The sequence below is a fragment of the Danaus plexippus genome, chromosome 27, assembly GCF_018135715.1.
Source record: "Danaus plexippus chromosome 27, MEX_DaPlex, whole genome shotgun sequence".
In the NCBI taxonomy this organism is placed as follows: Eukaryota; Metazoa; Arthropoda; class Insecta; order Lepidoptera; family Nymphalidae; genus Danaus; species Danaus plexippus.
This window is the reverse complement of record NC_083555.1, coordinates 2,526,906-2,587,853: the sequence shown is the minus strand read 5'-3', so window position 1 is coordinate 2,587,853 and position 60,948 is coordinate 2,526,906. Positions and strand designations below refer to the sequence as shown.

General features: G+C 28.8%; 1 protein-coding gene across 7 annotated transcripts; it reads left to right on the top strand.

The window, feature by feature from the left end:
- Nucleotides 1-1,811: 1,811 nt before the first annotated feature.
- On the top strand, nucleotides 1,812-38,914 carry LOC116775675 (irregular chiasm C-roughest protein-like). 7 transcript variants are annotated; one of them, XM_061525111.1, is made up of 20 exons: nucleotides 1,812-1,946; nucleotides 18,408-18,659; nucleotides 21,450-21,600; nucleotides 25,050-25,130; nucleotides 25,511-25,662; nucleotides 25,866-25,957; nucleotides 26,300-26,408; nucleotides 27,776-27,937; nucleotides 30,238-30,340; nucleotides 31,101-31,234; nucleotides 31,797-31,923; nucleotides 32,249-32,394; nucleotides 33,819-33,972; nucleotides 34,199-34,431; nucleotides 35,480-35,632; nucleotides 35,905-35,999; nucleotides 36,177-36,328; nucleotides 36,737-36,844; nucleotides 37,100-37,171; nucleotides 38,206-38,914. In XM_061525111.1, exons 2-20 carry the CDS (start codon nucleotides 18,474-18,476, stop codon nucleotides 38,241-38,243), a joined length of 2,448 nt encoding a protein of 815 aa, XP_061381095.1. In that variant the 5' UTR covers nucleotides 1,812-1,946; nucleotides 18,408-18,473; the 3' UTR covers nucleotides 38,244-38,914. The 7 variants fall into 7 exon arrangements, with proteins under 7 accessions (XP_061381095.1, XP_061381096.1, XP_061381097.1 ...); XM_061525112.1 differs by having other exon boundaries at nucleotides 1,832-1,854; XM_061525113.1 differs by lacking the exon at nucleotides 1,812-1,946 and adding an exon at nucleotides 15,296-15,367 and having other exon boundaries at nucleotides 31,800-31,923.
- Nucleotides 38,915-60,948: the final 22,034 nt, after the last annotated feature.

Genomic DNA, 60,948 nt, shown 5'->3' with positions numbered 1-60,948 from the left:
CTGTTTGTTGACAATGACTACCCAATATGGAGAGAACTGTTAAGTTGCGTGATGCGAATACTTTAAGTGATATAAACAAGTATAAATTGATTTTTTGTTGACAGAAACAATTCATATGAATTATATGAAGGCATCATTTTTAGGTTTTAATGGCCAAAGTAAAAATTATCTAGAATAACTAACTGATCTTTAGGACTCAAGTCTTAACCTCCCGCCAAATAAATAATACGGTTTTGAAATTACATTCCTATTTCCGGTCACGTTCAGAACTAGTGTCATAGACGTGTTATAGGGTTGTAATAGAGAAATTTTAATTTCAAGTCAGACTAAATTAGTTTTAGTGTAAATTAAATAAATAACCCGGTGTAATTTAGTTAAAACGCACCCGTCTTCTTTTGGGTAACAATTCTTGTGTTGTTTACTTAGAAAACAGGCTTATTCGCACACACACGCACACACACACACATACACACTCACACATAAACAACTTAATGATAATTAATATACAAATCAAATCATGTCCAATTCAATTTAAACACTAAATAAACTAGTTTATTGGGTTGATTATAAAAATTAAATCTATTGTCCGCGTTATAACGGGTAACAGCTTTTATATATACTTAGGAATTTCGTCTCTTGCTGTACATAGATAAGGTTCAAATCCGTCTGTACGTATTTTGCGGTTAATGATATGGTGGTGAGAAACATGCCATTTTGATGCTAAGTGGTGGGAAATGGGTGTTCTGTTTATAAGAAAAATGTGCATTGACTTTGTTTATGTCTAGAAAATACGTAATATATAAATCATAATGAGATTTACTTAATAAATAATATATAAACTATTAAAATAAGAATAAAAGCTAGATTCATTGGATAATAAGTTGAGATAGTGTAGTAGCAATACCTCCTTAGTGCTATCTGCAGTAAGCATTTAGTTTTAGCCCTTATAAGTATTTTTGACATTTTTAGGGAGCAAAATTTATATTTTTGATAATATAACGGTTATTTTATATTATCGTATGTCATAAATATTTGGTTAGGTTATTTTAAATCTACATTCTAAAATTATAGAAACTGATATTAAGTGTACTTCGGAATTAAAGGTGTTTTCGAAGCTGTTTAATTGTAATTATTTGAGTTTTTTTTACTACTTTATAATATCCAACAAAATATAAAATTAATATATATATATAATTAAATAAAAATCTCATCTTATTTTTAAACGAAAAAATTATGTCAATGTCAATTTTGACATCTAACGGTTTTAATGATTAATAATATAGAAATATTCAAAAACCGGTCTCTAAAAGCGCTGACAATTAATAAGATAGTATCATTTATGTTTTCTAAACGGAATTTATTTAAAATTATTATAATATATATAACAACATAACCAAATTAAATATAAAAACAACAAATGTAACGTTTAAATTCACAAAGACATTAAGAAATTGTCCGAAATACAAAATTAATATATTCAGAAGGCGTATTTCAAAATAAACCCTTAGAGATAAAAGTTCCACACGTTCATAATATTCGCGGGAATACTGCTAAATGTATTTGCATTTGATTCTCGGTACATTTAAAATTCAGTTTGTTTTGCTTGTCACATAAATTAATGCGCTACATAAAATACACTATTTTATTTTAACACATAATATAACATATGTATGAGAATTTTATAAAAATATTTAATATATACAGAAGAAACAATTAATTGTAATTAATAATTAATTGTAGTTCATCTAATTGAATTAAACTGAATTAACTTGTCAAGTAAGTCAAATCGTAAGTCAAAGTCTCAGTGTTCTATCAGCAGCGTGTGAGTGAAGTCGTGTTGTGAATAACTTTGAGGTACGTTGTTTGTAGACGTTACTTTGTTTCGTGTTTGTTTTTAAAACATACGTACATACATTTTATGAGGTTTTCACTTTTTATGTTATATGGTAAGTTTATTTTTGTTTATTAATAAGAATAATTATAAGATTTATATATTTTTATACTGATTTAGATTTAATGTTTTGGTGTTTAGAAAATTATTTTCTTTTTTTTTATAAATAAAAAAAATGTATTTAAACATATTTAGTAATATATTATTTCATAAACTAAGCAAGCTTCCGGTCGCTATAATATTTTTATATATATTTCCTTTTTCTATTTTAAGTCAATTAGTTAGCAAATTTATCAACAGATGGAGTTGAGGTAATGCTTTTCAAAGCTTTCCCCAAACTAGAAGTACCTTAAAAGTTTTAAAAAGTCACTTCGACCACACTTCATACTATTATACATAAATTAAAAGTTTATAAATTTTGACAAAAAATTTAGAGAGTGCATTTCTATAATATAATTAAATATAAATTAACAAAATACGTCCAATCAATAGAATAAAAAAGCAAAGCACCCAGAAGTCAAATCAGTGAAGTCTTGAAAAAACAAACTTCCAAAAAAAAAAAAAAACTAACACCAACTTGCAACAAAAACCTGATTTACCAGGAGATGAGTATAGTAAATTTTGAATATAGTAGACGATATTCAAGATTATACTTTATTTCATACCAAATAAGGTCTACTTTCATTTCGGTTTATCTTTATTCAAACAAAACTCAACCTTATTTTTAACGGAATACAGTTGAAAATGAATTTAATGTTAGAAATCAAACAGGTTATATTTTGATACTTCCCGTAATTAGGGCAGGTGTTCGATGCTGAGATTTTTTTGCTACTATGATTTATTTTTGGTACATTTTTTTGATAACTACCCTCAAAAGGTTTGGATGTAGATCTGATTATCATAATCAAAAACAGACGGTGAAGGGATTCTTCACAGAACGTATTAATGTTTCCAGATACAAATATTTGTTTAAAAAGTTATTTATTTAGTAGTTTTACTTGATTATCATTTTTTAAGAATAATTGCTTTTATACAACAATTGCTTCTGGGTTTACATGAATCTATTGAATCGATTTCTGCTAAGTTTTGATACGTCGATCTCTGTCAAGAGTGCTCATTCGACGTAATTGTAACTTATTTTACTAAATTCTTCCATAACAAACTTATTCTTTAGTTAAAAAGCTGTGACAATTTAAAATGTTTTATTTTTTCATTGTAATAAGATTATTGAAGTATATTATTTACGTCACTATACTGCGAATGTCTGTATGTCTATTTATAACTTAGTCTTGCAAAAGCTATGAAACCTTAGTACTTTTATAACCTTTGCTGAAAAAAACACTTTGTCATTTATCCAATGAGATCATCTGAATGACTGTTGCTGAGTATAAATTTTCATTATCACACTTAATACGAAGCGCTTCTCGTTTCACATACAATAACCCACCTTAAAGCTATAACGTGCTATATATTGCAAAACTTAACGCTGCGTTTGTAGTAAAACGAAGCAAAACGTGAGGCAACAATAAGTAAGGTAACAAGCAATAAGTTCTTATAACTAACGAACACAACATATGTTGTTGTAATTAATTACAATATTCTTATATGTAATATTAAAAAACAGATAAACTTTTGGACGAGCAAATATCTTGAAAATAAATTCGTTAAATCAATAACCAATTCGGATAACCATATTTGGTGAGGAATGCAGTTTTCTTTACAACCATTTAATTCAAACATATTTCGTAATGGCTATAAATCCCTAACTACGTTAAATTGATTGTTTTGTACATGTAAAAATGAATTTTAATGCCAATGTTTTAGAGTTCAAATTTATATAACTGTAAGTGACATTAACCGTTACTAATCGCCTACGCGAATCTGAACGTAGCATACATATAAAAATGCCATGATATCAACCAATGTAACATGAACCGTAGTTCGCTTGGTGCTTAATGCAAATAATTATACAACAGAGCTCTTTCTGTTTTGATAATTTCGGCTCTTATTCTTACCATACTTGGGATTGGTTTCCATGTATTTGTCAAGGATGATCTTGGAATAAAAAGATAATAGCGTTATAGACAAATATCTATCTATAGCGCATTACTTCTGAATTTCATTATTTAAACATATTCCATTTTCCAATTATTTTACAAAGAAACATGTTTAAACATTGTTCATCTTGAAATTTTATAACAAATTAATTTTATTTTAATCATAATAATCAATTAATTGATATGAATTCACTTGTTATCGTTAACATGAATTAAATATTCATCCAATTAAAGTCCTTTGGATGAATTAATGTTAATTACGTCGTGTCATAAGTCAGCAATAATTTGCCGAAATCTTTTCCACCGGATACGTTTATTGATTCGGATCAATAATGCTGTGAGCTTGGGATTCCTTGTTATTAAAGTATATTAAATAAAAAAGATACAAAAATTTTATACAATTCCTTTACCAAAATGTTAAGGTGGAATTTTTTAAAAAATATTTATCTATCAGAACATCTCAAAACTTATCTCATAAATTACAATAATATAGAACATATTAAAATTCCTTTATTTTTATTATAATTTTAATTTATTAATTAATTTGAATTGTATTCATTGATTTGTTATCTTATTAAATATTAATGGAATTCATATATTTATTGGTGACTACAATCAGATGTTTATTGGACAAATTATAATCAATAGTCCAAAAGAAATAAAATTATCTTAACGAATTCATATCAAAAATTTACTTGTCTACGTTTAAAAGACGTGAAAATAGTGCGGTTTTGTTATGGCTTTTCTGTTGTCAACTCGTTTTGAATGCTTGTATCAAATAGTATGCTGAATGGAGTTGGTTAATTAGGGAACGACGATTATTCATAGTTTAAATGAGTGTTGATTAACAATTCCTGTGAAAACATTTTAATGGAATAGTCCAAGCAAGTCATAAACATATTTTTGTGTTTCATCCGAATACTAGCCTCTTCCACCGGCTTCTCTCGTCCATGAAGGGTCGATGTTTTTTTGACCGAGCATATTGCCGCTAGCAATATGTTGTCTTGTCGATAACCTTTTTGTTTCTTGTTTACTGTCGTTTTTTTGGTAAAAGCTTGTGTAATATTAAATAAAAATGATTGGGGAAATAATAAAGGACATTTGGGAATATTTTTTTTATTTCGACGATTAAAATGGTCTCCTTATATATTTGTTGTACATTTATGTAAGGTCAGTGTTTTTTATGTTAATAATTATCGTAGTATCTATATTTAAGGGTCGTCCGAGCTAGATGTCTAAATGTAATATAGATTGAAAGACCTTAATTTGCATATGAATTATGAATTTGAATAACCCTTCTAACAATGAGATAGTTTGATAGAATTATAGTTTATAGCCCTGTAAATATATGGTAAGTATAGTCCAATAACAAACTAGAATTAAATAAAATCTAAGTATGACAACAATCCAACTCTCGTTGAGCACACAAAGCTATATTATGTATTTTATAAGAAACAGTCGGATATAATAAATGACAATTAATAATAAATCCGATGGCCTTTAAATGTTCGTCAGAATAATTAAATACAGTCACTTTTAACTAACAAGTTGCAATTTTTTTTCACTCTATGATGATATTTTTTTTTTCTAGCAATCTTAAATATATTACGCTGTATTAAATCTCTGATTATTGATATCAAAAGTATCTCAAGAATATTTTTTTTTAATAACGATCTAAATTAATAACTATGTTATTTTTTATTCGTCAATAATAATGTAGAAATTAATTGATGCTTCGGTTTTAATAAACATAAATTTATGATTCATTTAATTTTTAAGTGAGATTTTTTTTTGCTACGCGTTCGATCCAATAAATTTTCAATCTACGTCATAAAGACAAATACATTTTTCTATGTAGTTTTAATAGAAGTTGTAATGTTCGTGTGGGACCAGTACATGTAATTGGTGTATCGTGCTCTAAAACAGTACGCTATTACGTGATTGAGTACGGTTCACACACAGCGAGCAAACAATATGGTTAATTGATATATTTTTTTTGTTAGCTAACGACAAGTTAAATATTGAACTTTCAAATTAAACCACGGCTATTATAAATGAATGTCTTTTGTTCTGCGACAATTTTTTCCAGTTTAATGAAGGTTAAGGCGGGAAAGTTCAGGTTTTGTAATAGTTTTGACTGTATTATATGTTTGAAAGGAAGTAAGTATGACAATAGCGTTATTAAGAAAAAGCTTATCGTTATTTAGTTACGCAAAAACATAATATTTGATTTTCCCATTGACATTCAGACATTTTCGTCTCGTCTGCCCGTGATCACGGTTGCTGCAAAGTAACCGAAACGTCGGGACTATGTGGTTAAAATATTTAAAAAAAAAACGTAATAAATCTCAAAAATATTAGTTTTATTTTAATGAATACTTGCGAAAGTCTTACATATCATTACATGTCATTATATGCTTTTCTCCCACAAAAACATTTCTCGTAAATTTCAAGCGTGAACGAATATAATTTGTTCTTTATATATTTTAAAGTGTATATAATATATATGTACATTAGGATCCGCGTTTACTGCACTGCAACATTTCAAGATTCAAGACAGGGCTTTCAGATGCGAGTTATAGAGACATTAAGTATATCCTTCCAACGTATTTGCTGAAATATAGCATTTAAAAGTCCGTTTCAAATATCGCAGACGCTGCAACGTCTTCATGATACTTATCTCATCCTTTCCTCGGGTACTGGTTACAATTAACAATAAAATATATATATACACACACACACACACACACACACACACACATATATATGTGTGTGTGTGTTCTATATTATAGATAGTATTCAGTATAAAAAAGTCTTCGAAATTCAAAATATTCTGCTCTCGTTTTTTGTATGTGGGACTTTTTGTAGGGTATTAAAAGTTACATCACCTGTTGCGGTTTGATTCAATGTGGCTGCACCTTTATACAATTGTTCCCACGAGTGTGCAAATCGATTACTCTATCAACTTGTATTTCACGTATTGTGTGGAATTTTAAATTACAAGAAATTCATTTTATGCATGTTCCTTTTTAAAATTGTTAAAACGCTTTATGTTTGATGTAAAAAATATATATTATTTTTGTCGTAAATAATAATGCAATATTTGGATAAAATTTTAACATGTTCTATCCGTTACCAAAAAGGTTATTTCGTTTCGAAGTAATAAGAAAAGTATGTGCGGACAATTACTTTGTTTCCTCGCCAATTCTCAGAACGGTCTAATTAATAGTTAATGTAGTCTTAATTAAAATGTCTATATATATAAAACTTTAGGAAATAATTATGATAGTTCATATTATACAGGCCTATTAGGGGAAGAAAAAGGGAAAGCTAGTTTTTAACTATGATTTAACACTATCCGTGCATCTTTTTGAAATCAGCTATCTAACAAAATTATAGATATAGTATATACCCACACAGAGACTAAACATATTAATTGTGAAACAAGTTTGTGGAATCCGAAAGTATTTTACGACTCACGATGGTTTTATTTAAATGAGATACTTATACCATATATAAGTTACTATACCTTGTGTGTTAATCGTTAATTAATAAAGTTTTTGTAACAGCTTCGAACTCGTCTTGCAAGTAGCGGCATGCGGGCTAATACATAGAAGATTTTTTTGCTATTTTCAACTCTTAACTGAACTGTTTATATATTTTTATATTACATATAGAGTCTACGTTTTATTATATATAATGAAATTATTATGATTTGCTTCACATAAATGTGTATTAGTGAAAGCAGATGTTTTTAAGATAGAATATTTTTAATATTCAAGATTTTCGCGTGTACTCATTTGAATGACTATTTAAAAAATTTCTCTGATAATGTTCTTTATTATTATTTTTAATTAAATTAATTAACGTCAGGATTATTTGAAAAAAATAAGAAGATAAAAACGCGTAGTATCCGAAATCCTTTATTTCATTCAGAATATATCTAGTAGTCTTAATCAGTCTTAATTGATTTTTTTGATTATTATTATTGTTCTGTCTTTCATAAAATCATTCAGTTTAAATTCAAAAATTATATATTAAGTGATACCTTATTAATTCTATGTTCTTATTGTGTTGTGTTAATTATAAGATTTTTGTAGCCTCGTCATTCTTGTATAAACCGGTTCCGGTAAAAAGTGACTGACTCTACATTCTTTATCCATATTTGACACAAAATTGGATATGTCCATATCATTCCGATTTTTATTACTTTTATTTTAGTTAAATTTATTATCAATTAAATATTGTATTTCTACTGTTTATTGTGTATATATTAAGTCGTTTGCTCCACAGTTTCTCATAGTCTTGACGAAACAGTAGCTTACGAGTCGTCTTACAATCATTACACATGGGGACGTGTAATTTTCTAAGCCAGTAATAGACTGCGTGAACATTTAATTAGATATAACTATAAAGAAGTCGCATAATATTAGCTAATATAAAGTAATTATTTTAATGACCCACGAGTGGTGTAGCGAGATTTGTTATGCTTTAGAAATAGATGTTTATAGTCAGAAAATTGTCAGCAGCAACTTTTCTTGAGTTATTATATTTTCCTAAAGATTAGGTCTAATTATGTTTTATCATAATAACTTTTAAGTTATTAGTTTACTGAGGTATCGTAGACAAATTGTAAGTAACAAGAGAAAATAATTAAAGCCTTCGATTAATAGTTTTGATGTTTTTTTATAAAAACGAAGATAATATTCCTTCGTATCCTTTTTATTAATTGACTGATAAAAACCTTAAATGCTTTAAAAATAACATTGAAATTGGATCTAAAACTCGGAAATATAGAAATTATGAATACTAGAATTTACATTATTTGTTACTAGCAACATTAGCAACAGGAGAAATGTTGTCAGCGTGAAAAAAAAAATGGACACATAAAATACATGTGTATAGTACGAATACGGAAATGAGGAAAATACCTTGAGTGGGACACACGGTTATAAAGTTCAGATATTAAATATAATAACATTCATAAAAAAATTTAATCGATTTTGTATTGAGATTTCATATACATAAGAATTAGATAGCTCTACAATTTATCTAAAATAGCTAATTTCAAAAAAAATAATTTTAATTAATAGTAATGATGAAAAAAATTAAGTATAATATTTAATTGTTTATACCCTGTGAGTTTAGTACGACTATATTAGTAAGGAATTTATTATTATGTGGCCTTTTTACACCATAATATTATGGTACCCATATTAATATATATAAGTAATTTAAGAAAAGTGATATACAGTCAGAATAATCTGTCATCACCATATTTTAAATTGCATTCTTCTGAACTGTGTGTAACGAAATGTTTTTCTTGAAGCCCGGTATCTATGCAAATTATATTACAAAGACCGCTGAAGCCATTTTGCTTTTACATCCAAATATACATAGAAGTAAAAAGGAAGGAAAATATTAAAAAAAGGCTCTTTGAACTCTTAAGTTTTAATGATAAACATACCGATATTAAAATACATGTGTTATTCGAACGAACAAAACATGAAAAAAAATATCGCTTGAAAAGTTTTATGCTATAGCATAGGAATTTTTCCGTTTCCACGTATCTCAAATACGTAACGTAAATCCTGAACAAAACAAGTTATTTTAATAGTAAAACGCGATATTTTCCACTGAAATCACTCGATATTTAAGAAGCCCTAAATATTTTCAGTACAATCAGATTACTTCCCAAGTACTGAAACCGTAGAAATTTTCTTGGTTTATTTTAAATTAATTATATTTAAGAAAACTTTTCTGATGAATATTATATTTCAATCTAGTTTTATTGAAAACTGATATATCTATGCCTTTATTATTCGAAACGAAAATGATATAACTTTGAACCATGGTTTCGCTCGCGTCAATAAATTTGTATGTAAACCGCATATTATGAAAAAACAATTATATTATATATATGTATGTAATACAAAGTACCATTCACAAATAAAGCTATAATTCCCTCGTTCGAAGAGTTGCATGATAGTATAAATTTAATAGTCATATATTCTGGAGGTTGCAGGTTCGATGCCTGTCAACATTAGTTCTATCGATGTTGACAGCACTATGTCATGTTTCAATTGACAGACATGACAGACACACATATACAAACAGCTACAAAGTCCTCATCAAAAAATTGTATTAATGAAATTATATAAGATGTACTAAAAGGCAAGTATACAAGAAAGCTTTTAAATACAATTTAAAGGTTAGGGTCCCGAATCTGATTGTTTGGAATCTCATAGCACGAAGGGTCAATGAACTTTAAATTTCTTCTTCATACTAATTCATTAATATAACATATACCTTTCCGAGGATAGAATCTAAGAACACTTTTACTCTAAACATTGTAAACGCCAGACGGTTGGACTTGTTTGTATTTATACAGCCTTTTTTCAGCGCGGTTTTTCTTGTTTACAATTCAGACGTATTCTAGTCTTATATGGTTCTCGTTAGCTGACTTGAATGCACAAGTTAGACAAGTGTGGCTTTATTTATGGAATTATTAGCTCATTGCCTCTTCATACCTCGCTCGGGATGTTATTTAAGTATTTTTTATCGTATCTATAGTCTATTGTATGTTATACGGATATGAAATCAATACACTATCCGTGAATATTGTTTACGGATTACGGAAATGTATTATATTTTTGAATTAATTATTTTTGTGACTACCACAATTCTGTTCAGTTTAACCGATTTAATAGGTTACGTGCGGAGAAAAAACTTGTCAATTATTTTTAATGACATATGATTATGTATGTATAAAATACAGAAATATTCTCATGATATGTTCCTTGCTTTTTTCATACCTCAGGGCTCTGTATATTATGGTATTGGTTGGTATTGTGAAAAAAATTTTTGGTTTTCATTTTTATGACAGTGTTAAATATATATTTCGCGAGTCAAAATTACTGCTAATTAGATGTTCCTTCTTTCGAATTATCTTTCATTGCTTGTTACTCGTTTGACTTTAAATAAAATATGTTGGTAATGCATGTCGACATCGGTTAACTAAATTCATCAGATTACGAGAAAATACGGGTTTTTGCGAATTATTTTTTTGTACAGAAAAACATAGAGCGGGAAGTGCTGTTAGTTTATGAAGTAAGATAAGTTAAGTTTCACAGAAAAGTTTTTTACAAACTTAATCCCTCGGCTTCACTTGCACTAGTATTATTTATTTTATACCTTGTAAAAACTCCGTTATTATAAATAAACGTATATATTTTGTGTGTAACAAACATATACATATCTACACTTTTACAATATTTTCACTATTATTAGTGTTGAACTAAGTTTTAAATATTTAAGTGCTCAAATGAAAACTTTTTTAATATTGGTTTATTTATTCACAAACTTAAATCGAGTTAAATACGTTTATTATATTTAGACAAAGATTATTTTCTTTATAATATAAGCTCTTTTATAATTGTAAAGATATAAATGCATTATATGATTAATCATTGCGTGATATTCTTTTAGTCCAACTTCTATACCTGCTAACGGAACTCGGTGATAAAATTTCTTTGATCAACTCGATGAGTGGCTTCCTGAGCTTCTACAATATTAATTATTTAAGTGGGTGAAAAATTCAAAGAATTTTTTATCGATTCAAATATTTCTGTTCACTTCTATATATAAAATTTTTATGATATGATAAAAAAATATACAAGGGATCGTTGTTGATACATTATGTAAATATCATACCATAAATTATTTCAGTTGTTATATGAATTATATTAACTGTTTGGTATTATCGAATAATTTTATGTCATTTAATTTAAATTTAATTTAAAGTTTTCTTCATTTAAATATTTAGTTATTACGAAAGCTATTATGTATATAAATAATTATATATATATACATCCAAAATATATTAATTAATAAAATTTTCGTATGGAATGTGTGTATTTTCGTTGCTCCGAGCTAGAAATCATAGATAAAATATTGTAACATTCACTTTTGTCTCATCTTCCTTAACAAGTTTGATACAAAGTAACCGAAAGGTTGTACAAAATTTAATAAATACGCCTAATGTCTCCGAAAACTGATAGTTTAATTTTAATCTTTTAATTATTTAAAGTAACCAATCCAGGCCTAGAACGAAACAATGTAATAAAAAGCTAAGATTTATCAGTGACATCTTATAAATGTGCAGTTATGACCAAAAGAGTAGAAAACGTTAGTCGGCGCTATTTGCGTTCCCCTCACGTCTAAGTCTGCTTTTAGCTGTCCAAATATATCTTAAGTGTTATACAGATCCACAAACTATATGATTTCACTTAAAACTATTGAAAAATCACAAAATTAAGTAACTAAGGTTAAATTAATTCTTAATACATATTTTTTTTTACCGCCTTTGTATATTTAGTCAATAAATTCTTTCATACAACTAATATCAGTTTGAGTAAACACTATTAAAACTATTGTAAAACTCCAGTCTTCATATTTAATTGCTTCATCCATATATAAATTTGTTCTGGTTCATTTTATCGTCCAATAAAATATATTAATCAGCCATCACATTTCTTCCAACGTTTATTTTAAGATATTAATTGTTTGATTAAAAAATTTAATTTCCCGTTTTATTCTATAATAAGTAATTATTGTTGATATTCTTAGTTAATACAGGAATAAAATCTTTGAGGGATTATTTTAAATTCATAAATCAATCAACAACATTCCCCTAGAAATAACTCCCCTAGAGGTAACACACCTTTTTGTTTTATAATATGCCTATTTTAAAAACTATTTCAGTATAGTGTTTAGATAAAATAAACTATCCCGTACATTTAAATAGCGACAAATTTAGCCTATAAAGTATCCAGACAAATTTAATGCCTTACAGAATTGCATCCAAAGGGATCACTAAAGCACTTCTGCTGAGATATTCTCAAAATGCCAATACAAATTTACCTTTATCGCCCATAAAATAGAGTCAATTTTTCCATATATAACATGCATTTAATGCAAACCAAACCGTAATAACATGATATAGAGCAGCGTTTTCATTGACAGCTAAATGGGGAAATTAAAAAAATATTTTGCAGCAGCGCGGACAAATTAAGCGCTAGACGTGCAAAAAGGTCAGATTCGCGTTTTTTTTTTTTTTTTTTTCGCTTTTTAAGCTAAATATTCCGTGCATCAAGCATAACAGATGTTTATTTTCAGGTTTCTACTTTGTTAATGTATGAAACAAACCCATATTTACTATATATTTAAATCATTTTAGGCCAAAAATATTATTCCTTAAGTTAAAGAATTAACTTTCGCTTGTAACTTTGTCAGCGTTTTTTTTATGTTAGTATAAAATTGGCTTACATTTTTTTTTTAGTTTATGTCATTTCAGTGTTACTTTTTATTATAGTATATCAAATAAATAATTGGGTAGATTTTTTTTTTTTATTAAATCAAATCAATCAATACTTCTATAATTAAAATTTACTGAATATATACTATATTTATATTAATATTTACTATATTAATATTTTCGGATATACTACGCGGATGTTATTATTTTAAAACTACATAATCCCGACGTTTCGGTTATTTTTCAGCAACCGTGATCACGGGCAGACGAGATGTGAATGTCTGTCAGTTGGTCCTTGTTATTTATCACCTACCGCCATCGATTTCAAATAAATAACAAAATATATTAGTTTCATTTAAATGAATAATACCCGCGAAAGCCTTAGATCTCATTATATGGTAATTCTATTTTGTTTTTATGTACGAGTTATTTATATTTGATTTATTTATGAGTACGAATGAGCGCATGGACATTGTTTGATTTCTCAAATGACATTTATAGAATTAATAATATAAGTGGACATTTTTCTGTGTATTTCCAAGGATCAGTTTTAATTTATCTGTAATGATACTGAAGCTGTTATATTGTGCAATACGCTCCAGTTTAAATACGTATGAATCATTAAATTCCTGACGAATTACGTTGTACAGTTTCAACGAAACTGTCTGAGATACTTTTGAGAGTTGAAATTATTATGAAAAAATTAATGAATTTTTAATGAGATCTAAGACACACCTCGTCTGCCCGTGATCACGGTTGCTGCAAAGTAACCGAAACGTCGGGATTATGTAGTTTTTAAATAATAAAATCCGAGTAGTAAATCCGAATAATACTAGTTTCATTTTAATGAATTTTTAACTAAGATCAATACAGATCGAAATACCTTAGTTTGAGATAGAATAGTTTTTCATTTGCAAATATTCTGAATGAATATCCGTACCAGGCGTGAATAAGTTAACAAGTCCAAAATACAAATTTTTCAGCGCGACCATTTTAAAGTTTAATTTTTGTCTGTAAATTCTGGTTTAATGTTTTTGAATAGGTACTTTTTTATTTGAATGTAATTCGTTTGCTCGGAGCTCTCGGATAACATGAGGTTATTTAATTATATTATATATATAACAGTAAAAAATTGACGTATCAAGTTTATATTTGATATACTGGTGTCGAGAAAAAATAAAATGAAATACACAGTTATTTAACTAGTTACGTAATCCTGGTTTGTCTTTGATATAATGTATATAATAATATAATAATGTATTTCAAACTATAAATTGTTACATTGAAGATATAAACATACATCAAAAGTAGGTGCCACTGGCTTATAAACATCTTTTTTGTATGAATATGTATGAAGCTATGTTTGTTTTAATTATAACTTGTTTTACGAAATGTTTTAAGTATTTAAACTTGAATTTTACTACTAACATTAATTTTATATTACGTGAAATCTGTATGCTTTGTATAATAAGGATTAAGCCATTTTATTGTTATTAGCCATTTTAACTCAACAATACTTGAGGTAAAATTTTTTTATTAAAAGTTTTCATTAAATTAACCATAAATTTGGTATTATCTTATAGCATTTATGATTTTTATATCAAAAACGTAATTTATCAATGCAAAAATTATTTTTTTACATGAAATATTTAGTAATATAATCTTAAACGATGATTAAAAGATTTTTTTTATATGATTACCTTGAGAGTAATATTACTAAAGTAATAAGAGCCTCCGCTCACATTTGATGTTTTTGTTAATTTTAATGTGTAGTGAAAATATACAAAATTGGAGAATTCCGTCACGTCTAAAAATTTACAAAAAAAAAAAAAAAAATTACATCAGTTTGACGTTTAAAAAAATCCGTGTTTTTTTTCAATTATTTACAAAGACATAAAAAAAAATCTTAAAATTATAGACTAGTTTTGGGGCTAGGGTTTGTGTGTATACTAAATAAAAATCAACATCTACCCCTAACGGAAAACACGTGTTAACCCTCGGGGGCGTCTATAAATACATGCGTACTGTGGAATTGTGCTTTCGTTCAGTTGAAGATACGCGCTCGTCCAAATGTGACCATTGCTGTGCTTTATGGTATTAACGGTATGTGACATTCTGTTCATTTTAAATTTAAAACATTTAAAATTTAAACCAACCTAATTTTAGAGCATGGAGATTATTATGAAAAAAAAAAAAAACTAAAATTAACTCATAACTTGCACGTATGTAATTAAAACGTTTTTAGTACGCAAGAATTTATTATTAAATAAATGATTATCAGTCTTTTCATACTAGTATATTTGGTTGATAATAAAAGTATTTTTAATTATATAGCGAAAAGCGGACGTCATAAGATTATGAGGTGAGCTCAGTCGGATATAAAGAGCGGAATTTTAAAACGCTGACTCAAAAATATAAAAATAACATGTGCTCAATACGTTTGTTTGTGCGTACTTTAGGTTTAACAAAAAATAATACCAAAAGTTCATGAAGAACCAGTAAACATGTCTGCTTTTATAAATTTATATAAAACCCCTTCTAAACCTTAAAATTTTGTAAGTGGTTTTATACTCGTAGGTGTGAATTAATTTAGGTCTACGTCAAAGTTTTTAAGATCTGTATTCCATTTTTTTGTGTTCTAAACGAAAGCTTTTCAAGAATGGATCAATCAGGTATTATGATCATACGACATGGCAATGGATTTGCAAAAAAAAAAAAAATATTTTTTACATTTTTTCTCATTTATTTAAACTTATCACGTTTTTAATGTAGTCTACACATGCAAAAACAATTATAACAACTAACATTTACAAAGTAACAATATCCACAGTTTTATTATTGTATTTTTGTAAGAAAAAAATATATATTTTTTTAATAAAAGCGTTCGCGGAATGTTATCTAAATACTTGTTCAACTTCAAGAAAACCCGACGTTAGCAAGTATTTGTAGAATGTACAATATGTTACTTGCTTTATTTGTTATAAGAAATTTTGTTGTTTTATTTTTATCGTTGATATGTTATTTTTCTATTTTAATATTCTGAGATTCCATATTTAAAATTTTTATAATAATTTTAGTATTACCTACCTACTATCCATTTGTTCACCAGGAAACAGAACAATCGCATTCAGCTTCAGAAAGAAACCGTTATCATATACGTTTTCAAATATAGACAGAAAAACAAACATAAGCATTTTTTCTTTTACAATATTCCATATTATAACAACAAAATAAAATACATATATCCGAAAATATTCAGACAGAGTTCAATGATCTTATAAATATAGACAAGAATGGGAAACAAAAGTAAGACAACAGAACGGCCGTTCTCTAATGCGAGTTAGGAGGCAATTAGGAGTCCCTTGGATGAGGATATAGGGAATATCAAAGAAATTAAATAAAATATAACACATGAAAAAGTATTACATATTGCAAACAGATACTCGCAAGCTGCTTTATATAGTTTTATACCGTATCGTTATTATTTGCCTTATTTAATACAATTTGTACATTCATAAGACACAAGCTAGACTAACGTCAGTATTCATGACATTCCGTCTTGATGTTAGGGAAAAACTTAAGAAAGGTTCATGTTAATAGGATATCCTAAACCGACATTGAAACATATAATATGTAAACATATCGAACTTAATTTGCCTTACTTCCGTCTTTGGATTAATATTGATTGATGCGTCATTTTAGAGCGATTTTGCGGTAATACATACAGACATTAATATTTAACAACTAATTATGAATGTTTGATAATAGTTGTAATATTTTTTTCAAACTAGCGCACAGTCCTGTAATACGATATTTTTTGCGACCACACGTTGTGGGTGGCTATTATGTACATGTGCGACAATTTTTGTTTTAAAATATGCTAACTGCAATGTCCACTATTATATTCTGCGGTTTTTGTTATAATGGAATAGTTTGGATAAAACATTAATCATCCAACTTGGATTGGAATTTCTGTGTAATTTTTTAGAAAAATCAGTGGACAGAGAAAAACAATTATTAATTTATTTATGTACCAGAAAAAACAATTACAATATTTTGACAGAAGTGTAACGTACATGCGATAAATTATCTCTTAATAGAGATGTCTGCTAGAAATCTTTTTAATAAACGAAACAACGCATCAAACAGAGAAGGGAAAAATATGTGGTATTGTCCAACACTGTTCATGGGTTGTTGAACGGTAATCTAAATATTTTTATATAAGCCCCATTAGCCAATCATAGGAAATTCATGGGAAACCATCTTGGGTGCAGCCGTAATTAAGTTGAGTACACATTTATAAAAAGTATGCGTAAAAATAATATTTGTGTTGACCACATGGGCTGTAAGATTTCTAGAAGAGTCTTTGTGAGGAAGACGTTGAGGACGTTAATAGATTTTTTGTGATCAGTTATTGTGGTTTTATTAAATAATTTTAGTCACGTATATAAATTCAAATAAACTTAAACATATGACTACATAAATGAAGGATTGCTTGGAGTTGTACAAGAAGATAAAAGTACTAAAACTTTTGATAATATTTTCTTTTAAAAAATATCAAAAATTTATCCCTAATAGATTTCCAGATGAAATGTATGAATTATGAGAATTATTTTATTGTGTCGCAACACATCTAGTGTATAGTTTCCGGTGACACCACATGGCCGACACATGCGACGAATTATCAATTCATAAAGCCCAGATAATACACTCCACAAAATACACTTGGTTAAAAAAAAAACCACTTAGAGTGCCCTTAAATTTGTTGTAGAATTATCTTGAGTGTTAACCAACTTTTCATATCTTTTTTTTTGTCAATAGTTCAACGCAATGTTTTTCGGGTAATTATTTCGCCCACCCTCGATTTTCAATATTTTATGCGATTATTCTCATAAAATATATGTCTAATAAATGTTGTTATTTATCTTGTTTGTATATAAGTAAATTAGTTAATTGTTACCCGCAACCTTTTTTTACTTTCATTGGGAGTTAAAAAAATCCCTTGAGTATAACTTCGAAATTATAAAAATACGAATATTTAACATTTTCTCGAAATTACTACGGTAGATTTTACATTACATAATAAAAATAATGGTATACAAATATTCACTATCATGACAATTAAATATTATATTCTTTACAGATGAAACTCGCTAGATGAGTAAACTAAGATTGGGATTTCGACAATGAAACGGTCATATAAGCCGATATGGCGGAATTCGGTCTAAAGCTGCGCGTGCGCAGGGATGATTCGGGATACAGAAATAGAACGCTAACACGCCGGAAGCTCGGATGTATTGGGCAGGATGTTACCATTTGGATCCTGTCTGCATTATTTTTTGTCGGTTGTCATGGTTACCAGGAACAAAGATTCGCGATGGAACCACAAGACCAGGTCAGTGAAAATAGTTTTATAGTATTTTTTTACTCATAAATATTTTTATGTATATAACAACGAGAAGTGTTCGAATGCTTGATTTCTATATATCTAATATAAATGTATTATGAAATATTTCTTAGAAAATGATTCTCTCGTTGAGTTTGTATTTCATCAATATATTTTATGTGCTTCTAAAATAACTTAACTATTTATAGTAATTTCAAAATAAAAAAATCGGAGCTTAGATTTCGGTTGTTACATATAAATATATAACATTGAAATATATAATATGTAGAAGTTGATGAATATTAATTAATCACAAAGAATATCGAATTTCTAAAAAATGTATATAACTTTTATAAATTTCACCGCAAATTAATTCAAACTACCAAGTAGTATGAATATGTATTTATAATAAATTTACGGTATTTATGCTAATTAAAATCAGTGACTTTGTATACTTGGAAGCGGTTTGAGGGTAGTTGAGTTATAAGATATAGCGATTTGGATAAGTTTGGTTTTGGCGGAGCGATTATTACACTACTCTCCTTAGGCACAAGTCATAAAGTTCTTGGGAGCAAATAGTAGAATAATGCATACTTAAAGTGTCCAGTAACTATGAGCAAATTATAAGTTGTAACCCACAAAATCGCTTAAAATAAAATCGGTTAATGTTGGTGGATAGACTAGATTATGTATATATTAATAATTATATACTATTAGTAGTATTTACATTGTGTTCTAAACAAAATCGTTTTGTTTATCTTCAAAGATATTTATCTATAAACATTTAAGTAGTTTTTTTATGTCAGTCGATTCTCACATTTAGGTCATTGTTTTTATTTCAATAATTATTTTTATATACATTCTAACACATTTGCATAGATATTTGTTAACTGATATGTTTTATATTCGATTTTATACTGTTTTAATGAGTTTATGATTGTGTTACAACTAAAAATGTGTACATATATCTAAGATTAAAATTGTTTTTCGTACATTAGAAGTTACTTATGAGTTTCTGTGTTTTATCGAATAATATGACATGACTGACAAATATAATATTGCTTTATGTGGTAACGATCACGTCATACGTTAAGTAACTATGTAAAGTGCGTAACTAAGTCTCCTGTTTTGCTTAAAACTTATACGCAATTTATTTGTCCTTGATAATATATGAAAGTAGAATGGTAATTACCCTGTTACCCGTCGGATGAAGTCGGATAACGTCCGATTAATAACCAAAAGTGGAATACATAGTAATATAATTTTTATCAAATTTAATTTCTCGTAACATATAGTTTGAAATATACATATTTGTTTTATATTTCTTAGTCTCAAATAGAAATTTTTTTCTTGTTATCATTTTATGTGAAAGTAATGACTTATATATTCTAATTTTATACTCAATATTTATATTATACCTACTTATATTATACTTAAAAATTATATAGCTTATGTAAACCTATATATTATTCGTATGTATGTATATAATATATTGGAATTTTTTTATATAGATTATTTTCATTATTTTGTTCCGAAACTCCGTTTAATGATATTTTTTAACGAATGTTTATTTTTTATTGTGATTCGTTCTATCGTTTTTCAGAAAAACAAAATATTAGAATTTATTTTTAGTAATTGAAAAAATATGTATTTTTCAGTTAACTGTTATCTACTACTATCAAAACATTTGTCTGTTAAATCTTTAGAATTCGAATATAGTGTTTAAGTCCAGATAATTTATAAAATAAAATACTTCGTGATAGTTTACCAAAATTAAATAAAATTTGATTTCGATATTTGTTAAATATTTTTATTATAATATATAACCGATAAAACAAGTAAATTTTATTACTATAGTAACTTAAAATATCTTCATTTCACTGATATTTACTTCATAGAGAGGAAAATTATCACTTTCAAACTTCGTGATAAGTAAATGAATTGTACACGAAATCTGACATCCGTGTTCAAAAAAAACGAGGAATGTCCGCAGCAAATAAAGATTGTATAGCCTTGAAAAATATTAAATCTAGATTGTTTCTACTTGATTGATTAAAATCGGTGATCGGAGGGCCTATCATAAAATACTTTCGAAACTATAACACAGGCAAATTATTGTGATCTGGTTTAAAAACAAAGAGATTCTTTTTAATTCATATAACATCAAATCAAAGATAGTTATATCTCGAATGTTTCAGCATTCGGTAAAAATATTTATTTTGTAATAGTAACAAAATATCATCGTTTAAATAAACAGATGATTCTGAACGGAATATGCTTTGGGTGTATCAAAGAAAAATATTAAAAGTCGCATTACCGAACAGTTCTACTTCACGCGGTCGGAAGTGGTTCTGGAGCTGTTTTCAGACTCAAAAATTCACTAGCAATAACTGCTGGATTCCAACTTATAATGACTTGGATGAGTTTAAAATTTGTTCTTGTATACGAAATTTTATAAAACAGTATTCAGGAACATAAAATTTCAATTATACAAAATAGAATACGCTTTCTAGATGCATGTACGAATAGTTTTCCATTTCACAATATATAAGCGATTTTTATTGTCATGCCTTTGTTATTTAACAAATTCTCTTTCAAAAAGACAAAATTATATATAGGTACATATTTTTCTATAGCATTGCATACATAACAGTGTAAATGTTTAAAAGTTAAAGAAAATATCATCATTTATTCGTATTATTATAGACTTATAAGTAAATATGTCCCATTATTTTGATAATAAAATGCAATCAGATAAGAGATTTTAATAAATTTTACTAATAAAAATAATATCCGCAGAGCGCTATCGTCGGATCACGCGTTACTCTGCCGTGTAGAGTAGAAAATAAAATTGGAAGCCTCCAATGGACGAAGGATGACTTCGGTCTGGGTACACACAGAAACCTTAGCGGGTACGAAAGATATTCCATGATAGGAAGCGACGAAGAAGGTAAGAAATTTGAAACAAACAAACACACACACATATGTATATACATACACATATATACCCGTACATAACCTACTTTCCCTCCCTATTGCTAGTTCTATATTTATATTGAATAATTTTATATTTGCGAATGAAAATACAGCTACATTTATTTTATATTTTATCGTTGACCTACCTACATATTTTTACATCACATACATATTTACATATCTATGTGAAATATATATTTATATAAGAAATTATTATTTTATATTATATTAATAGTGAACAGTAAAGACTGCTTATGAAAAAAGGAAATCGTATAAATATACATTTTATATCCGAGCCAAACCGCTGACAGTAACTAGTATTTAAATTTAAATAAATTAATTGTAAGCCATTCGTTATAAAATTAATGATATTTCAACATAAAATATCTAAGGAAAGAGTTTTTGATTATATATACAAATAAATAATCTATTTCAAAGTGTTAAATAATAAAATTATATTGCGTGCCTTCACTGTATGAGAATACAAGTTTAAGATAAATTTGTATCACCTATAACAACTATAGCTGTTCTAATTTAACTGTCTCACGTATTTGTTTTTATATAAAACTGGTAATGATTGTTCTCAGAATATCTGTTTGTATGATGGCTTTACGCATGATTTCTTATTTTCATTACGTTTTTGTTTACTTGCGCCATAATATTTCTGTAAGTGATAGTGGGGTCTAGTTAATGGATACTTTTTGACTGACGTTACGTAAAAACCATTTTGGTATTGACATTAAAAATAGGCTTTGGTTGAATTAGAGAGATAGTTATTTTAGTTTTGTTTCAAAAATTTTCTTTCTGTCTGGTTTTTGGGACTAAAACTCTGCCGTAAAATATTTTTTTTTAAATTTTATAATCTTTATAGACTCGATAAGTATCATTTCTTGTATTATTTGGCGAGTGAGTGAGTGAGTGTAGAAGTCAAAAAATATGAAAAACTAGATGAAACGTTTGTACAAATTAAAAAAATACATAGTAACAGAGATCTAAAGATTATTAGAGAATTACGAACAAATATATTTCCATACCATTAATAAATCATCGTATATTCAAAACAGTTTTCTTTGAACCAAAATCTAACCTTGAAAGCAGTGGGTAATGCGTCAAACAATAATTTATTTTTCAAATCCGAATTAGTTCAGTGACCTCTGCGTATATTCTAATTATATATTCCTCTTCATATGAACAACGCATTGAAAATATTATGCTATCGTTATATATATTTTTAATTTGAACTTTATTTATGTGCTAATAAGACCTATAACTGAATTATTTCATTCGCTCAGTCAATAATGATGATTTTACTAATATATCAAATATATTTTTAACCAAAATATCTTTTGAACACCCTGTAGTTTTTATAAGAGCACCTTAGTTTTTCAATAAAATATATCAGTGTTTAGTATGAGATTAGATTATTAAGTTAACCGTCACTTCCATGTTTCGCATCTATGTATTAAAGTATACCGAAACATTTATCGAATGGCTCACAGTAAAACTGTTCGTGAAACTTTCAAACGCGTTCACACATTTATACGTCAAAAAATGTAAATAACATTGCTCTAATTTGTAACGTAATGTGAAATTATTAATAATAAGACTAATAGCTATTATATTTTTTAAAGATTATTGTAGAAATAAAAATCAGTATATATATATATAATAAATTCAGTCAATAAACATCAAGAGTCAGCTAAAAGACATTAGTATAGAATTAAATTAGTGCTAGCCTCAGTTGTTGTGTTGGCAGATGCTATATTCGTGAATAGTGTAAGAGAATGTGTTTTATTTTAAGTATTTTGAATTAAGGTTACTATTTTCTGTGTACTGTGTAATATCTTTCGTCGACCTTTTTACGCTTTTCATTAGTTACGTGATTTCGGTGTTCTTAATACGTGTTTGTAGTTTCAACCTATAAACCTTAAGTTTGGTGGTTACGTAATGTTAGTACAATTCAGTTATGTAGTATGGATTTAGTATTGAAATTTTAATTTTAATGTTACAACAGTGATGTTATATTAAAATAAGGATAATGTTTTTATTTCTTTTATCCCATTCTTAATTACATTTCACTAAGATTGTTTTTGTTGTCTGAATTATATATTGTATCATATAAATACGTCCTATAGAGCAATTGGTGATATTTTTTTTTATTAAACTTTATGGTTCTTCAATTTAATTAAATATCTTTACTCCATTCAACAAACTCCTTAGTTTTTTCTCCACATAATGCTCAAGATTATAATACGTCCAACAATTAAAATTTTGACGTTGGCAAAATGTTCCACGATTCCAGTGAGAATGACGCTATATAAACTAGTTTTTTTAAAAAGCTTCTTCAATATTTTGGACGAAAGTCTTGTCAAAAGAGTACCTAGAAAGAAAGAGGACTTAGAACTTGTCAAAAGAGAACGAATTGATATGCGGAGGAGTTTAAGATACATTAAAAATATTTTGATAAGCCTTGTCATAGTCAAATACATCTAAATAGTTTATTATCTCAGACGTTTAATAACCTGTAGGGTATTGCCGTTTCAAAGGCTTTGTTTTTATTCATATAAAGTTGTTACAAAAAATTATGCAATATAATTAATGCCATTAAAAATTTAAAGAAAGATCGAACGCAAATGCTCTATCATATCAAGAGTAAATAATAAGTAATTTTATAAGTAAATAAGTAATTGATTATTTTTTTATAATTTATAGAAGATATAACTAACTAAGGTTAACTTTCAGGTTTATTATGTAAAGTGGAGCAAAACACACCTCATCCAAAATAATATTTTCTTTTGAATGCCTTCGATCGATCTTTTAAGACAGCTATATGACAGGAAGGTCATTAATTTAAATTTTATGTTAATAAATCTTTAATATTAATTTGCATAAAATGTTTATTATGAAAAAAGCGTATTAAAAATACAGATTTTTGAGGTTATAAGGTTAAGAGTTAATGAAAGATCAGATATTAAAAGACTATTAATAAGAATAAAACGTCTCGTGGAATATTATCAAGATGTTATCTATTAAATTTATGACTGTCATACGAAATTTTATTATTTTTTTATAAAATTAATGTGATTTTTATATATACCTTATTTTGGTTTCTTTATTTGTGTTTAACGAAATATGTTTTTGAAGTAAATAGTACAAAATATATAGAAACGAGAGAAAAAAAAAACTATAAGTGGATTTTGCTAAAATGTGTTAAATTTATACAAAGTGGTTTTTTTTAACCTACGTCCATTATTGAATAGGTAATAATTTTGGGGCAATTTGAATGTGTGTATTGTTTTAAGTCACTGAATTAGTTACGCATTCAGACTTCCCCGTGACATTTACTATTCAAATGAGAGATTTATCATAAATTTATTTTTGCATATAAACATGTCATTTTATATAACTGTATTTTTGTTTTAGGAGATTACTCTTTAGATATACGAGACGTTTCGTTGGAAGACGATGGTCTATATCAATGTCAAGTTAGCTCTGGACTTAACGGTGAGTTGTTGTATTTAATATTAAGACCGAAAAATATTTTCAAGATATAAAAACGTGCTATTTATATGTAATAAAATTTTGTTTTTAATCATTAAGCACTTATTACGATGGAGTAAGATTCATTTTCAAGTGTATTTTTCACAAATGTTACTAATATGTAACTGTATAAGGTGTAAAATGATGCAAAATTCATACTTCATTTGAATTAAAATTTAGGACATTTGAAGGAAAAAATACAAAATTTTAATGTCTTTGTATCGTCGTACATTGTCCAAAGTAAACTTAAAATGATAAAATGATAGCAACATTGTCATTTATCACATCATAAAAGTGTAATTCTGCATTTATTTTATACTAAAAACTTATATTTCTTGACTTAGGTGAACCGCCGATACGTTCAAGATACGCTCATTTGACAGTACTGATAGCTCCTCAACCGCCCAAAATACTACAGGGTGCGTTTATAGATGCCACTGAAGGCGAACCAGTTGACATTGAATGTGTGTCTGAAGGGGGAAAGCCGGCTGCTGAAGTAAGTTAAATCTCTTGTATCAATTTACCAAAAACATCCCATAATTCTTGTTTCAACTATAACTAAGATCGTTAAAATGTATGCATAAATATATAATGTGTTTATGTATAGGAGAGTTTACTAAATCATAATTATTAAAGAACTATTTTGTTGGTAACTTGTTTATCATCTATTATAATACTGATTCGTAATTAATGTCACAGATAACTTGGGTCGACGGTAATCAAGTGGTGATTAAAGACAATGTCAGGAGCAGAATCGATGAATTACCAGACGGACAAAGATACAAAACGAGGTTAGTTTAATAATAATAATTTAAATCTATAAATTATTAGAGATAGATTATTATTTAGGGATACGTAGAAGCAAATCTATATATAAAAATTAGCATGACAATATTAGAACGACTCTGTGGTACAAGTTTGATAATCCTTCAGATTCAAATTAAGCTATGATTGTTATTATCACCAAAATAAAACAATACGGTCAGTTATATTAAAAAAACTATTACATAATAATAAAACCATAGATATACAATAACATAAATATTAATCGAATCCTAAGATGAAAACATTTTTTTACTTGTTAATAGTATGTTTTAATGTAACGTGTCATAATGATCTATCAATACCAATAGCTCGGTGCTGCGGTTAATACCAAGTTCGTCCCACCATGAGCAGCATATCACATGTCAAGCCCAGAATACAGCAGATCGGGCGTACAGGATGGCTACAGTATTGATAGAGGTAATATATAAAAATACGTACCAGCTCAGTGAACAAAATAACTATCTTGAAATGTAGTTTAAATAGTTTTATCATCGACATATTCAAAAATAATAAAAAGTTATGAAGTGAAAGAGAGGGTGAGGTAAGAGATGTAATTGAGGAATAAAGCAATCGGGACGCTATATGCCACGGCGTCCCGTTCGCTTTTTCGCTAATTGTGTATGACCCATTTGATTTATGGGTATAATAAACCATTTTATACGATTTATTTATTTGTCTCTTAAATAAAAAATACATCAAATAAACAGTTTTTAAGCTGAAGGTAAGGGAACAACATGAAAGTTTCAAGAACTATTATAAGTGATTATGTATTTATGCTCACTAATTGACCGAGCAAAGTTTAACACGATTAAGCCACTACTCGCCTGTCTAAAGCTGATAAGATGAGATAATTTTACGTGAAATTTGATAAATCATACTAATTGTATTTGCAAGTAAGCGTTGTATTATTTTTTTTTTTGTGTTAAATCCGTTCTATAATTAAATATATAAAAAAAACTACTAATGTATTTAAGACATTCGCGAATATTCATTTAAATGAAACTAATATTTTCGGATTACTACGCATTATCTTATTATTTTTAAAAAAGAAAAAATACAACTTGATAAAATAAAAAAGTAGCAGTGCATTTTTAAGAGACTTCAAAACCAGAGGAATGGATAATTTTGCCACCTAGTTGTTGTTCTTATTTAATATCACAAATAAGCAACCTCTAATGTTTCCTCTTAGCAGCATAATTTAAATAGATTTTTATTATTAAAAAATATAAAGTAATCCTTCAGTTTAAACTTACCTATATAGTCTGTGATGGGAAGGTTCATAATTTGAATAAAATCTCATTGAACCCGCAATTAATAATTAATTGATTCTGAGACTCGATATAATTGCTTAATCTAGACTGGTCTCAGTTATATTCAACTTTCAAACGGACGTTATTAATGCAGTGAAATCAGTCTAGGCTTTTTACGTACAGAGATCCGACGTTCATATAATATTATTAACTTGCTTTCCGCAGTTTCATTTAAAATATCTCTTGAGTCTGAGAGTACGAGATTATTTCTTAATTAGCTTTCACTTTGCATAAACTTTTAGTTCCTTTGAAGATTAATACGTTATACGTTTTATGTGTTCCATTTTCTTCCAGATTAAACAATTTTTTCTATATAATTTATTATATAATACTTTAGAATAATATAAATTTTAATGAATATTATATATATATATATATATTAGTACCATTTACATAAATACTCGTATACTACCATAACGTATACTACCATAACGTAAAATGTAACATTTTATTTATATAGGTTAAAATTTGCAGGTAAAGTACGCTCCCAAGATCAACATCACGATGTCTACGGGTGTCGTGTCTGAAGGTGGTGAGGTACGGGTTCGGTGTTCCGCAGACGCTAACCCGCCACCCCAAATATATAGATGGTACTTAAACAACAAGCTCCTTGTTGGAGATTACAATGAGGAATTGGTAAGTCCTACTTAATTATACCCAAAATTCTTTTTAAGTTTATTAGTTTTTTTAAATAATTATATATATTTCAATGTAATAAATTTTTATATACGTGTATATGAAATTATTTACGTTTTGTCTTTTATTTATTTTGTATTATTTTTTAACTCAAAGTACTTAACAAAATAATATCTCATTATTTTGTTTCATCAAGTTCATTTCACTTTATTATTCAAAAAGATCGGATTTAACTTACAAATTTTTTTAAAATCTTTTCCAATTTTAAACTTACCTGTACTTTAGCTTGAAACGAATCACTATAAGACGTAGATAATTTTCCCAGAGCTAATATATTATACGAGTACATTCTCTGGAAATTTTTAATGAAAATATATGTTGGTTGTACCTACTTGCTTCTAGAAGTTTATTATTAAGATTAAATTTATATATATTGGTCTTTGAAATAAATTATAATGCACTTGTTTTATATAGCGTGAATTTAAAAAGTAAAAACGTGGTATACATCCTGCTTGGTTACATCAAAAAAATTAGAAATTAGCGTCAGCGTATCAGTAAACTCATAAAATGCACTCAATCGAGTGCAGTTTATTGTCTGTCACAAATTTTACAAAATGCATTAAAGATAATTTATAAATATAAGTATCTTTTAACATATTTCCTTGCATTTTATATTCAATTTAAAAGTTATTTTCAGAAAAAATATCTTATATTATTTTAAAATCTAAATTCTAAAATTGACAAATATTTATATTATTTAAGAATTATAAATTCGTTTCACCTTATTCCTTTTTAATTGTTAAATTATTGAAAATGAATATTTTTGTATTATTCTCTTGATTATTCGGATTATACTTAGCGTGGTCGATTTCATTCGGTCCGAGTACATTTTTATTTTATCTTTTATATTTAGCTTGTATATAAAAGGTAACAGTGGTATACTTACCGCTTTATGGTATAATTACGGTACTGTTAAATGTTTTCTTTATGTTATTGCGAACAAAGACTGAGGTAAATATATAGTATTCGTTTAAATGAAACTAATATATTTCGGATATACTACGAGGATTTTATTATTTTAAAACTACATAATCCCGACGTTTCGGTTACTTTTCAGCAACCGTGATCACGGGCAGACGGACAGACGACATCTCGTATATATATTTTACTCATGGTATATATCACACATGTATAGGCTTTAGGCTTAACCTGAATTATTAGTAGTACGAAATAATTTTAGAAGGAACAAATAAAGCGTTTTAAATTGTATTTATATTATGTCGATCAAATAATAAATTTATCTCTACGGGTAATTAGATAGAAAACATTATTTTATTACATATAAATGTATTTAATACAAGCCACGTAAGAACACACTCGGGGAATTGTATGCAATTTAACACAAAATGCGTCAAAGTGCTTTCATATGAATGACATCGGAGAAACTTGACAACGTAACTAACTCGTATTATACAGGAAATTTAACCTTTTAATAGAGTTCTTGTTCCTCATTATAAACTTTATCAACCGAGTTCGCGATAATTTGAATGGAACGTCAAAATTTCATGTTATTAAATACCTTATATGCGAAAATTTCAAATCCCAGATGCCTTTATTTCAAGCTGTATCGACTAGTGCAGCAAAATGTTTCGCATACTAACGCGACATCCTTCATAATTTCTGTTACTAACAAATATTCAGTGAAACATCTCTGTTAATAGTCTGAGAGCTCGCTTTAAGACGCGAGCTTCATAGAAACGATTCATATTTAACCGGGCTGCATCTGTTAGGCTCTTAGAGTATTGGAAGCTATCAGATAATGATAGAAATCTGATTTATAATTATTTATTTATAATTAATGAAATGAAATTATTAATATTATCTTAAAGTAAACCATGTTTTATCTATATATAAATTATAATTTAATTATAGTGGAAATGGTAGAGACTCTGATGTAGATTAATTAATTTTATTATTTTATAAAATCTGAGCGCTTTTGATATATTTTATATTTGATGCTATTATAAGCGATACACTGTGCTACAGTCTTTATGAGATGGAAGCAAGCTATGTAGGAATGCGTCAGCATTAATGCAAAATGAAGACGGGGGAGTTTAAATGAGGGTAGCTTGCAAATAGTCCAATGAATCTTGTTTAAACAAACATTATGTTGCGCATCAAATGGCGTGAAAATGAGAGCACTCGCTTCATAGAAATCGTTTTTTTCTGACGATTGCATTCTAATGTAGAAGTTACTAGTAATTTATTTATATGGGGATGAATCATGTATTTTGTTTTAGGTAATATTCAACGTGTCCCGCAAGCATAATAATGCGGTTGTAAAATGTGAAGTTAGCAACGCAGCCGGCAAGAGCGAAGCAACTATTACTTTGAACGTCACTTGTAAGTCACTTATGATAATATGCATAAAGCTCATACAAGACGTTTTGTAAATAAATTAACTGAGTAACTAAATGAAATGACGTATTGAAGAGCTTTACCTTAGTTTAAGATGTATTTTTATATATACATATATATATAAACATTGATATTAAGGAAGGTTTCCTATATATTTTCCTTTAGTCATTACTAAATTATCAAAAGGCCTGAAACTATTTTTTTTTATATTTGGTTTAAATGATACTTAAACTTTTTTCATTCACCATCGGTTTTCTATCAAAGAAACTAACTAAAATTAAAATATTTTTTTATATTTTAATTCTTAGATAATTTAGCGGTGGAAAAATATAAAACAAATTTTTAATACAATAAGTTTTTAGTTACAGTAAAAAATACACAAGTCGTTAGATTATTTCTTTGAATATGGTAGAAGTCTAAGCAAAAAGAATAACAGCTAAATCTCTCTACAACCTACTAAAACACTTGGGCCTGTCCAGAACTAACATCAATTCACTCTTAGAACGTACTTCGAAGGCAGCCCTAGTAGAGTCGTTTCAAATTTGGTTAGGTAGAGAGAGGAACTTTGACGGTGGATGTGAGCGTTTAACACGCGCCAGATAGAGACCCCTTAAACTTACACCGGGGTCGCAAATCCCAGGCACTGTTGAAGCTCCTCTCCTTGCAACGCAAGGACCCTGTACCCGCACAGTGAATCCATGGAATGCTGAGAAGTTTCGTCTTTAAAATATTTACTATTCTACAGATCCACCATCGTTCAGATCTCGACCCCAGAATATTGAATCCACAGTCGGGTCCAATGTTACTTTGATTTGCGACGTCGATGGTCATCCAAAGCCGAAGATACGCTGGCTGTTCCACGAGCCCGGAAAAATCGGGGTAAGTGAATACCATGTTGGAAAGGTTTACTTTATCAAGAAATGAGCATATATTTACTAGACAGTATTACTCTGAGAATAGGCTAAATAAATATAGATTTATTAGACACTATTACCCTGAGCCTATATTTAATAGACAATAGACGGTATGAGGTTTGTTGCATTGAAGGTATTATGATCTCTTATCAATGGTGTTTTCCTTAGCGACAAAAATAAGATCAAAATGTTGAAGAATGTCTTCTTGAAATAAGATATTTATTTATTTTCACGTATTTAATATCTTTTAATATAATATGTAAAAATAGATTTGTTGAAGTGTGATTGTTTTTTTCTTAATTGCGTGAAAACTGACAAACCAGTTGTTTGAATATATAGAGCTAGAATAGTATAAGTTCCTCTCGATCACATAAATATTTTAGTGTCTAACCAGATAGTGAACATCAGTCATGTGCGTTTAATGTAAGTTATATAAAATATCTATGTTTATATTATGTGAGTATACGCTCGTAATACGCTTAGTCTCTGGTACGCGACAGTTTTACGGGAAAGTGCAATAATTCCAGCAGGTCAAAGGAAAAGCTGCTAAATTTAGTGTCGTGGTCAATGAGAATACAGCTGGAAGGTACATATGCAAGGCTACGGTTGATGGTTACCCAGATATTGAGAGTGAGGCCATAATATTCATAAAAGGTAATATTTTACTGATGATTTTTTTTATTAAATTTATTATTATCTAATAAATTTTTGTGGACGTTTTCACTGTAACCCAGATGATTTTGACAGTTTTTTTTAATTAAAATTGATCTGTAAGTTATTAGATTGTATAAGAAATTGTTGTCGTCGTAATCCTATGTCGCCGATATTTAACAGACAAAACTCTAAAATCAAACTAACAATTTTTTTTCTGGTAAATTATTATATTCAATATAAATTTAATCATATAATTATCTTTTCGATCTAAAATATATTAAAATTATAATAGTAAAGTAATATTTACCAGAACTATTTCATTCAGGTCCACCAAAAATATTATCAAACAGAACACAGTCAGGTATCGAAGGGGAAACCGTGCGAGTGGAATGTTCCTCCCTTTGTGTCCCGAAACCCGACGACATTAGATGGTATTTCGAAGGAAGGGAAATTAGCGCCATTCTTGACCCGGTAAGAATAATTTAGTTGTATGCTAATCGTTACTACCAACAACTTTGTCAATTAGAACTCACTCGGTGATCTTCGGGTGCAAAAAAATACGTTACAAATCGTACGGGTATTATTTTGGTCATGAAACAATTTCTTGAATACAATGTCGAAAATAAAAATGCATATTTTCAAAAGGATTTACATGCATATTCGTTTACGCACGCTACTACCACTTATTACAAAGTTTTAAGGAGACTTATATTAGCTTATATTATTTATCTGAAGTATATTTGTTAAATTAATGTTCGTGTCCTTTTGATGTGAAATTTACTATATGTTTAATAATCAATGTCAATTTATTGTCATCGACTGTGCCCCCAACAAGCCTTTTTACTCTCAGCTGGTCTTCTAATAACAAACGAACAGGACAATATAAGGCACTCCTACAATAAAACAACATGACGTCACAGACTAACCCCTTATCATAAAATTAATTGGAACATATTGTTTAACCCCCAGAGTTCCATGGGGCTCATAGAACTTGTTACAGGTCACTGACCTGTATTTATTATTTTGGCCCTTATATAAAGTAAATTACAGTAAGAATAATTGTAAACAAATTTATGGAACTACTACTTTTTTTCAAGTCTATCTGTTTGTTTGATACTTATTCTATATAAGGTTTTATGAAGTCAAGGGCAAGATCTAGTTAAATTAATTGGTTTACTATATAAAATGTAATTTGTTCCTTTAAAGTAATTTACTTGTTTGTATTTATTGGCTATAATGCAAGTGAAAAACCAGTTCTCGTAGAACCGCCACTTGAATAGAAGTACAAAAAATAAGCTTAATGCTTCAATATTAAAGGAGCTGTTACATTTGATTGCGCTTGGAGTAAAAACTACCATTACCAGAGTCAAGAAATTTTGAAGAATATTTACTAGGGAATAAAAGACAATAGTGTTTTTTCTTTTAAGGAATTCTAAGTAATATTTTGTGTTATAATAATAATAATTTAAAATATTCTTTAAGTTTACAAAAAAATGTTGTCGTAGTTGAATTACGTTTCAATACTTTAAAAAAATATTATTCGAAGTATTTTTTTTTTTATATTTACCTAGAATCCTTTGTAATATTTTTAAAATGCAATATCGTTTAACAAAAGGAATTTTCTATCAGGATTAACGATTTAAGGCTTATAGATTTAACATAAAATAAAAAAATGGCTTTCATTTGTTATAAATATTTTAATTTTGTCTATTTTTATAAACTATTCATTTTCAGCGGATAATGGATTGAGTGATCTTAAAATTAATCCACAAAAATTGGATCCCCATCATTTTTTCCCAGTATTTTTTGATATCCTATCATCAATCAGTCCTCAGCTGCATATAAATTCTTAATTAATTGATTTTTAAATTTTCTAATTAATGTTCTTTTATAAGGATTACGCGACGTTACTGGAGACGTTACCTGATGGTATTACTAAGTCTAGTTTAGTGATACGTTCCAGCCAGTCAAAACATTATGGCGTGTACAACTGTAGCGTTACTAACGAATACGGAAACGCTAATGCTGCTATCAGCTTAAAGCCTTTAAGTAAGTATATTATCATTAAAACTTATACATGTACATAGGAATTGCAAAGATTATCTCGGCGAAAAAAATATTCGTATTAAATGCAAACTAAAAAAAATATACTGCCAAGACACAGATTCCAACAAGAAAAAATGAGTTTATTTTAAAACATGAACTTAAGGTTTCTTGTTGGTGAACCTGAAAAACAGAGAATTGAATTATATATGGTAATATTTTTTCTCAACAGAAACCCTGCCGCTAGTTATAATACTCATAGGATCGACGTCTGGTATAATAGTTTTCTCTGCTTTCGTCATACTTCTTGTTCTCTGTCATCGACGTAGAAGGAAGGGCGGTCGGATCAACGAGAAGCCAGACGTTACCGTGACTACTAGCGACATGTATAAAGAAAGTGACAGGAGCTCAAACATCAGCGACCTCAAATTGCAGCTGCCTCAGAGCGATGGCAGCTATGATTTGGTGAGCATTATTTGTAATGGTCTTAAAAGTTCGATCGATTTTTTTTTTATTAATAATTATAAGGAGTTTTGGAAAGCGATTATAGAAAGGCATATAAAAATGAAATATATACATATGTCATCAAGAAACGTTTTTAAATTTGCATAACAAAGTGATTGTGGTTTCCGAACGCATAGACGATAAACGAAAAAAAAATATATAATTTTATTTACATAGACTATTTATATATCAGTTTAAACTAATTAATCAAATTTAATTTTTTGTTTTATTGAGTTTCACTGTACTTAATTATAGTACGCAAAGCTGCGGTCAAAAGTTATAAATACTTTCACAGAATAGAGTTCCATTCAGTTAAATGCCATTACATGTTATCACATTAAGGAAATGTTGCCACATGTAACGCTAAAAGCGTTGATCTTGTGTTGACTAAATGGAAATTGTGTTCAATTTAATTGATATCACTATTGCTGGGTAAATAATATGCATTAGTGATGACTATATTTATGCCTGCGAATACATTCAAATGTTTGTATGTTTGTCAATAGTGTCCGAAACAATTGACATCGGAATAATTAAATTTTGGAAAATATACGCGATTCCGAGGCTTCTGGCCAATAGAAAACACATGCCTACTTTTCCAATTTTCAAAAAGATCAATCCGCCGTTTACTCGGTTCGAACCATAGACAAAAGTTGGTTTAGTTTCAAAAAGATTTATATGCATCTAAGTTCAATTAAAGATGACTAAAGTATTATGTTCCTAATTTTCAGATATAAATATTGTATAATACAAGAATATACCGATAAAGCATTTGATCCACAGACAAATCCTCAATAAAATATTTTAACTAATGAATTTTAAATAATTCCGTGATTTTTTTATAGTGTTTCATTAATAAAGTAAAATTTTAAGATTCGCTCAACGGTTTCTTTTTCAAAATATTAATTGAAGTTTCGATAACAATATAAATTAATGCGAACATCACAATTAATGTAAAATGTATGAGAAATAATAAAATTGACTTACCTTTAAAATTAACTCCAAACAGGAATACACTAGTTCAGATAGATCCGACGCAAAGCCTCAAGCAGGTTTACCACTCGCGGGTCCGGTCTTACCAAACATACACTCTGATAGTATGTTACAGTTCAGATACAGCAATGACTATTCTGACCCAGCATATAATGACCCCTACTTTAAGGTAAGTTTATTACAGGTAACTAAAAACTTACCTGATTTTTCGCATTCAAAAAAGACTACTTGCTTTCTGGATATTTACTTAAAATAATGTGAAATAACTTATACCATAATTAAAAGTTTTAGAATAAGTTTGGTAATTACACATGCAAGTATTTACCTAAATTAAATAATTGTTATGTACTTTTATATAAAACAATGTTTTTCCTATATTTGTATGAGCAACATATAATTATTATAATAAAATAAATCTAAAACAACTTTTTTTTTATCTAGAATCCGAACGCGTATGTTTACGACTACCCTCAAGGTTATCCTCCGCCTGCACATTTGAGGGTACAGTCACCAACCTTAGAAGTTCCTTCTTCAAGGTACTCATTATATACATATATGACACGTGTTTATTATTTAGTTATTTATAATCAAATATATTGAACAAGCAAATTATATTTAATTACATTTTAATCTATAATTATTTTATTCTATTCATGATTAAATAAGTAAGATTTTTTAATATTCATAAAAACTATATTAAATATTCTATACAGATCGCTTCAAGGGTCACTAACCCGGAGTATAGACACATCTTCAACTCTACCATTGTCAGCTGGCAATGGTTCCCAAAATAATTCGCTACAACGAACGAAACACGACGAAACTGATGCCATTAATAACTTGGGTTTACCTGTCGGCGGGGAAGGTAATTTTAAAGATATCTGTGGATTTTACTATACATGTAATAATTTGTATGTTGAAAAATTTCTCATAAAACACTCCTTGCTAAGTGAGATCTAAGACTTTCTCGAGTATTCATTTAAATGAAACTAATTTTATTCGAATTACTACGCGTATTTTATTTTATTATTTTGATACCGTTGATACCGTGATCACAGTTGCTGCAAAGTAAAAAGAAGGTCGGGAGTATGTAGTTTTAAAAAATAATAAAATACGCGTAGTAATCCGAATAATTTTAGCTTCATTTTAACTTCTTGCTCAGTTTTAACATTATTAAATACGAATCTTTTATGTGAAAACTTAATTAATTAATTTCCATTAAAAAAATACAAAAAAAAAATAATAAAATATGTAGTAATCAAATAATTTTCAGGTCCTCAAGTACCAGTTTACGCACAAACTGGTCCGAAAAATAATCCTAGCGTTGATGTGCGCTACGCCGCTACATACGGCAATCCTTACCTTAGAAATAGTTCTGTGGGTAAGTAAAAAGAAACTTATTTATGTTGCATTAGTTCTCCAAATTTCAATACATAATTATTTAAAACTTAATCACATAAATATATTTTTAAAAAATTCTTATTAAATTTTGTAAATAAAAAAAATTATTAAAGCGCTTTATAATTTTTTATAAGAATATTGGAATTTAAAAGAAATCAAGTTTGTGATTTAAATTTACTTCTCATATTGTAATTTAAGGTAAGTCACCTGTATATAATTCATACTTACCTGTTAGGTTACCAAACAGTGCACACGGCGAGGCCGGCGGCCACTCCCGCCCCACCGCCTTACTCACGTAACCAGCCAGGTACCTAGTACGTATATTTAAAATCTAGGCACGGTGTAGGGTTTGCATTATCTTAATCTTTTGGATTTAATAACTTTTAATATATCTTGCATGAATTTCTGACTGACATTATTATTTTTAATGCATTACCTCTTTAATCTATCTTCTTGTTTGTTATTCTGTTGACTATCTTGGATAGTACTAATATTGTTTTATTTTGCTTTCTACCTTTTTAAGCAGATAATCCGTTACCGTATAGAATATCGACCTTGGTTATTGTGAGACGGAGGAGTAAGTTGGCGTTTGGATCTTAAGATATAGCTAGTTTTGAATTTGTTATTTGTTGAGTCCAGGCTTCATTTATTTCCATAACGTTTCTATAACATATTGTAGCACATGAAGTCATATTCCTAAATTCTTTGGTGCATCAAAACCAAAGGACAAGCCTAATTGTCTATTGACTTTAGACACCAACATTTTTTAAGTTAAGTTTCTTTATTCACGCTTGGCTTGGGGAGTGAGCTAGTAAATGCGTGACGACAGCGTTACCAAAAATGTGATTGAGAAAGGCCATAGACGTACCTGATAAGTTTAAAATAAAATTTGGCTTTAATAAAAAAGGAATTCTCATAATTTATTAAAATAACAATCTTTGGGGTGAATCAATGAAATATCTTGTACATATAATATATTTTGTTGTAAAAATTTATTTGGGAGTCTGTTTGTCAGCTTATTGACTTCAAGGAGTACACGTGGTCCGCCGTTCTCAGAAGTCCATCACAAAGGTTTTAACTCAACATATTGCAGACAATAAAACATAAAGAAATTCAATGTACCCGTTGCAAGTCTAATGCATTTTAAAATTAGTTTTTTTTTGGCTTTGGTATTGCTTATTTGTACGCTCTTACCCATAGATGATTTTCAAATATGCATTGTATTTTTTTTTATGTGTGCACTTAAAAAAAAATCCATAGATAATAAGGTAATGACATAACGTAATAAATATTTTAATAATATTCTCATTATTAATATTTATGACAATCTTTTTCTTTTAGGTAAAGGCAACGAGATTACCCACGCGACGCACGTGTAACGACAGTGTGAAATGAGACTTATGTGAAGTGTTTAAAAACTATTTTGCAATTCACAGTGTAATATATGTTCCTAAATAATAATTACGACTGACATGTAAATAGTAGTGTAGTTGTAAATATGAACGCATGAGCAAGATTCACAAAATAAATGGCTTTTGTTGTATTTATAAATTTTTTGCATGATAAATGTATTACATATAAAGCTCATTTGTTTTTTATTATTCGTCTTTTTTTTTTGAATGAAAAATTCGTATTGCTCAAAGTGAAGGCTATAGATAAAAACATATGTTCATGTATATATATTACCCAAATACATTTTTATGTGCCATGCCATTATATTAACTTTGTAAAGTACCTAATCCGCTCTAGTAAAGAACATTAGACTAAATAATCAGACTGATCTTCGATATTGAATAACAAATGTTTAAAGATATAGATAATTTAGAAAAGTCATCTGTATTTTAGATAGAGAACTGTGATAATTATAGATATCGAAATCAAATTCATCTCTATGCAATTTTTTTTATATCCTCGTGTGTTTTACCTGAACATGTAGAGAATTTTTTTTTATCAAATGTATTTGATAATATTTGTATTATAGCGTTTTCAGTTTCCTGCATGCGAATATATTTTTTATTTTGTTCCGAAAATAAATATTTGAGATGCAAAATTTTTCGATTTTATTATTACCTTTTCCCCTTCAGACATTAGGTTACCAATAGTTGAAACAACATATTGTCACGTTGTTGCATTTTATACAACAACTCCGCGTATTTATTTCAAAATCGCAGTTATTAATCTTATATACTTAATTTACACATAGACTTCATTAATACGATTTATTTTCCATACAATTAGAAGGTAAAGTTGAAAAACAAAGTCATGTTATACTTAGATAAATATTTATTGCAGTGCTATAATATTATATAATAAATATGTATATCTTTAAATGTCATTTCAGAAACAACTGTTTTTAGATCTTTATCCATCAATGTAATTCCCTTTTTACCCTCATTTGAGATGTTTTTAGTGTGTAAGCCCTAATGGCTTTATGATGGGTACCTTTGATGTATATTTTTCTTCATACTTTAATTTCTCTAGCTTGGTTACTGTTAGGTACAATCCGATGAAAAAGCGTAGTTGTTAGTATTTAAATAAAACTAAGGTTTTTGGATACTATGTGGTTTTTGCAATTTTTATCTAACTAATATAAAAACTAATATTTTTCCGATTACTACGCGTATTTTATTATTTTGAAAACTACTTTCGACGTTTCGGTTACTTTGCAGCAACCGTGATCACGGACAGACGGCATGTGAATGTCTGTCAGTTGGTCTCGTTATTATGGTCTTTGATTTCGTCTGTCCGTGAGCACGGTTGGTGCAAAGGAAACGAGACGTCGGGATTATTTGGTTAAAAAAATTATAAAAACGAGTAGTATCCGAAAACTTTATATTAATTCAAATGAAGAGTTGCGAAAATCATAAGTAGTATTTTATAAACAAATTGAAAGGGAGTACAATTTCTTTCTCTTAAAAAAATATTATTTTTATTTTTGTATAATGAAAGTTAAACTTTAAAACGGTTCTGTTGTTGATTAAATCTTAATATAAGATAAAGATATCAAGAAATAACTAAAATAAATTAATCGTCGTCTTTATATCTTTACCTGTAACAACAAGAAGTGTGGGTTTGATTTGTACCAACAAAATATTATATTAGAAAATAGACTTTATACGAACTGTTTAGAGTTTGGAATCCTTTGTTTATTTAAACGTGTGACAAAACGAGTTTGTCGACGCAACATTGAGTTCAGTCTTGCGATAATAAAAATAATAAGGAATGTTAGATCTTCATGCTTTTTAATTAATAAATAGTATCTATGATATTAATTAACATATATATCAGAGATAACTTAAGGAATAAACACTTTGAAAAAATAATTCAAAATTATTCAAAAAAATTAAGGGTAACTCATGGTTTTGTGTCGTTAGATATAGTTACAATTTCTTGCGAATATTTTTTTCTTTTACGTGCATGCATATATCATCCCTGAAAGCCTTCTAAATCTATTTGATAAACAGTTTGAATGTACAAAGTCTCTCTCCTATATAGTAAGTAGGATTTGATTAAGACAGCATCTCCGGCATTTGATTTTTCATAGATAAAACGCTATAGATTGTAACATATTACACATAATATATACCCTACATAAAAACATGTGTTCACAAAAACTATAATATAATTATACGCAGACGTCATAAATAGAAACATTCCAAGTATTATAATAATATAACAACAATTAAATGCACTTGTGGAGTTGATTTATTGTGCAAAACGTTAACTCAAAACAATTTTGGTAAGTCGGAGTATAGTTTACCAGCTTTGCTATACTGGTGCTGAACATTTCGCTCTATTTACTCCCTAACCCTGTAGACTGGATATACATCATTCAAATACAAGACAACTAAACGTTTAAAAGACCAAATTTAAAGCGGAACATTCACGTTCACACTTTATATCCCGACAACATGGTCGTTGGAGATGGACAAATATTTGTGTCATACGTACCTTTTATGGCCGCTATATAGTATTACACTCAGCTGTGTTATAGTCCTGAATTTTGTTACACGAAATACTGCATTATGTCGTAAAGTATGAAACATATTGACGTGTCGTATAGTTTATGTCATCGTAAAGCAAACGTTACAAGCTATTACTTAAGTGATATCCATGTTATTAATTGTCTTGTAAATTATATTTCTTACATTTATTATGACAACAATTGTTTAAGACAAATAATTTTATAACTTTATTCATTTTTCGCTACTATCACGTTATACGAAGTCGACTAAACAGTAAAATTACCTTATAACGAGTTTGCGTCGTTAAACAAAACTAACAGTTACTATGTTTCTCGTTATTAAAAATAATATAATATAAAAAACGTGCAAATCCTTTGTATTTAGTTTGACTATTTCTTGCTATGGATACAAATAGGCATACATCCATTATATTATATCACGCGATTATATGACAGAAGAGATTTATTTGTCCAGATGTGTTAACCCATTTCAAGGAACGCACATTTTGGTTGAATATTTTTACATCTTTATTGTATTATTTTTATCTAATTTTATCGCTGAAATACAATTCATAGTAATTTAATGTTGAATTAATTTTTTGTATAATTTAATTTTTAAATTCACCAATTCTAGTGATTGGAAATTTAATGACCGAATTGTAGCTTTTTCACTTGGCATTTAAATGCAGAGCGTAGATGTTCAGAGTGGAGGTGCATCCGAAATTTCACAACAGACATTTGATCAACTGTTCCATTTATCAGCAGTACCAAAATTTTAATACAAAAACTATTAGTTAGTTAGTATTTGTAATAAGAAATTTATCGTTTTTATTGACATATTAAGAAATTACCTGTCAATATGTTCAGGTTTTTGTTATTTTTGAATTAATCTTTACTTCGTATTACTGATATTAGGTTGTATGTATAGTGAAAGGTGTTGTTAAAATATGGACTAAGTTTTTTAGGATATGTGCTCTAAAATGCACAACAATTCATTTAGGTTAATATATAAAGGAATGTTAAAAATACGAATATAAATTGTCCGATTCAAAGGACACGAAAATTTATGTTGTGTTAGGAATTTCCTTTTTCATAATTTCATTGATGGAATTTATAATGTCATTCGCAGTGTCACGTAAGGCCACGCCTTGCTTGATGCTAACATTAATTTGTCACAGTTGTTAATTGAGATAACGTTATGCGAGAGTGCAGCACGATGTTATATTATGAACCACATATAATGCCGAATAGAAAATTTGTCAGTTACAAACAGAATTTATCTCCGATGTGCTGTATATCAAGATATATTTTCAAATAAGCATATAGATTTTGTTAAGCTTAAAAAAGCGAGGCACCAGGTAGGATCCAAAGAATATTTTTATCATATAAGAGACGAAACCTCTCAGCATTCCATGGATTCACCGTGCGGGTGCCGGGTCCATCGCGTTGCGGGAGAGGAGCTTCAACAGTGCCTGGGACTTGCGACCCAGGTGAAGGTAATATGATGACTGTAATTTACGAAATTTAAGATAATCAAACACACAAGTGAGTAGAATATTACATTTTAATAGTTTTTCTTTTATTTCGATGGAAAGATTACAAAATAATAATGGTTTCATTATTAAAATAATGAGAATTAATCGCATGTTAAACAGTGTTAAATTTTTTCGTTCTTAGAATTTCATAGAACTAAATTTAGCTTTAAGACAATAGTTTCGTTAGACTATTCTGTAAATATTCTGGTGGAGCGACAAACTTAAAATAGATTCCCGTCCGTATTGTAACGCCACCCGATAGTCTAGACTGGTCTTAAATTGCTACCAAATATTTAATGATCACAAAAAACAATTTTAAGTTTACGCATAAATCTAGTTAAATTATTTTTATACGTATTTAAATTAATTTATAAGCAGGGATAGTATTAACGTAGAATGTCGGAAACATGTTAAATTCTGATTTCTTTGGCTGGTAATTATTTTATGCTATGTCTTCGCATTTCGCTATTCGCATTTGAGCCGTTGAATATTTTTCTCATTTCAGGCTGGCAAGTCGTTTCAAAGTTATAAGCTTATAGTGAAATCGTTTCTAAGTTGGATGCGTCGTTTATTTCCGGTTAAATTTTTTAAAATATCGTTACATTTTTTGTACGCACAATCTAGCTGATAAAATTATTTTATCTATTTAATCGTATATGTATTAAGTATAGACATATTTTTAGCCATGTTCAATACTCTGTTATAGGGCTTTAGCCTACAGCCGTTATTGTTACTCGGCTTTTGATATTGAAGGATCTTTTCTGTCTTCAATCTTCATTCATCACCTATATATCCTTAAAACTAATCCCATACTCCCTTTTATATAACGTCAGAGTTAATAAAGCATTAGTGTATTTTAAGATGCGACATATTTTATTAAAGAATTTAATGTTTAAAGTACGTTTTATATTTAGTTATCCCAATATACTATCAAAATTATTATTTTTTCATATGTTTGATCTCATTTTAATCTAAAACCATATTTGTATTTTATCTATATGTTTTTCCATCCTTTTAAATAATTAGGATTTAAACTATTATAATAATTGATGTATCATCGGAACATTTTTTTAAAAATATCTGTAACAATTTTATAATATTTTCATAATTTCAACGAGTAAATTAAATTTCTAAATTAAAATGCTCCAAGGATCTTTAAATTTAAAAACAAAAATTATAAATCATCTCGCTATCAGTTAATTCGAAGTTATTTTTATTAAAAGTGCAAAATTCCTTAACAAGTCTGAATTATTATTATTGCTGTGCTGTGAGATAAAAGTAATTAATTAAAAGCCCAGAGTCTAGAATAGATTATAATTAACTTAAACAGAATTTCCACAGTCTGCAATATTGTTATGGTCTAGACTGAGGTAGAATGTATTGTACATTTATGTGCTGGTAATGTACCAGTAGAAAAATCTCATTTGTATTTGATTATAATTCAAAATTGTATGTGTATATGGGAATATGTGCATATGCATTTTGCTCAATTATAAAACAAGTAATTAAATTTTATGTGTATACAATTGTAAATCTACTACGGGATGAACAATGAGTACTGTCACTGGATATAAATGCAATTATGCAATGATTTTTGTATTGGAATTGTGAAAGGTAATAGATATGGATGCTTCAAACAAGAAATTTAACTTAAATTAGTGTAATTTTGTCGTGCTGAAATAAATATTCTTTAATTCTTTCCATATTTATAAAACTTGTTTATTGTTATATCTCAAACACATTACAAAAAATTTGAACTCATTTTCAAAGACTAAGAATTTTATTTATTTCGCATATATACCGAAAAATGGTATTGAGCTGTGTAGTAAAATATAAGGAAATTCGTCACAAACGTTCTCAACCGTCTCGCGTCGTTTGGATTTGATCCAAAGGTACTGCATTCGCTTTACAGTTTTCAAATGGTCTTAATGTGAAGTTCGGACTATTGAGGCAAATATATGTTTGTATGACATGATATTACGTATTTAAATCTAACCATGCTTTTAAATGAAACTAGTATTTTCCGGATAAACTACGCGTGATTTATTTTTGTAAAAAACTACATACTCCCGATGAGATCTCGTCTGCCCGTGATCACGGTTGCCGAAAAGTAACCGAAACGTCGGCAGTATGTAGTTTTTTACAAAAATAAATCACGCGTAGTTTATCCGAAAAATACTAGGTTTCATTTAAATGAATAAAACTCGCGAAAATCTTAGATCTCGCTAACTATGCTTTTCATATTTACTACGCCATTTTTTATGCTATATTTTAATCACCATTTCAACAAGGAACACAGACGACAAGGATATTTATCACACTTAATTAATCCAAACACCTTTATTATTTTTCAAAAAACCATTATAATAATTATAAATTAAGTGCGAGTTGTTTAAACTTTAATTAAGAAGTAAGTTTATATGATAATTCAGAAAACTGTAAATTATTTCATATTCTTTTGTAAGTTAAATTCTATTTATAATTTCATTAACTAAGTATATAATAATATAATGATATTAAAGAAGGCTTTCCGCAACAACCTTAAGACATCAATACGTCATAATGTTTTGTATGTAGATTTAAAGGCTGTATGGCAGGTTAGCTTGATTTGTTGATTTGAACTTGGACTCCATCCAACGATATGTCATCGTTGTCGGGATTAATTTTCACATTCTGTAGAGCATTTACTGTGTTTCGATTTTATGATGAAATTGTTATATTCTGAATTTGCTTCTTTATAAGTTAATAAAAGTAGAAGTTGTCTTTGACTGAATTTATTGACGATTATTGAATAAGAAATGTATATATATACATGTGTTAAGCAATACATATTCTATGTTTCATAAATTCTTTTCAAGCAAGTTACATTTTAGATATTAAAGGCAATCATATATATATATACAGATATAAGCAACAGGACGACGTTGACAATATATATATATATATATTTAAAATAGTTTTCCTCGAGTGACTGTTTAACTGACTATATGTGGAGAGTTAACTTAATTGTTACCAAAAAATTCATGATTTTAAATTTTATACATTTTTAAAATAAGTGCAATGCAATATATCTTATCAATCTTATTAAAAACTAAGTATAAAAACGTTAGATAGGTATCTTATCTATATTTATGTTCAATCATATAAAAGAATAGAAAAGACTATAGGATTATTATACTTTTTCAGTACATTTTACTTAGTTTTGTAATTAAATAGCAGAAATCGCAGTCAGATAAGATAAGCTTTTATTCTGCTATAAAGTGCTGTGAGATCTAAAACATTTAATTACAATATTGACTTATAAAAACAAATTAAATATCAATTAAATGTATTTACCCTTATATCAGGTGAAAGTGAAAGATTTCGTGAAGGCTTCTTTCTTTTTTCTTCATTACAACAAACGTGTTTAAAGTTAATTTGTAGATAATTCTTAAAGTATATCAAAACTGTTCCGTGTGATAATAGCTTTGAACATTCAATTATTGAGGTCAGCTATGACATGAGTGATGGTGGATGGTATTTGAGTGTATGTATCAGAGACGTAGAGTGATAGAGATCTTTTGGAAGGTCATTTTTAATTGTTATCGTTGAAAAAATATATAATTAGTAGGTAAGTTACATGAGTATCTGACTTTTTCATATAAAAATTAAATGTTCTATGTTTAATTTTTTTTTAATTGTTTGATATAAATCGTTCGTATCTTTCTACTTGAACATTATTTTTTTGTTTTTGGAATGATTAACATAGTTTTTTATGTTGTCTCGGCATTTATAAATGAAAAAAAAATATAGCCTGGTAATAGAAGATACAATATAAATTAATCAAATGTTTTTTATCAGGAAGTAACTAACTGGTACGGGTATTTATCGTCCGTATCACGTGACACGCACAATACAACTATTACGTCGTAATTCCGTGAGTACTAAATTGAATTCTGGGGTAAATTGATCTTAAGTCTAATTTACTGTAATTTTTAATAATAATCCGTTTATTTAGCTTTACATAAAAGAGCAAAACTGGTACACACGCTCATAGATTAGCATTTATTATATCAGTAGGATTATTCTTTATTTGCACATATTTAAAAAATAATTAATATATATAAAAAATATATATCCACGAATTGTTTTCTGTATTTTTGAAAGAAGTATACATTTAAAATAAGGATAGGTAAATTTATTATGAATATGTTAAATGTATGCATAATATTACGTTATATACATACATATTAAAATAATATGAACTTAGTAAATAATAAAGTTTATATATGTCACGATCAAAGATAGAAAACGCTCAATGACTGGAAAATAGCTCCCAACTCATTGTGGTCACAGTAAAAAATCCGTAAGGCGAAATTTCGTGTATTGGCTCTAATAAAACGCGCATGACGCGTTGTGGCAATCACAGAAAGACCAAATAGTGATATTCGTGTCGTGGCTGACCAAAATGCAACTCACAATGCCCCACAACAGGCGTTCCTAAAAAAATTAATAGCAATCAAATACTTATTGTTCGCAACTATGTATAATATGTTTGTGTTAAATATATTTATTACTTGAAGGAATTCTAATTATCACAAAAAATACATCTTTGGTTATTTTAAATGGATGCTAGATAATTCATAAATTAATAATACTTTGCGTTCGGTAATTTTATTAATTTCAGTGATATTGTAAAATAAAAATAATTCCTAAGGACATTTACCAAAACGTTTCCAGTCTAAGCCTAGTAGGATCAATATCGGAGAGAAGTGTGTGTCGTAATAAAATAATATTACATACGCTTCATGGCCTTTCTTCATTGCCACAACGCGATCAGATTGAATAGCATGTAAGGCACGACACGAATATCACTATTTGGTCTTTCTGTGATTGCCCCAACGCTTCGTGGGCGTTTTCATTAGAGCCATAACACGAATTTCGCCTTAAGGATTTTTTACTGTGCCCATAAATAAGTATAGCATGTAAATATCTATGAAAATAATTCTTGAATAAAAGAAAATTCACTATTTAGTTGACGCGTTTTTTTATAATGAATTGGCAGTTATTCGAAAAAATTTTTTTAGATAAGATAACTTCTTATCTTCACTTTTTTTTAATAATTACTTAGACAATTCATCGATATTTGACAGTATATTTTATATCTAACAAGATCAAACCACTTTCTAACTAATGTTTTCGACGTGGGTAGCCCCGAAGAGTTTGTGATCATATATATTTTTATCTTTTTGGTCAGAAACCTTCTATGTATTAACAGGACTAAATGCGAGGTAGATTTTCTTTTACAAATAAACTATGATTTCAAAAGATTTATACTATAAATCAGATCTTTACTAGTAATATTTGAAATACCTGAACTAGTTCCACTGGCAGTAGCAGAAGATTTGAAAGTATTGCAAATATAAAAGATAGAATAATGAATATTGGAAAAGAGAGAAATATTATTCTACTTAGCTGAACTCCAGCGGTTATCAGAAGTCAATTATAGTATGAATTTAATACTCTCTGTCACGAGTCACATAAGTTCAAATGAAACCAATAATTCCAGGAGATATGTCAATAGAAAGACCAAGGTACATCAGAGTGACAATATTAAATTTGTTAGTTAGGCTTGATTGCGTTAATGTAGAAAAGTCATTTGTAGTTTTTAACCCAGAAGATGTATTCAATCTAAGATATTGAGAAAAATTAAGGCTTTGTATGGATAGATTAGGATGTTTTTAGGGAATCGAAGGATTTGATCCCATCTGGAAGGGCACATAAAGTTCATAATCCCTAATACTATTTTAAGGTGAGTAACGTCAAAAAAAATCCTACATTACTTTCAGTAAACTGAAAATAAACTGTAGGTAAGAGAATATTATCTCAATCAGATATGAGATCCTAAATAGTTTGATTTGGATGTAGCGCAACTTTGCCGACATTCAGACTTTTGAGTAAGTTTTTGACTTTCAACGAGTTAGCTTCCCAACTGACAGTTTTATAAATAAATTAACTCTATATATATGATGAAAATAATTCGTAGCAAAGACATTTTTCAAAAACTTATAGTCACAAAATTGTTATTTTCATATTCTTACGTTATTGCAAGTTTTCTATATTTTTAGTACATAAATTTTGCTGCTGTGTAGAATTGTCGCTTGAAGAGGTTTATAGCATATAATAATTGATCCATTTATTTTGCATGTATCCATTTTGAGCCGTTTTCGATACGCCGCCATGATTGTGTTTATTAATAATAAATTTATTAATTTTCTACCACTCCTATGCTGTAATCACTAATTAAAACCTAATATTGTGACTATAAAAGTAACAAATAATGTTATTATAATTATAATGCTACAATATTTATTACTTAAAGCATATATTACATAATACTATCCATGGCATATTAATTGAAACACGGAGGCTATTTCCTTGTACGTCATTTTGTATTATGTCATCCCTGAGCTAATTATTATTAATCACTTATGAGGTGGTTTTAGTGAAAATCCGCTTACAAGATGTATACGTATATATAGATTGTAACGAGTTATCCATAAATAACCTTTTATTAATAGAAACATAGGTAAATTTGCCAATGATATAGAAAAAAGAAATGTATATTTTAATTTCTTTAATATTATCTAAGACTACTATGTATGTGTGTAAAGTACGGTGTAATAAAATGTGGGTACATTTGGGAAACGTTCTAAACTGACATGACTCGCTTGGATTTGATCCAAAGGCACTTGAACAACTACAGCTTTCAAATGGTCTGAAAGTGGAATATGAACTAGTGTGTCAATATTCGTTTACGAGTTTAAGGCTAGTTGGAGTGTAAACATATTTTAATGTACAAGTTATGTATATAATATCTCTATCTATATCTGTCTATAATAATATATACATTCAAGGTAAGTTCAAAATATTATTAAGTGAAAAGTATCATTTCCTTTGATTTCATTTACAGGGTGTTATAAAAAAATGAAAAGACTGAAAAAAATATTTATATTAAATTATTTACATATGTTACTGAATGGAAACACTATTTATGAATAAAGAAACTATTAGGGATGATCCTCACTGCGTTACTTTACTTACTTCGTTACTTCGTTAATAATAATTTCAAAAGATTAGATTAAAAAAACTTTTCTAAATAATAAAACCATTGACGAATATGTTCAATAAAGTGCACGTTTTAATGGGAATATGTCCGTTCCTTCATTTTATAGCTTGCTCGAGTATATCAGATAACCTTTCTCTATAGATTTTAACCTGGACTCTATCCAAGTTAACATCAACATCGACAGGAATAATTATTACTAGTAAAACTGTGAGTTTTCTGGAATAAAAATTACTCTTCCCATCACTCCAGAGACTATGTGTCAAAATTAATGCAAATTCAGCCGTGCCATCATTCAGTTGAAGCATGCAATCGAAAGCTATAAATAGAACAAAATCTCTGTTAAATTAAAATGGCGTAGATTATATGAAAGAGTAAATAAATAGGCTCAAAAATATAAGCATACATCCGGATTTGATTTAACCACATATCAAGGAAAGGGAATAGGAAAAAAGTAGGATATTATTATTATAATACTTGGAACGACGTAATTATCTCATTTTACAAAGACGTATCCAGATGGTCATAACACGACAAACATATTAGTTCTGCAGAGTGCATGAAAAATCACCGACGCCTGCTACATTTTTCACCTCCCTCTCTAAGACGTTCAGAAACACTACAAAGATAGTAACGACTGGAATTGCTTATTTATGCTTTTTTTTTGAATAACTGTTAAAAGCAATAGCAGTAATAGGAATATTTAATTTTCATTTTATTTGCTTTTATAGATGTGTGGGGATAAATTAAAATTAACCACAATAATATTATAATTAAAAATATAATAATTATAATTAAAATAATAATTTTATATATATATATATATTTGTAAACAAATTACAGTGTGTTTCGTCTTCATAAATGGCTAAACAAGACGGCTTGAGCAGCAAATTTCTTTATTAATAAAAATATAAACTAAACATATTATAATAACGAGCTCAAAATGCATGAATGTATTAGGTATGATTACTCATGAACGAAGATCAATAAACATCTGATCTCATAACACATGTAAATATATTATATGTTATAATCATCAACAGCCTATCTGAGCCCATTGCTGAGCAAAGGCCTCTTTTCACATGGAGAAGGTTAGAGCATTAATCACCATGCTTGCTCAAAATGGGTTGGCGATTTCTATCTTATAATTTGAAATTATAAGACCAGGTTTCCTCGCGATGTTTTCCTTCACCGTCATAATGTTATACATATATGTTATTATAAATTTAAATAATGTCCGTCCTTTATGTTTTAAGTCATTGTATGAGTATATAAAATTAAATTCAAATCTCTTCAGTTTTGGTGTCTGAAGGGCCAGAGACCCTAATATTCAATTCGCGTTTATTCCATTTCCATTACATCTTGTTCTTGACGACAGTGTACCTGAAACAGAACCTTCCAGATGTATTATAACTATCCTTTAACATAGACAAAGAACTTAATGTAAACTTTAATAATATATAATTTAAATAAAAATATATTTCTGTACAAACCATCAATATCAGATCAAACGTCCTCCACTTCTTTACATCCTTGTTTAGTGATTTATGAAACTAGCGCCTGGAACATTTCAATTAGAAACCTTACGAGTCAATACAGTATTGATTTATTTCGCTTTCGCTTATCGTCTAATAACCGCGTCTATTCATTGATATATTTGGATTTACCGTTTCAATATGATGACCTTGATTTTGTTTTTACCTCATATTACATATGTACATACATGAGAGTTGTATTTTTATTCTTTTGTTACAGTCTATACGTTCATATAATGTAATTTCTTTGTTTGATTTGTGTATGTACATATATGTATAAAAAATATTAAAGTTTTGAATCTATGTGGAAAATCTGAAACCTTATAATCACTGTGAATTAAACCGAGAGGCTTCAACGTCGTCATAGATCGAAAATAGCTTTATAACCTGCTTTCATAAGCTTCAATAGATTTAACATAATGAAAAGTTAATATTTTCTATTAATGTAATATAAAAAAATTGTAATTTTTTTAAGGTATAGAATGAAAAGAATAAGAAAAAACACATTTGTTTTCAACCAAATTCAATCACATTCAACAATTTTTTTTATTAAATACATAATAACTATTTGCTTACAACTATAAAGATATCTATTTTTTTTAAATAATTTCTAATGAGAAACGGGAAATGTTTCGTATTTAGTGTGGCGATCAAAGCTTGTGGTAACTAATAACTATTCGTTATGTAGTAGTTACTATAAACTATTCGTTTTATTAAATATTTACAGTAACAACTGAGGAACAAACTTTATTGACTGCAAGAACTTGGTTGACAGCAATGAATATCAAAACACGTCTGATTATGTTGTACATGTTTTATTAAAAATATTGTTATTGAAATGGCTTGGATATTTTAATTAAACAGCAAGAAAAATTTTTATTAATTAAAATCGGTCAACAGGTCACACATTCTGTTGTCAAATACATACCATATTTGTGGTGGGTTTATATAGAGTTTTAAAGAACTAGAAGGGACAGCCGCTTTTATTTTATAAAATACCATAAAAGAATTATTGCCATGTTTAGAATTTAATAAGACCTGTACAATTTAACCTATCAGTTTTTTGCAAGACCTGCATTTTGTGATGTCAATGAATATTGAATGACTGTCAGTAATAAAGACATTACGAACATCAATCTGGCTTATTTCTGAGGTAAAATGAAAATTTCGCTATAACGTGCACGTAAAACTAATTTTCAACAACCGAAATTCCATTTCCAGCTTTGTATTTCGTGAGTTGATTAAAATTAAATATGCATTTATATTTAATATTATAATATTATAATATTTAAAATATATAAGATATTTATTATAAGATTCGATTTTATTTATTAATGCTAGGTATTCGGAGGGTAGATGTTTATTTAAATTACGTAAGGAGGTCATACATTATAAAAAAATACATGATTAATCCAGTTGTAAATAACCTTTCACTTACAAAAGCTTAGCTTTAAAGTGTTTGTCGCTCAATAGGTTATAGATTACAGATTTTAGAGGAAAGAGATGGAATAACGGGCTCGAATAGAAGAGATTTGGAAGTTCTTTGACCCACTCATAATTAATAGGTGGTTGCAATTACTACTTTTTACACACTTTTCATCTTCATTTTCATAGTCTTAGAGAACAAACTTAAATATCATATGTAAAATTTTTCGTTCATTTACATAAAATCAGTCAAAGGTGTAGTTGAAAATAGATTAGACGGTTTGTTGCCTGAGTTTAATTTGTCTATAAATATATTTTTGCCTAAAAATAATTGGGTTATAGTAATTTATCAGGAATATTATTCAGTTGACTAGATCAGTAATCATAGTTCACAGCCCTATCAGCGTGTTGACGTAAAATAATATTAAATTATGTTTTCACTATTCATTTGCTAATTTAAACATTTTTGGCCGTATTTTTGTTTTACTGATAAATTATCGCCATAAAGATTTTCATCACGAAAGCGACAGCTTGTTTTAAATGTTATATTTTTTATAAAAAAAAAACCATTTGATTGAGCACATGCTTTTGCGGGATCGTTATTTTGATGCCGGATTTTTAACTTCGCCCCTTTTTACATATCCGCAGTGTCACTTTTAATTTTTTGTTATTTTTATGATGATGGAAATTTTAAAATAGCAAACACGTGTCAACAAAATTAAATCACGTATGAAATTTATGTTCCATATTAAATAAAAGTATTTAATTTTACTTCCCTTTTATAAAAGACTCACAGCGACGAATAAAGTATTACGACAGCTATATGTATGTGTAGTAAAAATAGTTTTTTTCATATAAAAATATTCAAAAAGGTTGTGTTGGAGTCAATCAGCTGTTCGTTTAGAATTAGCATTCAACGAAGCATAACGAATGTCAGACCGAAAAATGATATGCAGCCTTTGAAAATAGATTTCACTCACCGACATGTCCTAATATTTCGATCTTAATAATCTATAATCCCACGGGTTATAGATTTGTAATCTTAACTATCTGACATGTTTACAGAATATTTATTAATCTTATAAACTATGAGCTGTTTCTTTTACTATTTCCTTATTGTATCCATAATTACAGTATTATATAATAGTATTAAACATATCTGGATTTTAATAATATGGCATAGCTAAATATGTGTACTATGTAAGACATTGCATGTGTACACAACACAAAAACAATTTAAATAGTAAGTGACACAGAAGAAAAAGAGAAGTACAAAAAGCGACCTCATAGCTAATGAGCGGTTTCTCCTAAGTGAAATTTTGGTAGAAGATATACATAAATTGAATGTATTAAAAACTAAGTAGGTAAATAAACATATATATGTATATATGTATATATATATATATATATATCGTTTCGATTTGTATGTTCGCTATTCATAGAAAAGGTGAAGAAATTACCTAGGAAAAAAATAGAAATATTCTAACAGTTTTGTTAAGTAGAAAATAAGACAATAACAACAATAACAACAATAATAAGACAACCTGCGATACTACCATATGTGAAGGGAGTTACTGACAGAATAGGCAACATCTTGAAGAAGGTTTCCATTAAAACTATTTACAAACCACATAAGAAAGTGAGCCAATTCTTGAGACCAATCAAGAGTAACATTCCTTTGCAACAAGCGGGTGTATACAAACTCGATTGTGACTGTGGCTTGTCATACATTGGACAGACGAAGAGGAGCATCGGTACTAGGGTTAAAGAACACATCTCAGACATCAAAAACAGGCGCGCGTCGAAGTCAGCAGTGTGTGAACACACAATGGACAAACCAGGCCACTACATTCGTTTTGATAAACCTCAAATCCTCGCTCGGGAAGACAAGTATATACCGAGATTAATTCGCGAGGCTATTGAAATTAAAAAACATCCCAATTTCAATAGAGAAGATGGCTGGAATCTATCAAACACCTGGGACCCCGTTCTTAAAAATATAAAATCCCATGTCCGAAACCACACCGCAGGACCTCAAGACACCGTGAGCGCATTCTGCCGGCATCCAGAGCGGTACGCTAGAAAATTAAGAAATCGATGGCGGTAGATGATAAATAACAAGGACCGACTGACAGACATTCACACCTTGTCTGCCCGTGATCACGGTTGCTGCAAAGTAACCGAAACGTCGGGATTATGTAGTTTTTAAATAATAAAATCCGCGTAGTAAATCCGAATAATACTAGTTTCATTTAAATGAATACTCCGAAAATCTTAGATCTCATTAAATAAGACAATAATTATTATAAGTACGTCATCTAGAACCTTAGTCACTATGTTTATTGGACATAACCTCACTGATGATAAATAATTAGATCTGTTTTTGTGACTAAACGCAATTTGAGATCATTTCATCTGCGTGACGCTTGATAACAACATATTTTTTGAATATTTTGTTGTTCATTGGTATATCGTGTTTTGGTTGTAAGCTAATCCTTCATAGTCCTTTCGATTAGTAATAGTAATATAAGTGATAGATGCATATATTATTTATCTATATATCACTAGATTTATATTCTATTAAATATACTTTCTAAAAGATTAAAAATACCGAAAAATTCTGTTACATATAAATATGTTTAACAAATTCAATTCTTAATTCATTTTCATTAAGTTTTCTTGGGAATTTTCGATTTTCATGTCTATATTTAGTTTGTATTCAATACAATGACGATGATTTTTGTTCTTTTGTATGATTTTTCTCGCTGTCTAAGTGAAGCAGGTCCACTCATTATTCATAATTACCGCATAATGGGAGACATTCTGCAGGCATTGTTGGACTCAGGCTACATAAGCGGAAGGAGCGGGTAGAATAGCGTTTTGGCATCAAAACTTCAATGTGTTGTAATACATATATATATTTTTGGTAATAATATTATAATTTTCTCAGAATTATGATTTATTATTTTATTCGTATTTGACAAGAATTTTAACAAGCAGCGATTTAATAAAAAAAAAACGCTAATCCCAAGGTTAAGTTTATTAAGTTACGTGGTTTTATTTTAACGATGATTTGTTTCCCAAAATGTACTCGTATGTCATATTTTTTACATATCCAGTTTACGATCCTGGTATGATTATAATTTTTGGGACTTAATTTTAAACGCAATATGTCACAATGTTGTTTGTATTTACGTGGTTGGTAGAAAGGGGTAATTAAATACGATAATTGGTTGTATAAAATTATGGACTAAAGAATAAGAAGGATATTATGGTTTTAGGAACACCGAAAACGCAAGCAATTAGCTACAGTACTTCACCATAATAAATACCGGGTTTGTAATCCAAGAACGTTAATGGGCCAGTTTAATGAATCGTGTTGGGCCAATTTGGCCCATATAGTTGGCGATAAATATATAAGTGTTTTGTTAATCTAACTATTTATATTATTGGATTAGATGAAGTGATTTAACTTAAAGCTATTATATCCTTGATTTTAATGTCAAATACTAGATGTATCTGATAATTTTCCATCGTGAACTATAATGATATAAGTCCAGCTTATACTGGTAGATGTTGTTTCTCTTACTTATGATGAGCGACAAACATTATTGTCAAGCTTAACTAAATTGTATTCCATAGTATTCTTACCCGAGCGAAAAAAATATACATATGTACATTTAATATCAATACGTTGGTTATGCAATTTAATTAGGGTGGTGAAATCTAATAAACATCAAAAAATATATAAAAATAAAAACGTCTTCATATGTAGGTATGCTAAACTAGGTTTAATAATGTAGTAATATTTTTATTTGTAGTAGCAATTGGCTTGTTATCCAGCTACAGTCAAACCTCAATACTTAAAGAAAATGAAAAAGAAAAAATATGATTGGATCATCAATACCTCTAGTGCTGTTTCTAATATTTTCTATCAAAATGAAAATGTCAGTAACTCGATCTTTGTCTTAACCGTGAGTGCTTTTCATTTGATTCTTAAACTTTTTTATTAACATTTCTTATTAATCACTCTTGGAATCCCGGTTTATTTAATTTCTAAAAATATGTTTCTTGCTTCTGAAAATCCATATGTTCAGACAATAATTTAAATTGATTGAAAGCTTGTCGTAGTTGGCGTTTCACATTATAAAATATATTTCCATGACAGAATGTGTTTTAAATTTAAATGTATTAGAATTAAATTGGTTTCCAAATTTATTTATTTTCAAATATTGGTTTTTTATTTAACATATTCTCATATATACAACTGATATGACATCATGTATTGTTAACTATTAAGTCTTACTATTGCTTCATTATTATTATTACAATTATAGTATGGTTATTAAGAAGATATTATTATTATTATTTTAAGTCAAAGGTGGCAAACGAGCCGACAGCCTACTTGATGAGCAGAAGTGACCATCGCCCATGGAGATCTCCAACAAAGACGTTGCGTACCTTGATTGTTGCTGAATAGGGAGGGGTGGGAATAAGGAAATTGCAGGAAAGGGCGTGAACAGGGAAATGACCACCGGGTCTCTCACTCATCGGACTAAATGCAGCCATTAAAGACTACTTCACGACGATCTTCTGTGAGAGGGTGGTACTGCCCCGGTGAGCCGGCCCATGATTGAGCTGTAGTAACTTGACCGCGGCTGGCTATATTATGGGTATATTTACTGTCATTTGATTTTAAATTTAAAAATATTATAATATGTATTAGGATTTTCGAAGTAGATTATTAACAAAAATATATCATAACGTAAACTTCTATTTCGTTAACCATTACCTATAATCATTATTCAATATAAAAAAATATATCTTTTGAAATTAGCACTCATCAATGTAAGTAATTACATGATTAATTACGACATCAAGAAGTATAATGAGGAAAAATATTTTCTTGAGATACAGCTACGGTAAGAGTTTTTGTGTGCAAACAGACTGTTGTATTAATAACTTTTTCATGTCAATAAATCTGCAAATGTGAAACTTTCCATCTAATCGTAAAGGGTTACCATCCCTTACGAATATCAGCAACATAAGGGAATTCGATGATGCGTTGTAGCCTTTAGTTTTGTTGAAAAACACGTACGGTCGTTTTTCAAAAGGCCCCAAGTTTGTGATCTCAGAGAAAACTTCAGAACATTCTATATCCTAAAGTGACTGGAAAATAGGACAGTGAAGGACGTACTGTTGTGCACTTAAAAGCCTTCAAAAAACATGGAATATAACCTATCCTTATAAATAATGACCGACTAACCAACCGGCAGAAGAGTGACGTATGTCAATAATTCTTCTGAACAAACAGACGATAATACACTCAGAGTCAGCTCATATCCACCGTGACAATCGCTCGTCTATAAGATTGGGATCGTCAATGATTCAAATTACTCAACATTTTACTAAGTGAAGTGGATGCAGTTGGTGTTGTTCATCGGACTAGATATTAATATGCCACTCTTGTTTTATATAGTGTAAGCCAATATTCCAGTGTAAAAATACCTTATAATAACAATAAAAATAAATGTTTGTGTTCTATCCAGGAGCTCTAGCTTTTTTGAAGCTAATAAACTTTACTTTCCAAGAAACTCTGAGTATTTAAATAGAAGGAAACAGACGTAAGAAAACTGTGTAAAGGAATGAATTGTTCAATTCCAGCGCCCACTCTCCAAAGAGCTAAATATAAAATATTATGAGAGTGGATCATTTACGCCTCTGAATAAGGTTCACTACATTTTTTTTCAAAACGTGGCAACCAATAAGCTTTTATTCACGCTCTCTCTGGAGATCAAGGCTGTGGGGAAATAATTGGCACCACCTGCCCAAATGTAATCTGCGCTTTATCGTTATATAGAAACTATCTTTATTACCCAAAATTAAAGTTCAAAGACATCGCGATACCTAACAACTGTAAGCGGTGGGGGTATTCCAAGAATAAATTCTGAAAATATCGAGCCGAGTTGAATAGACTCCTCTTGGATATGAAAATAAACGCTTGCGTTTTGGTAGCGTTAAATATGTACTCGTTTTCCTTCAGTCTGCTTTAGTTTTAAGTATTTATAGGTACTAATCACTTAATGATTGTTATAAATTATTGTATATAAAACTATGAATTATGAAAACAAATAGTATAATATATATTGTCTTAGTTGAAAGTCAAGAACCTCGGATGGTGTGAAAATAATTTGAAAGTTTTTTATTTCGTTTTTCGCATCATTCCATGTACATTCATCCATCATGTTGTGACACATTTTGTTGTTGGAAACTGATACTTATCTTGCTATACTATTATCGTTAATATGGTAAATTTGAAATACATACTCGTACATACATAGCTATGGAAAATTTAGGTTCATTTTTAAAAACATTTGAGGATCTAGACAAATATAATTTTGCTAAAATTTATTTTTTATTAAATCTGTACAATAAAACAAGAATAATTATTTAATAAGAAGTATTTCAAGATAGTTTTAAAGAAATGTTATCTTCAAGAGTAGGAATATTACCCTGAAGTTTCGGGACACGTCTCAGTCGCTCTGTCCATTAAGCGATCTTGTCCTTAGCCAAGTGACGAGTGGTTGAATTTAGTTTTCTATAATTAACCACCGTAATTTCTTATTTTCCTACAGTGTTAATTTCATACTGACTATTTTTTGATTACATATATATTGTACATTTAACACTCTATAAATCTGGATTCTATGCATAATTCAAGGTTGAGTATATTTAGTCAACATCAGCCTTTCCTAAAAAACGTCTGAGGACTCATAGAAACAAATTCACACATTATTACATTACTGTTTGCTTGGTAATATATTTTTTCGACAAGACTAAACGATTCACTGACTAAATAACGAGCTTAAAAAAATAACACTTATTAACATTTAGGTGTGTTATTTTAATTCAATATAGAATTATTCAAGGCTTGTGTAACCACTAAATTGTACATAAGCTATGTCTAAAAACTATTTAAGTGAGTAAGTTAATTATAATTTTGCAAGAAGATACAAATTTACAACTAACTAGAATAGCCTGAGAATTTTTTTTGGCTTACATAGTGAATAATAGTTATTTTTTATGATTTGATATAATTGTATTTTATAAAATAAACTTTGTCAACATTACTAACAGATCCTATTTTTTAATGTATACATTGTATTTTACAGGGTTCCTAAAATGTGAGATTTTTATACTAACAATGACGTGTGCGTTCTGCTTGATCACAAGCCAATAGCGCTTTATGGGAGACGTGTTGATAGTACTGTATAGTCGTTTTGTACTATAAATAAGACAATGGAGAAGAAATGAATATAGATTTTAAAAAGTATTCGTGAAAGTTGTAGGTAGGTCAAAAAGTTTGTAGAATAGACGGTATGGTGGGGAAAAAGGGTCACTATTTTACGTGTACTACTTGTCAGGCTCATTAAAGATATAAATATAAAGTTTCATAAACATCAGGTAATTATTCAGTAAGATACAGTTCAATAAACAAGTGAATCCGGAAAAAAAATTTAAACGTGGCCAATATTGAGGTTCGTGCAGTAATTAAATTCCTTACCAAGCAAGGAAAACCTCCTAGTATTATTTTAGAAGAGATGTCTTCTGTTTATGGAGACTTTTGCTCTTACAAAATCATGGTTTGTAGGTGGCACAAGCTCTTCAAGCAAGGCAGAAATTCGATTGAAGATGATCCAAGGCCGGGGTGGCCTGTCGAGGTGACCACAGCAAATAACGTCGAAAAGCTTGAAAACCTCATATTAGAAGATGCCTATTTAAAGAAGAAGCCGCTTGCAGAAATGACAGTAGTGTCTGCTACAACCACTTTGAACATCTTACACGATAATCTTGGCATTTCAAAGGTAGGCGCAAGGTGGGTGCCGATAATGCTCACGCCACACCAGAAAAAGTGGCCATTTGAGTGTTATCACGAGTTTTTGTCTCTTTGTGGTGAAAACAAGAACGAAGTTTTATGCCGGATTGTGACTGGAGATGAATTTTGATTTTATCATTATATACCTTAGTCTAAATAGGACTCCATGCACGGGCACAAAAAGGGCACACCACCCCCAAAAGAAATTCAAAGTGTCTCCGTCGACTGGAAAACTTAAGGCCACTGTTTTCTGGGATACAGAGGGAATTCTTCTTATTGACTACAAAGAAAAGTATACCTCTATATCTGCAGATTAGTACGCTACACTATTAAAATGTCTGCAAGATGCTGTGAGGAAGAAAAGGCTGTTAATATTGATGAAAGGGTGCTCCTTTTGCACGACAATGCACCCGGTGCACAAAGTGCAAGTTGAGATAGCTGCTGTACAAAGATTGGGTTTCGAAATCTTAAAAAATCCTCCCTATACCAGATTTAGCCCCAAGCGATTATTATTTATTCCCAAAATTAAAAGAAGAGCTTCGAAAAAAGAAATTTTCCAGCGGTCAAGAGGTGAAGAGCGCAATTTCGGTCTATTTCGACGACAAAGGCAAAACTTTTTTATTCTAAAGTATAAATAAATTAAT

Excerpts from the sequence above, each read along its gene's own strand:
- LOC116775675 (XM_061525111.1), top strand. The coding sequence starts at position 18,474 with ATGGCGGAATTCGGTCTAAAGCTGCGCGTGCGCAGGGATGATTCGGGA. Across the intron at positions 31,924-32,248 it reads GGCCATAATATTCATAAAAG|GTCCACCAAAAATATTATCA; the intron begins GTAATATTTTAC and ends TATTTCATTCAG. Across the intron at positions 36,000-36,176 it reads TTAGAAGTTCCTTCTTCAAG|ATCGCTTCAAGGGTCACTAA; the intron begins GTACTCATTATA and ends TATTCTATACAG.